Raw genomic sequence first — 72,089 nt, forward strand, 5'->3', positions numbered from 1 at the left:
ATAAGTACTATATTTGATATTCTTCAGCCTAGACAGTTGCATCGAGAGTTTATTTATTTTGCAGTTAGTAACTTATAAATAGCATGCTTATTAAATTAAAATTTTAAAAATTTCAATTAAATTTTGATTAAAAAATTGACCAATAAATTCATTTTTTTTTTCAATAATCTAAGAGCATATCATATATACAAAAACGCTTTCGCATCACTTTATAGTTAAAATTAAATTATTTTTTCAATATTTATTCATCTTATTTCTGTAGATTTTTCTCTAATTGCATTACAATTTTAAAAGTAATTTTAAGCTTTATTTTACAACAATAAATTTCATCATTTCAATTATTTGAGCTATACTGACTCACGCTCCAATCTTATTTGCATCAGATTTTGTGTTATGGTTATCGTTGCTATTTTAGTAGCTCACATACATTGTACAATATAGTATAATATTGTTTAACATTAAATAATATAATATAATATTGTAGAATATTGTTTAATATTCTGTGCTATCTCGGATATAATTAGAAGCTACTTATAAAATGAAAATACAGGTAGATTTATAAAATCTGAATTACAATCATGATATGATGTTTTGAATTAGAAGTTCTAATTTCTTTTAAATTTTTGGAAAAAGAATTGGTAATTTTATGCTCCGCAAGAATAATTTACTTCTTTATGTATATATATATATATACATAAAGAAGTATTTATATATATATATATATATATATATATATATATATATATATATATATATATATATATATATATATATATATATATATATATATATATATATATATATATATATAAATAACAAGGTATGGTTTGGGATTAATCCTTTGGCTTAAATAAAAATAGAACTTTCCTTGCATATTGGATCACTCAATAGATGGCGCTGGGATCCTACCTCTGTTTACATAATTTACCGTTAATTTTTTTAAAAACAGGAAATCACAATCGATTGTTTAAAGTTTCCTTGACTGTTGGATGGTATGTTCTGGCCTTTTCGTTTTTAATTTTAATTTCAATGCTAGTTTTTGTTTTTATTGTTATTTTTGTTATTGTATTTTTACTTTGTTGTGGCTAATTTGTTATTTTGTATTTCCTTTCTGTTAAAATGGTATATCTCTTGAGCATAATTTCAGGGGATTTTCGGGTCACGAGGAATCATTATTAGACAATGTATGTATGTCCTCACAGAAAAAATCCCTTTATTTGAATCCCTGCCTGAGGGTGACCCTTGAAAAAGTCTTCAGGCCGGATTCTTTTTTCAATATTTTTTTAATAATTTTTTTGGTTTAATTTTTATTTGATTTTTGTTTTTCCTATTAACTTGATTCTAATACTTTTCTCTCTCTCTCTCTCTCTCTCTCTCTCTCTCTCTCTCTCTATATATATATATATATATATATATATATATATATATATATATATATATATATATATATATATATATATATATATATATATATATATATATATATATATATATATATATATATATATATAAAGTAGACTGTAAATGCTAATAAAATTATAGTTCAAAATATTAATATATACTTTTTAAAATTGCCTTTCTAGCTCATTTTAGTGCTACAATATTTGAATAAAAATTTTTGCAGATGCCTTTTTTCTTTTCAAAAATTTATTTTTATCAATTTATATTCCCAAATATGATTTTTTTATTTATTTATTTTTTTACACGTTTTCAGACCAAACATTTACCTAAAATATTCGAATAATCAATAAATCTTTATTCTGACAACTTTTTCGTTCAAATTTCTCCTACATTACAGGAAATGTTAAAGGACAATCAGATTCGGAGCAATAAGGAATTTTTCGAATACGCCATTTTCTATGCAAATCTATTCTACCATCTTGGCAAGAATTTGAACGATAGTTTGTATATTTACGGATCATATTGCTTGCTTTCAGAGTGTTAAATGTCATTTGCTACCTCTTTCCATTTCAGATTAAGCCATATTGCAGCAAGACACGAAAGATGGAAATCCGGAAATATATTTTTTTTTCTAATTTTTTTTCTTTTTACTCTGTCATTTTAGAGCACCGACTCTACTCCAGAATTTTTATCTCTTTAAAGTTTGGAAGAATGATATTTGACACCGATGTAATCCTAGCAAGAAAAAAAGACTGCAGTAACTCAATATTGAAACTTATTTTTACGAGCAGTGTTTAAATTGTCAGAATTAAACTGCTTGTTTGTTTCTAACAAAAAGAAGCAATTAGCGTGTTGGAGATTCTTAAAACAAATGTTTAAAAAACTTTATTTACAATCACAATAGAGAAAAACCTAGGCTTGCTGCAAAAAAAAAAAAAAAAAAAAAAAAAAAATTGAATATTTGCAGATAATATTTTTAAATTATCTCAGGACATTTTGTTACTGGTTATCTCAAATATTTTTTGCACACAAAATTAAAATTCTGACTAAGAAATTTCAGTGAATACAACTCACAAAGCATTTGTTGCAAAATACAAATACAAAATAGTGAAACACTCGTTATGGCTAGAAACCTACCATATTTAAATTGAAGAAAGGAATTTGAAATTAAACTTCCTAAATTTGGAAGAAAAAAAAAGTATTTTTTATATTCGAACTATTTTCGTTCTTCCTTTCTTTCCTAAAATAATTTTTTCCTCGAATTTCCAACCATGTGGGGCTACTGAAATGAAATCAAAATTTAACTGAATTGATTAACTATGAATAAGTTCTAAAAGTATCAAAATAGAGTATTTTCATCTAAGATATATGCACAAAATCTTATTCGATCATATTATCAAGTGAAAGCAGAAACGATTACAGCGTTTCATCTTTACAGGCAAAAAGAAATGTAAGTTAAATAAAAGCGTTTTGCAAAATAAAGGAAACGCTTTTTAGAACCACATTGCTTATAATGTATTAAATATTTTTTCTAAAAATTAACGCAATTTTATACATAATCTAATATTTCTTATTCCAACTTATTAATACTATTTTTTAATCGTTTCAGTCACTACCGGGATCTTAAAACAAATTCTTTTTAAAACAATGCAATTAGAAATGAGTTTTATTTTTAACTTATTATTCCAAAAGACAGGAGCAAAACAATCTTATTATTTTATATATTATTCCGAATATAAACGAAAGTAATAAAAATAAAAAAAGAATATAAGCTCATTTAAGTAAAAAAGAATTCTTTAGAGACCTGCCTAATTTCTAAGAACACGGCATAAAATGCTCACGATATTTGTAATAATTCTTTCAATATTATGTAAAATGAAAAAAATGAAAAAACAACAGATAATAGGAAATTAGATAGGAAAAGTTAAATAGAATAAATGATATATCCATAAAATTAGAATAAAAAAATGAATAAGAAAGCTGTATAAATTTTAGATTAGGAGTGTTTAGATTCAAAGAAAGAATTTATAATAATCTGAAAGAATGATTGTTTCTTAATAAATTAAATCTGTCTTTCTTTTAGTGTTTGCTAAGAATAACATAAATTAACGTATAAATCATTACATTTCTTATATTATTTGACATTTAAAAGCTGCTCTATGTTATGTTAAAAATTTTGTAAATTTTTGTCAGTAACAGTTATAACATTTTCCTTGCTTATAAAACTGTTTCTGAAACTTCCAGAATAAAAATATAAAATTTTGAAATCTATGACTGATTTTAAAAATTCAAATATACTTACTATATATTTCGTATATTTGAAAACTATATTGCATACTAGTTTATCTCGTATATTTATGATTTATTTTTGTAGACATTTTGAATCAAATTTCAATAAATATATTTAATTCGTCCGATTATACATCTTTTTCTTTAGCAATATTCATACAATATTTTTAGTTATGTTATGTTTTCTCTTATCATTTATAAATAATCAAATATTAATGATTTCATACTATTTTTCTTAAATTTTCTCTTGTGACATATTACTCAAATTCAATGCATTTTACATCGCTCTTGTTTTTCATTTTCTTCTAAGATGTTACTTATTAAATACCACTCAATTTTAAAATATATTTCCTGATTAATGCTAATTATGCTTTCCATAGTCTTCATAAAAACTTATTATAAATGTTTTTGATTTTTAAAATTATTTCATGGCAATAGTTTTTCTTTAATGTTCAATGCATTATCTTATATGCATATTGAAACAATTTTGCGCGCATATATTCATAAATTTTGTTCTTCTTCAAAATTTCATTAAAAAAACAGTACAAAAATGATTTATACATTTTATCTATTAAAAGATAATATATATATATATATATATATATATATATATATATATATATATATAATATAATATAATATGTAAAATATAATATTTAAGATAAGATAGTATTTAAAATATATAAGATATAAAATATGATATATAAGGTATGATAGTATTTAAAATATAAAATATAAGATAAGATAATATTTAAAATATTGCCACGCAGGTACTTTAGTATGGAACTCAATGACACACACAAGAAGTAAAGTTAAACCACTTTATTAACTCAACTCTGAACTCAGAACCTAGTGACTGACATATCTTCTGCTTTTATACTAGCAGGGAAAGTTCCAGAATACTTTTCTGGAGACAGTAAGAAAAGTCCAGAACACTTATCTGGTAAACTAAAGAAAGGTGCAGAATCTTCTGGAAGATGAAATAAAGGGAAACATAAAATCAAAGAATTAAATATCTACACAGACTGCGAATCGCATTGTCTCTAGCGGGATTCGAACTTACAATTTCTTGATTATGAGATCAGTGCTATGACCATTCGGCCATGGAGAGTCTACTACCTTTTTTCAATGAGGCAATATATAAGATATAAAGTATGATATCTAAGAGAAGATAAGATATAAAATATACAATATATAGGATAAGATATATTATATTTCAAAAGATAAAATATATAATATAAGATACTACGTAAGATATATAAAATATAATATATAAGGTAAAATAGTATTTAAAATATATAAGATATAAATATAAAATATAAGATAAGATAAGAGATAAGATGTATAAAATATAAAAAAGTAATGTATAAGATAAGATGTATTATATTTTAAAAGATAATATAGATAAGGCGATAAAAATCGCCAGTGATATCTTGAAAATTCTTTTGAAATACTAATTTGATTCAATTTTAAATTTTCAGCATTACTCATCTGCGACACACAATATATTTATTTCAAAATAAATAAATAATAAAATAATTATAAAATAAATAATATTAACAGCAATAATTAAATGGATGAATAATATATCCATAACCATTTACTTTTATAAAATCCCCAGATCTTCTTATTCTATCATTCCTTCTTCCTCTAAGCCCATATCCATACATTAGCACTAGTTCAAGTTCACTGAGCTATTAAACGAATTTACACAATACTCGAAATTCGCTTACCAAACACAATAGGTCGATTGTTGCTGCTTTGAATTCACAGATCTAAAATCTATTGGAGACCACTGGCTTTCTACACTTGGACTTTCTACATGGCTAACAGAAATCGGAAAATAGATACAGATACCTTTCGGATTTCTGGGCTAGAGATAGGAACAAGGATTTATGGGGAAAGGGAAGGGAACTTGTGAATTAAATCGAAGCTGAGTGGTATTTTCGCCATTCGGACATGGCAATTAGTTAGTCGGTGTGTGCTTTCTGAATATTCAAGGTTGTGTAAATCACTAGCGGTCACTATTGTAGTCTTCCAGGGTAGTCTAAGGGCTTAGGAAATGTTCCAGATGGGCAAGTTCGTATTTGGGAATTGTTTCCCGACTCAACGGAAGATTTGTTTATGGAATAAGTGAATCCTAATGCCATTGTGAATATTGGGAGATATTATCTGCACGAGCTGACGGTACTTATCATTTGAATTCTTGCAAATTGACTAATGATTTCTCTGCCAATCTATTCATTTCCATTAATCGGAAGAAATTCCATTTATTATTCTGAACAAACTTGAATATCTGATAATGGAAAATTGTTATGGTATGTTGGTGATTTCTTAAATATTGCTTGCGCACTTTGGTTTGTATATGAGGATTGAAAAAATTCATGGTATTGCTTCTAAAATTAAATATATAAAAAAGATTTTTTGCAGTTTCGCTAAAAAATTAAATTATAAAGCGTAGGTGCTTATGACTTGTTTTATAAAGTTCGTAATTGTTTATATGTTCATGGAAAAAAGATTCACATTATTTTAAATAGTATTAATTTAAATCAGCAGAAGTTAATAATTGATCATAATGTAAAAATATGCTTATTTTTTCTCATTGAGTTGGATAAATTGTGTATATAGCGATGCATCTGTATTTTCTGAATGCTTTTAATGATTATCATATGTTTTTTTAATTACTCCTACACCGCTTTTGTAGTAAATGAAGGGATATTTATTTTTATAATTATTTACAGTATATTTTTTTGTATTTTGATTATGCAAAAACAAAATATGAAAAAAATTGCTTATGCTTACTTCCAAACCATTGATTCCATTGAACATTTTTGTAGAATAAAATTTTCTAGTGAAAATAAGAATAGTCTCAATATCTGCCTAAGTAAAAGCATTTCGAATGCGTTTAAAAGTATCTTTCTTTTCTTCTAGAATAGTGAGGGCAGCTTTTATTATTTATTAATCAAATACTTGAACATTATCCTTTGTGATAGCTACATTGTGTTCAAATATCACAAAATAAAAAATAGAATATGATTTACATTTTAGCAGAGTTGGAAAATCAATGCACTAATGCTCAGTATTTTGTTTTTACGGCAAACATATTTCGAGGTTGGTTATAGATACATTTTAAATTTTTCATTATTTACTTCTCCTCTTAATCTAAAAAATCAACATATATATCTAATTTCCTAAACACTTTTTCGCTGGAATATAACACTATTATCCCTTCTTTTTTTGCTTTGATTTATTTTCTAGTTAATGATGCGATTTTGAAAGCAATCTTTATTTTTAATTTTTTTCTTTATCTCTTTTAATATATGGCGTTCAAAAATTAAATAGACTTATTTGTATAGACTCTTCTATATAAATAAAAAATTATTATATAATTTTACTTTATTGTTATCTGAACCTTATAATTTTTAACATAATTTACAAGAAATGTAACAAAATCTATAATTTAAATAAACTGGACATCAATAAATGAGGTATGATTTCGAAGCAAACTAATAGTATTTTGAAACAAACCTCTTTATTTTCATTTGCGCTGAGATAGTAAAAAACTTGAAAAAGCGTCGCTATCTTCAAGTTTCTGCATTACATTTGAAGAAGGACATTTCGTTCGGGATAAAGAATACAACTTTCATCGGAATTTCATATTTGGCAAATCTTGAGCGGTAGGGAGTTTTGATCTCGGGGAGTTTTAGCCCTGAAGCCATGACTGTAATCGTAGGACATAACAATCACTGGACATCACATATTGTCTTTATGAAATATCTACTAAAGAATATAAAATACAGTGCCAAATTCGGGATTTCAATTGGGAGACAGATGATAAAGAAGAGGCAAGGTGATTGGCACCTGTAAGTTGTGGATAGAAAATTGGACAAAAGGTTCATTTTAAACCATAAAAATAGCTTTTTAATGATGTCAATTTAATAATCAAGCAAATGTTTTCTAAATTTTGGAATTTTTTCTTATTTATTTTCCTAATTTTCAACAATAGATTATATTGTTCTGAAATTCAAACTGTTTCCATTGTTTCATGAAATATTTAATCGTTTGCTTTTCGTCCATTGTTAATAACCGGGAAAAAAAGATTCACTCTAATATCTGCGTATTTTATGAAAAAACGCTTAACAGAGACTAGCCTTATTACATCGTAAAGTTATTAAAAACGTGAAAGAAATATTTATTTTAATATCTGTGTACTTTAAAAAAATGAAAAGTTACAATAAAGTGAAATTTAAAAGATAGATAAACCACACATTTACATTTTTAATAGCTCTTTTTTTGTTATAGGGATGCTCTCTGTAAGTCAGTTAAATGTTTGTAAGTCAGTTAAAATAAAATCGTTTTAATGTCTAGTCCTTTGGCGGTATCTTGGACATAAAGTTTTATTTAATGTAAATAATTTAATGAATGATTAACATAAAGTTCTTTCTAAATGATTTGTTTTAATTTAACAAATATCCATGCTTAAACAGATGAAAGAAAATCAAAGGCGATTAGGGAAAATAAATTAAGGTACATAATTTTGAAAATCCTATGATATTAATAAGTGAAATTCTCTCATAAAATCTCCACCATGCCATACATAGCGCCATCTGTCGGAATCTAAGAAAAACAATCTTGTGAAATAAAACTGTATGAATCATTTTGATAATATATAACATAGAGGAAACGCCATTTTCTTCTTCATTTTTACATTATTTTGTTATGTATTCTAGAATTTTCGGATACTTTGTATATTACGAGGCAATAGACATGCTACTTAGATTACTTTCTCATTGTTTTATTTCTTGTTCTAATAATTCCCAGCTGTTTTCCTTTTTATATTTTGCCCATCTGATGTCAGCAAATTCTGTCCGCCTCTCATTTCTTTGTTGTACTTACCACAACCCAATGATTTAACGTCAAATAACTGTGAAAAATTAATTTTCGGCACCATACTGAAAACTTTTTTTTATTATGAATTTGAAGATAAAACGGCTTAAGACTCACTAGCGGAAATTAATTTAGAAAATGAAGCTTTCTAAGAAAAAGAGATGGGTGGATTAACCGTTTTCTTTCTAATTTTTCATTTTAATATCATTATTCTTGTTTGGAATTTTTAGTCTCTGAGTGTCATTAACTTTGAGTTAATTGGTTTGCTGAATGAGCGAATACGTAACTAACTGAAATGCTCCCGAGTAGGAAATTTAGAGCTTAAATTAATTTTCCAGAGAATTAAATCTTCGAACAAAAGGTTGAAACTTATATTAAGCCTGAAATTTTAATTAGTAAACTGAATTGCTTTTAAAGTTCGAAATGTGAAAGTCTTCTGTAATGATTAATAAAAAAAAAGAATTTATTGACAGAAATAAAATTGTAATGAGACTTCTGTTTATTGATGTTTTGAAAAGCAAGATTAATCTACGAAGCTGAGTTGAAATTAATAAGAATCTGGTCTTACTGGCACATGAAATTGTTCTAAAGAACTTCCGATAAACTGTATTTTATCATTTAACAAACAACACTATCTCAGTTTTAAAATAAGAAGAAAGTCGGAAATTTTCGCAGCCAATAGCGAAAAAATCTGACTTTTTGCTTGATGTGAAGGAAAAGTCAGAAATATATCTTAATGATGACGAAAAATTTAGTATTTTCATCGTCCTGCACAATCTTGGAGATTGTAGGTGTTGCTTGCTTAGTGACGATTTATTGCATTTTGCTGCAGAACTAGTTAACACTTTTAATATGAATAACTCCATTCGAATTACTTATATCAGTTTAATATAAACGGCACTAACAACTATCATTCTGATTTGTCTGAGCTTTTATTAAGTTGAAATGAATCGGCCCCATAAACTTTGCCAAGTTTTAGCGACATTTTTGGATACAAATGTTGTTTTAGCAATTCTTTTATTCTTCTTCCATAAAGATGTTTTCAACATGAGCTCAGCATTTAAATTTTTAATTAACCAAACAATTCAACAGCGCATCAGACTCATTATTTTTTAATATGTTCTGACTCCTATGATCTTAGAAATTTGACGGCATCAAATTCAACCACCAAAAATTTATTTGAGGCTTCCTTCGTGCATTTTCCTCCACCCTCCTCCCCCTAACAAGAAATGTTCTAAGTCTACGGGTAAGTGGATCGAAGTGAATTTAAGATTCTTCAAAGATTATAAAAGTAATGCAATAGTGGCATAAGATTAGGCTTAAAAAATTTATATCATATGGAGGTATTAAAGTAGATTAATTTGTAGATTATATTTTTGTGAATGATTATCTAAGTTTTCAATATGCTGCATCTGCTCTTGTTACCTAACGTCTAATTATACAATTACCAACGCTTTTATTTATTTAAAAAGTGCAGTGCAATTCTGAGATAAAATTCGATTAATAAATTTCAGATATGTCATGCAGGGTGTGAATATGTATGACGTCTTAGGTAATTCATTCTTCACCCCTAAAAAGTAACCAAATATTTCAAAAAAAATTTCACATACCTAGAAATAAAAATTTAAATGCAGAAATACAAAAGAAAAAATTACAGAAATTCACAAGATGTAAAAATCGCTCAAAACGGTTAAATTATTAAAGTTAGAGCTACTGAATTCGACATCAAGTTATTTCTTGAATAGTAAGTACTCACAAAATTTCTGTTCCAAATTTTTAATTACTTTTTTAGTTAGCAGTTTAAGCATATTCCTAATTTTAATATTTTTCTTCCATAGATTAAAAACATATTATTGGTCAAAAAAGATTTTTATGCCAATTTAAAATTTATAAAATAAACGTTTCATTTTTTTTTTCAGTTTCCTTAAATTTTGAAAAAAAAAATCTTTTAAGTATAAAGAAAAAATACTTTTTATTGCTTTAGTTGCTACAAACATACGCTCTTTGCAATAATTTTAATTACATTTTGTAAAGAACACGTTAACATTGCTGTTCTTTTATGGATACATTTTAACAATAAAATAAAATCGAGAAATCTCTAAAACATTATCATGTTGCAAAAGTTCCGAACTAAATATTCGTATCTCCGTTAATTCCCACCCTCTTTTCACTTGATTGATTGCTTGTTCCCCTTCACATTTCATGGTGAATGCTATAATCTGGGGGAACTTTCTGGCATCCCTACTTGACCACTGACCAAAGGGATTCCTCAAAACACGTTTTTTTTTTAAAAAATTTTTTATTGCTAATGCTTTATTCCCCTTTACCTAAGTAAGAATGGATCCGCCCGTTCTCTTCACGGAACCGGTTTCAAAACTCAAATGGAATTATTGCCCTAACCACATTAATAGTATATTTACGATTGAAATTTTAAGAATATTATAAATTATTTTTCAGAATTTACCATAGTACTGATTTTTCAGTTATTTTTCTCATTTATTAATTAAAAGAAAATTACTGGAAATATTCAGTTTAAATTCTACTAAAAAAGTAAAAAATATGTTGTTTTGGAAACTGAGATTAAGAAATATGGTATTTCTTTGCAATAATTTTTGGAATCTTTTCCGAGGTATGTGTCATTTTCGGTTTCTATTATCGAGTTTTAGTATCTAATTTTCAATGAATTTCCTTTTATTCGGAAATTTTCAGTGAGAAAGTTGCATCTGCAAATTAAAAACAAAAAAACCCATCAAATTTTATTGACAATCTTTCTATACCCTCAAAGATGTAAGATTAATCAGTAAGGAATTTTAAACAACTTCGTGCTATTATTGAGCATCAAGTCTTGGCAGTCAAACGATTAAATTTATTAATAATGTCATTGACAAAAATGTAATTTTTTATTAACTTAACGGCTAATTAACTAATATATATTTAAGTTTAAGCAAAATGCTATGTTTTCCTCATCATACTGGAAACGATTAGAATGGAAAGCAAAGTATTGAATTTTTGGCCCTTGCAAAGAAAGTTCATTTTTACTGGGGGAGTTCATGGAATCCGCTAATTAAATGTTAATCTAAAATTTTTAAAAATTATAATTGAAAAGTAGCCAATCAGTTAAAAAGGGTTAAATTCCTGAGATAATTTTGCGTCATGAGGGCTTACGTTGCAAAATCGTAGAATGAGTGGAGAAATTTGCGATCATGCAGATTCAAAGGAGGAAGAATGTATTACAATCAAATTGGAGCAGACGCTCATCGGATTGAGTTAACATTTCGCATTTATTTTTATGATGGATAATTTATTGTCTAACTGTATTAACGTGTGCAGCATTATTCTTATGCAATAACTACAGAAATATTTTTTAAAAAATGAAAAAAAAATGGTGTCTAAGGAGTAATCTAAAATCGCAATACATATATTTCAAAATTTACAAAAATGTATTCAAAGCGCTGGATGCCTATATAATTGAAAAATTACGAAGCTATAAATATTAATAACTATTAAAGGGGTATTAATTTTAAGAGAATCATTAAAATGATTCTTAATATCGTACGAAATAGAAAAAAAGGATGAAAGTTGTGTAGGTAAATTTGCTCGATGCTACAATGCAGGCTTGCGAATTAATCAAACAGATTGAAAGAGGAATTTAAATTTAAAAGTGAGAAAGTCATCACTTTGGTTATAGTTTCAGAACATTTTTTAATTTTTTTTTTAAATTTTAGAAATCTTAGCTTGTTTTTCAGAATCCACTAATTCATCATGAATCAAATAAAAAAAGAAAGAAATCTTAAAATAACTATAAAATATTTCTGTATTTGAAATTCCGCAAAAGAAATTCATTTTTTTTTTTTTTAAAATTTCAAAAAGTAACTGAAGGGAAGAAGGTATGAATAGTAAATAATGTTGTTCTGTTTCTACTCCCTTATTTGCAAAATTAAAGAAAATAGTGACATTTAAATTAACTTTTAATTGGGGAGGGGTAATAAAATGCTTATAAAAATTAAAATTGCTGGCTGTAAAGGATGGGAAAATCAGAACACTCTCATATATTAACTAAAAATTAGCTTTTCTTTTTCCAGTAATCTTTTTGTTATAACAATTTTCTCTTGAAATATCAGTTTAAATCGTCACAAAACTAAATTTTACTTTTTATCATTTAACTCAATTTATCACACAAGATTTATTAGTCCAAATGAAGTAAAGAAATTAAAGGCAAACAAGTGGTGACATTGGTCATAGTAAATTATTTTGCTTCACAAAAATGACGGACATTAAATGCAATCCTTCCTGCTGAAGAAACTTATATGCAAATATGGGAGTCGAATGGGCTGGATAACTTCCCGATAAAACAATATTTCTTCCACAAGCTTCGGTCCGCATTCCACTAATGAAAAATGAACGATCAAAGGTCTATCGTTTCAAGTTCGCTCAACGTACTCGATTACTGGTATCCGGATCCAGCATGAACGAAATATCCGCAGCGATACAAGTAAACCTGAGAACACGTGGTGACAATAACCATTTTTATTTTTAAGGTAAGTATTTTATAATTGTTTTAACATTAATTACATTGACTCCTACCACAGTAACTGAAGAAAATAACTTTATGTTTATTTTAGTTTTTTAAATATGCTTAAGAACTATTTTTTTGCATTTTTTTTCTAATATATGTCATGATTATGCCTTTTTTTTTTTCAAAATTGATAGCAAATGATTTCTAAATTTTCTAGACATTATTTTGCTTGTTTTATCCTCATACTTTTGGAAAATGGCAGCAATTATAGTAATGGATTTTGCTATACTTATATCAATCTCTTACATATAACAAATTTTGAAAAATTTTGTGTGTTTTGAAAGATAATACAATATTTTCATATTTTTTAATTGATTATTATCACTTAATTGATTTACATTATTAGATATTATAGTTAAGGGTGTAAATACAAATGGTAGGGAAAATGAGAAAAGGGTTGCTATCAAGATTCCATAATATTAATAATACTTATTTATAGATTAACTGTTAAAGAATAGAAAATAATAAAAATTAAATATACTTTACAATTCATAAATAAATAAATATATTTTTAAAAGATCTTATCTATTTTATTTAGTTATAATAATGTTATGTAAAATCTTAGCTAGGAATGACGATTTCTTTGGTTTGGTATCACTTGTTGATATTTGGAAATGATCTTTCTGAAAATGATTTCTTCCTATCTTTTGAAAGATTTACATGTCTAGAATTTAATTTGTCTGTTTTACCTTTAAAGAAATCCTGCGTTAAAACGAAAATTGGTGTTGAAATTTTAAAATTTCCTTTGATGCATTTCTTTATATTAATTAGTGTCAGAATTTTTTGTTATAATTAATAGGAAGCGAATATTTGTATTGAATTTTTTTTAAATATCAATAACGTTTCTTGTATTTAGAATTTTTTATAAGTTTGATATTTTCAAACTCGCAAATCAACATTTCATTTGCTCCTTGTTCAAGATAAGATTAAAGATTGTTTTAAACACTGTCATTTTAATCCTTTAATTGGTATATTTTCACAAACGTAACAAGTGCTTTAACCTTTTTTTTTTTTTTTTTTTACTAATATTAAAGTCGCAGGTGGCGATATTAATAGTATTGGCAGCGGTTATTTTAGAAATTTTTTGTCGATCTGGTTTTTCTGAATATGCTATTTTGCTACCAACCTAATTTTTTTATTTCTTTGTTTATTTTTTTACATATTGGTCAACAATCTAATTTAGAATTGGTAATTAATGCATATATATTTGTTATAACTAATAGAAGGCAAATATTTGTAATGAATTTTCTCTAATATCAACAACTTTTATTTTATTTAGAAATTTTTGCGAGTTTAATTTTTTCAAACACACAGCTCACCATTTCATTTGCTCTTTCTTCAAGATAGAATTAAAGATTGCTTTAAAACATTGCCATTTTAATCCTTTAATTGGCAGGGTTTCTCAAACGTAACATGTGCTTTAATCGTTTTTTTGGTAACATTAAAGTCGCAGGTGGCGATATTAATAGTATCGGCAGGATTATTTTATATATCTAATTTATAATTTGTTATTAATGCATATATATTATATCTCTTAAATACATATTTAAGACATAGATATTGTTAAATAAAGTGTTGTTGTTTTTCCTGGTAGTGGGACAAATGCATTCGGACATTTGCGTACGGGTCATAAAAGGCCAATAAATCATGCGAAGCTCTTTGAAAAAAAGGAGGTAAAGTGTGATTAGTCTAGGTTTGCTAAAACTTGTCATCTATTGGCAAGAGTATTTGGCGAGAAAATGTATATGCTGGCTCTGTACACACCAGGCCGTCTGGCTATAAAATTTGGCAAATATATACTTTGGAGAATAGGAAAGTGATTTTTTGAATTTTTAATTAGAATTTTAATTAATGAAAAATCAAGAGAAATATTGACTTTTTTTTCGTGATAACTTCCTAAAAATGTACTGTAAAAAATGGTTTTTACTTGCAAATCATATCAATTCTCTGCATTATTCATTCATAGACAAAATATGCTAAATATAGTTGTCAAATGAAAATCAAAAAACTTTAAAAGAAAATCTGAAATAGAAATTCCATTCTAAAAAATTACACCTGAACTTGACCATTATCATCACAATAGATTCCAATTGTTTTAAGATAAGTGGATTATTTAAATGTGCATTTCAGCTAATTCATAGCACACAAGTCAATAAGAGAATATAACAGTTGATGAATTTATTACTGTTTGAAATTGAATTTGTTCAAAGCTTTTGAATTTCTGGTAATCAAATTAATAATTCATATACACATGCCTGATATAGTTATTCATAATACTATATCATACAATAATTCATACAATACATACAATACAATAATTCATAACTTAACATGCCTGATATAGTTATAAAAATACATCTTATCTTATATTTAAAAATCTAGTATTCTCGTTCATATGAAAACTTTATCTTTTCATACGTAAATATAAACGGAAGATCTTGACTATAAAACTTGCATACTATATAAGATCTGTATTCTTTTTACAGAATAAAAATACGCAAAGACTGATAAAGCAATAAAACTAACGATTTTTTTTTTAATTTTAAGATAATTTACGTTAGAGATAACATTATTTTTTGCATTAATATTTTTAAGTGCACTGAATTGCATATTTCTTTCTCCCAAATATACGTGTGTTAAATTTAGTATTTCTACGTGCAGTGGTTAATATTTTATATAGACTGATAGGCACGCACACACACACACACATAAGTATATATACATTCACTTTTATTCTTGGAAGAAAATTTTATTTTGTTAATTAAAACTGTTAAATTAAAGTGAATATTCCACACTTTAATTTTTGAATAATTTTAAACGAAAAATTTGGAGATATCTGTGAAATTTAAAGTATATGCTTCCGTGTTAAAAGTCAATTTTTTTCATTCCCTCCCCTCCCCCCTCCTTTGTGTGTGTGTGCGCGTATGTTATCAGGTAGTTTCATATTTAAGTTCCTAAAACAGACCATATTTTATTTTATGAATTAAAAATAAAATTCGGGATATTTTTTAATGGAACATTACAACTGAAAATGGAATAATAATACGTAAGAAAGCATTTTTTATTATTTTTTAAATTTATCACGCCTTTACTATTTATTTGATTTTTATAATATTGCAATATACTGAATATTATTTTAAAATATTCTCAGTATGATTTCTTTTGTCTTTTGTGACATTGTTATAAATTTAGATAATTTTGAAACGCTGTATTCTCTTATTTGTCCATTGATGATGTAAATCTTGAAAGTAAAATGCATAAGAAAGAATTCTTATGATAAATATTAATCGCAAAATGCATATGCATTTAAGTTAACATAATATTCTAGTTAGATGAAGAAGTATTTAAATATGGCGAGTCTGATTAAATGACAAATCTTAACAAAGAGTGATTAGTTAAAAAAAGCAACAAAAAAAACCCCTCAGCTCTTGATAATTTTAGTAGTTGTAGAAAGGCATTTAGTTTTTTACTTTCATTTAATGACAGAGGGCTCTGCAGTCAAATTTATTCAAGTCATAATCAAATGTTTATTAAATTAATTTTGGAACTTTATTCTAGTAAAATTCCTAATTACCATTTACAAGTTATTCGTTATGCTATTTTATAATTCTAAAAAAATTGGAGCTTTATAGTTTAAAAAGATATATTTCCTCCTTTTACAATATTGTTTAGAGTGTTATAGAAAGTTGTCTTTTGTTTTCGATATTTTGCATAAAATAAATTTAACATTTTGTCTGTGCTCTTTTTTTATTTGTACAATTTGAAATGGACTTTTTAGAAAGGAACTTACGACTTCAGTTTTCAAAATTTACGATTTAAAATTGATGAATAAAAATTAAATTAAAATCAATAAAAAATTTGGAGAGAAAAAGGGGTTTTGAGATTTGCATTATTTCAAAGCCCATGGAAGGTTTAAAACGGCCATGAATTCTTTCTGAAATTAGAAATAATTACATTGTTTAAAATATGCAGAAAAGAACGCATAGCTAATCAATAAACATTTCAAATAGTAGATGTATATTGTTGATGAGTGCATTACCAGAACTTTATTCAACACTATTTTTAATGACTTATTGTACATATAGGAACGATCTTTAATAAAATTAAAGTTTCTGAAGAACATATACTACATATATTACTGTTAAAATAATTTTTTTAAAATTCTGTTTTATTTTTTAACTGTAGATTTGGATTAAGGTTTAATATATAGTGAAACTAGAAGAAAATTAAGTTTTAATTCAGCTAATATCTCCTACAAATTTCCGCAGATACAAATGATCAGTTAGCAAAATATTAATATACTTCTGATTTAGTAAGCTGCTTATTTTATGCTTCGTATATTTACAATATTTCATATACAAAATGCAAAGTCATATAATGAATAAATAATTTATCTTTATCAGAGTACAAATTTTTTTTAAAAAAATGTAACAACATTTAAATTAAATCTAAGATGATAAACAGAAATTTGTAATGACGTTCTACTCTGGAAATTGATTTTTTTAAAAATAGATATAGCATGGAAACTTAACATCCGTAGTTGGAAGCTTTTCTTACTACTTACGGCATTTCAAAAATTGCTTTTCAACTTTTCCCTCCTTACAAATCATTCCAATACCATTAACCTTATTTAATTGTACTTTAAATTTAAGAAATAACTTTTTTTAAGTGCTTATATTTAAATAACATATATTTTAATGTTCGAACTTATTGAATTAAATAAACGAATCAAGAAGAAATAAAGCGAACATTAATGAAACGCAAACTTTTTCGTTTAATGTAAACGTTATATTTCTGTAAAGTAATGCATTTATATCTAAAACTAGAAGAAATGATTATTATTTCGAAATGGATACACTATTTATATGAGAAGAAGTATCATTTCTCAATGATTTTTATCTTACATTTTTGAATAAATACATTGAAAAGCAATTCATCTTTCATAAAAAGCAAAGTGGATATTCATATAGTATTAAAAAGCATGAAACTGTATTAATGAACGTATCGTTAAGTATTCAAAATTGTGTCAAACATCATGCTAAAGCTTGCCAAATATGACACTTTTAGATAACGTTTAAAATATTGTAACCTCTTCTAGAACTGACTATTATCAGTAACACAACCGCATTAAAAACCAGACTATTGATTGACAGTTTCATGACTGGTACGCAAAGTGTACTGTACGCAAAAGTCATACAACCGCTCTACACCACTATGCCGGAAAGTGAACACCTGTGTCTCCATTTCCTGTTCTCTTTTTTTGGTGGAAAATGAATTCAGTACAAAGAATAGTGTTTGGGAGGATCAGAATTCCTGAGCCGACCCTTTCTATGGGTCTTTTATATTTTTTATCTGTAACTTTTGCAATCTTTACTCAGATCTGCATGGCGGCAAAATGTTGCACGCCAGATTTCAAAATTTTTGACTCATTCTGGAGCTCGTTGAAAGCCTTTTCTTCTATATATTTGTCTCCGTTAGGATCACCAAATTTATTATTTGATTATGCACAAGAAAATGTAGCAACTTTTCAAGATTTTTAGAAATTATGAAAAGCTGAGCGAACTGTCGATACTGCTTCAATCTGTGGGACTGGGTAGTCGGCTGTGCATGAGTGTCGTAGCCTTATGTTGGCTCTTTTTAAATAAACTTTTATGCTGTCTAACTTTGTCTTTAAAGCTCAGATCAATTTTTCTATCTTAATTCAATTTAAGGCGGTAGGTTGTTAAAGAATTGTCCAGCCTGATCTGGCATTTTAGCTGTCCGCTTAAACCACTCATGTTTACTTTAGTCAAGGCAAAAAGTATGAAACCCTATCGTATGGAAAAGATAACTCCCAGATAACATACCAGGGGAGAAAGAAATTCTACAAATGCTTATTATTAACGTTGGTTAAAAATAAAGATTGTTTAATTATTTCCCACAAAATTAATAGCTTTAAGCAGTGTTAACACAGTTAATAAAAGGTCACGCCTACCTATCTCAGGAAGATCACGTAACCCCAAAGGACCAATGGCAGATAGTTGTCTCATCATGGCAACTATTTTCCATTGTCCCTTTGGAGTCACGCCTCCTTAGGAAGATCACGTAGTCCCAAAGGGATGATAAATCTATTTGCCACTGTCCCATTGGGTCACATGATCTTCTTGAGGTAGGCGAGAATTTCTATTTATTTTAAAGATCTTATCCCTCTTAAAATTACAGACACTGAGTAAGGCTGCGATACCTGGCCTGGCGTTAGTTAGCGACAGTTAAGAAATATAGAACTTCTCATGAGGTCATCATTTTCATTGAAGCCATATCCCACGGAATTCACCTCGTAATTGAGGATTAGAAGCTTTCGGAATGGTGGTTGGTTCTCACTACCCTTGTGGGTCACGAAAATGTTGGAGTCTGGCTCGTCCCATCGACGATGGAAGGTACTTCCTTAGGAAAGTGTTGTATTGTTGCCGGTGATGGCCCTTAGGACTCAAAAACAGTTCCCGCCAGTTTTGTTGTTGCTGCGGTGCTATCTTTCAAGTTTTTTCTGTGTACAATTCCGGTGTGTTGGCATAGCCAGTTTGTGGTTTATTGAAGCAATGACAAGAACATACATTCGAGATGCATTTCTTCCGACCGATTGACTCCAAAAAACAAACAAACTGACAATTCCAGCCGTAAGACAAAATATAGAATTTCATTGACTTAAACCATTCCTTTTACTAGTTATTGCGTTTGCATTGTTAAAAGAAGAAAGATGTAGAAATATAAATGTACTAGAAATATTTGTGGCAGTTCATTTGCCGAGTTATTTACGTTGTTAAATGATTAATTCCTTAATTGATACGACTGAAAAACATGAATTCAATCTGTATACAACAGATTAAAAAGTATATATATCACGAAATAAAGCGGAAGTGAAAATTCTGCTTTTGAGTTAATGGCTGCTAAAAACACGCAATTGAATGTTTTATTGTATAGTTTGGATTCCTTCACAGCATTTAAAAGCATTTTTTTTTCTGATAATGTATCAAATAGATTTAAAAATATTATTTCTTTTAAAAAGAAAATTGTGCAGAAATGAAATTGATATCATTAAAAATATAATTTTTCAAAACTTAAAGTAATACAAAGATAATTTTTTATAAGATAATTGCTTTATAAAATATGAATATTAATTTCCTTAAGGAAGTCCTAACGATACGTCTAGACTTAAAATTGGTGTATGGTAGACTAAACTGAAATATTTTTAGGCGACTTGTACCTAATTTCTTTACAATCACTCAAAGAATATGCTACCATTTATGGCATTCATCTAGAATAGCAGTTTATAGGCCAATTTTGGGATAATTGACACAATTTTGATGTGCTTGAAGTGAAACTGTTAATTTATCTGAAATCTTAAAAAAGGTTACGGGTAAACCAGAGTTTAACCCCCTTCTTCGCCAAGATGCGATAACGCGCCAAAGCTGGCAACCTCCGTTTTCTCTAGATTGGCAAATCTATTATCTTTCGCCTTTATTTTGAGCTATGATTGGACATCTGCTCCCTCGCTTTTGAACATTTCGCAAAACAAGGCGCAAGACCGTTGTTGGCGAGTTGGCTATTTTTGAAAATTGCGCCAAGCAGTGGGTTAAACTCCGCTCGTACTTACCTCGAGATGGTTAAGTTTTTTTTGTGCTCACTTAAACATTTTGTTTTAAGTCTGTTTCTTTATTTCCTTTATAACTTCTTTCCTCTGACCGAAGGCACTTTTTGGTGAGATAGCGAAACATCTCCAGAATAATTGTAACAATATTTCGCAGCTCCATTAGTTAGCTGAGCGAAGCATTGGATTCAATGCACCTGTAAAAATATTCATTGAATAAAGCAGTCTGAAATTCGTATGATTGTTTGTTGATATTTGACTGTTGCCATTCTACGATAAATAATAATAGCGATTTCTGTACCGCGGACGTTTTATATATAGAGATTATCCATTATCGCCTGATTTTGTGATGCTGTGGTTTACTCAATAATAGCGAAATGTAAAATAAGATGATACATAGTAATTATCAAATTAATGTAAACTCAAAACAAAAGGAATGGCGTGTCATCAATTCAGCCAATATGAGCTCATTTTGGGATCTTATAATTAACTTCTATTTTAGTATAATACACCGGAGTGATACAGTAAGACGACATACGGGGATCTTGAAATTAATGCAAATTCAAAACAAATGCTATAACACGAGACAACTACAGTTTAACTTGTATTACTTAGTGATCCATGAAGAATTGCGAATTCTTTATGGAAGTGGTAAAACTTGCTAAACAGAATATCGGTGACAGTTTTTTACAACAATTTTAGAAAAGTATTTATGGTAGTACAGCGAATATCGGGTCAATCTAGTTAATATGAGAAACGTAAAACTTGTTATTTTGAATGAAGTCGTTCATTTGTAAATCAAGTAACATTTGAATTGTTTCAACAGTCTCCATTAATTAGTCTCCTTTAATTCAAATCTCTAATATATATGTTCAAAATGCTCGTGATCCTACTTTAAAAGGAATATCATAATTAAAAATTGAGCAAAAAAATTCACGACAGAATAAATTGGTTAAGTGACTGATTTTATTATATTTCAGCAAAGTACTAAATGGTGTGCATCATTTCACTATGAATATTTGCATATAAAAAAGACAAGTCACTTCCTCTTTTTATAGAAAACTAGCAGAGCCCATACAACATTGCCAGCGGCATAACATCGAAGAGGAAAAAAATTAGCTTTTAACTAAAATCTAGCCTCCATCCGATATTGCATGGGCATGTAATGCAACATAAAACAAACAGAAAAATATATTTAGAAACCATGAAAAATAATTACAAAACAATTTTTTATAACACACATTCAGAAATAGTTAGACTGTTGGCGATCGCTTCGCTCGTCATGACATTCATTCTGTCTGCAATGGGATTAAAAGAGAGAAGGTTACTTCGCTCAACAGAAGACTCTCCTTCCTTAAATGTAGACATTCTTTCTCTAATATTCGCAAACAGAGCGTTTCTTTCCTCTACATTTTCATTAACGCGCAACAAACGAAGCGTTTTGGCATTTAATGTGGTCCGGCTAAAGTTGGATTTCCTTTTTTTTTTTTTTTTTTTTGGGCCTAATAAGTTTTGAATCGCTGTTTAAAATCCAACATAAACAAAGAAATGTATCGCATATGCATACCACACCTCTTGCTATTTGCTCATGTACAGTTTGAGGTTTTCGCGCATGCATAGATAATTGCAAAGAACAGATACTGTTGTTTTACGCATGCGCGAATCTTAGTAGAAAACTAATAAAAATCGAAAATTATAAACTACTTTTTTTTTTTTTTTTTTTCATTTAATGACTTCAATATACTAAAACTTTCCCCAATAAATGCCCTAAAAAATACAAATATCTCCCATATCAGTTAAGTATATCTCGAGTTTTTCTCTTTCAAACATACAGACGCTTTCAGAAGACTTCATTTTATATTATATATAGATTCCCGATAATGACAATGCTCGTCTAATTATTTACAAAGGCATGTCTTTAAGAAAAAAATATTAGCTTAGTTGAGAAATATATTATTTTGTATAGTTCATAAATTCTATAAATTTTAAATTTTCGAACTACAAAAGTGTTCACATTGAAATATTAAAATCCTTACTAAGCAAATTGAAATATAATTAATTACTTATTAAAAATGTCTATAAATATTATTTACTCATTCAAATATCTGTATTAATTTTCATTCGATACTTCTTCTAACAAATAAAATTGTATTATTATACTATTTTTAAGAATTATTTCTATGTAATCTGTTAAAAAATTAAATCCTCTCATTATTAAATTAGAAAAATATCAATTAATTATTTATATTAATTATACGCGAACTTTGTTAGTTTCTTGCCTCTCTGAAAAGTATAAAAATTATTAATATTAAAGGAATAATAAACATACGTCAGAAAATAACATACAATGTCAGTTGCTAAAATAATATAATGTTACCACAATAATAAGTTAATTAATTAAAAATATGCTGAAATGTGAAAGATAGAATTCAGTTATCAAAAGAGAAGCCTCATAATATTCATTATCATGAGTCGAAAGAGAGTCGTGGTGATAATGTCTCAGCTTCAAGGCTGCAAAATTCCAGGTTCGAGACCATCCACAAAAGAAACAATCATGTAAGCGGTTGCAGCGAATGCTGAATACGTCAGTGCCAAATGTTCTCCCCTAGCGGGATGCGGAAGATTAGAGAGGGTGTGTCAGATTAGGTATCGTCCTTGTCATCTGACTGCTGTTCAAAATTACAGGATCCATTACAAAATAGCTCTAACGCTTCTTTAAAACAGGACGTTAATATAATTAAACTAAACTTGAGTAAAAAAAAAAAGAGTTTTTGAATCTAGCATTCTATTCTTTTTATTATTCCTTTTAGCAAATCGTAAACCAGGAATCTTATTTTTTTATTTTTTTTACACAATTGAGATATTTATATATTCTATCAGTATTTAAATTTTTTCTGTTATATAATAAACGCATGCAATTTTTTTTGTCTATTTCCAGGTTCGGTAAGATTTCTCCAGAAGAGATTTGCCTGTAAGTATAAAGTCCTTCATATAAGAGTCTTTCAAAATGACAACATCTGATGAAAACCCCAGGATTATAGAAACTTTTAAACCTTCTCTCTCACACATGTGCTTGGTAAAGATCGCCATTGAATTGTATAATGAGTTCGAATTCGACATTTTGAAAGAGGTTATACCTGTGGGTCCTTTCAAAAGGTCCGAAATTTTACCACAACGTGAAAAACCAAGTCCAGAAAATTGCACTGTTCTACTTAACAGATTAAAAGAAAAATTACTCGCCTTACCTCCTCGGTTGAGAAAAAGCGTCTTGTTAGTAGTTGAGAGAGTGCATTTCGAAATTCGTCAATGGATAAGACACCATGGAAGAAAGTATCGTTTTCAGTTTTATAGAAAATTCACTTTTTTCTGGAGATCCGACGGGAGTATAGACAGACCGAAAACAGCGCAAGAAATCGCTCTCAATCAAAACATAGATATTTTAGATCGATTTGAAATCGCGTGCATGTATTGCCTGGTAGACAGCATCAAAACTTTGTGGGCTGTTCTCGATGCAATTGGGGTTGGACAATTTTATGCAAGATCATGCCATGTAAAGTATGCTAATGCCATGGTGCCGTTTTGGATTAGGTGGTTACGTGAAGGAGCTCGGTGCCACTGGGCACAGGCCGCTCTTGAATATCTGGATTTTAAGGAGTATAGGGAGCATCCAAAGACCATAGGCCCAAGCATTAGTGCTGTATTTCGTGCTTTGACGCCGCACGATAGGCGGAAGTTTTTCGAAGATTTGGTTATTTGCAATACAGTTGATTTTCGGTTCTGTTTATATGCGGTTACCAACGAAGAACAAGAAGAAATAATGAAACTACATGCACCTTCAGTGTTAGAATGTCATATGAATTGGCCCCTAACAAACCTTTTCCTTGAAGTCGCAGAAAAATTGTGGAAGTTTTTGAGCCATAGAAGTTTTGTTGAATTGTTATATTTTATTCTAGACCATCATGAAAGGACTGATATAGATTGCAAATATTTGGCGGCGGAATTTTGGAAGATGAGTCCAGAACCCTTCAAAGAATACGCAAAAACCAGCTTATCCTTCAAAATTAATGTCATGGGTTTTATTAAAGAAAAACTGAAAAAGAAAACCGGATACTGATAATAGAGTAAAACTATTTTAGAAATAGGAGTTATTTTGATGTTTTTGATGAAATTCCATTTCTGATGGAATACGAGTTCTTTTTTTCTCAGCCTTCTGCAATCAATACATATAAAATTACACTTACAATAAAAGCACTTTTGTCTTCTCAAGCATGTTTAAAAAATAATTTTCTGATTGTGATGCAATGGAGTCAAGTGATATCTACACAAGCACGCACAACCAAATATTGTCAGCAATTTTATGCCCTCTCTCCCCTCTCTAATGGACAAATATGTTTTACCGGAGTCAACAAAAAGATATTTTTTTTTACCTACAATACTGGATAATGCTGTATAGATATTCATTGTATTAAAATAACAAATTATTTGTCTCAATATTTAAAAGGGATGAGATAGAAAAAAAGCTTGAGAATATGAAATTGATACAAAATTAAATTGAATTTTTGATACATAAAAAAATAAATAAAATTAGCATAGTGTAAGTCTTGTTTTTCATGATGTGATAGCACTCGTGCATTGTGAGTGTCCAAATGACCACAGCTGGGATACCAGACAAAACATAAATGAAAAAAGAATTTACTTGCAATGGGGAAGAGTTTACAATTTAGGGAAGACCAGTCTATTAATTATCACAGTAAATTAGTAGTCCTAAGGAGGGTTTAAAGGAATATGGAGGAAAGTGCAGAATACATTAAAAAAAAAAAATATGACTAAGCTATAGTTTTTATACTTAAAAAAATTATAAACATGCATCAATCTCGCAAAATTTATTTATTAGGCGAAAGTATTTGAAGGGTTTAACGAAACGTGATATTTTCATATTGCTTATAGATGACATATCGATAAAAATAAATACAGTTTTAATAAAAAAAAGGGTTGTGAAATTTTACTTTCAAGGGGGTATTTTTGCAAAATACGCATTGAAAATTTGTTGAATTAGTTATCGAAGGAAAAAATTATTGTCTCTGCGAAAATGATAAAACCTATGTTTCTTGAGCGGAAAAAATACCATTCCTGTTTCGTTTGTATGTACACGCGCACACCTTGTTTGTTAGCACGCGCACACCTAAACAGAACAGCATTTCATCTTCTTATAATAACAATCGCAATGCTTTGTGGCGTACCTAATAATACTTATATCGGCCAAAATCAACTTTTTTTTTAAAACGAATAAATTTGATATTTTTTATGAATTTGATATTTTTATATAATGAACAAATACTTCTTATTTTTATTTAAATATTTATATATTATTTTCTAAAGGCAACATACAATATCAGATCACATAACTAATGCGATTAGTTTTGGCATTGGATTATGGTGTTAAAGATATGTAGTTAAATGGGATTGAATAAAATTCGATATCTTAATCAGGAGTTTAGTTTAGTTTAGTTATATTAACGTCCCGTTTTAAAGCATCACTAGGGCTATTTTGGGGCGGACCTCGTCATTTTGAACCTCGGTCAGATGACGAGGGCGACACCTGAGCTAGCATCTTAATGAGAAAAAAACGACAAAGGAAAAAAAAAAAAAAAAAAAAAAGAGTAGAGAATTTTTGAACACTTGCACAAATGTTAATCTTTATTGTCTCTAAACTACACAAATTGATACATAAAAATAAGAAGAAAAAAATTGACGGGCTAATTAAGAATCAGACGAATTTTTGGTTGTGTAGCCCAAGGTGGGGTAATATGGTGGAATGCATATCATTATGATCCATGCAGTGGAAGCAATAGGACTTATGTTTCGGGGAACATTTCTTTAAATATCACATGAAACAAACACGAAAGACAAGACATTAACGCGCGCACACCTAAACAGAACAGCATCTCATCTTCTTATAATATCAATTGCAATGCTTTGTGGTGTACCTAATCAGGCATCGCCATCTATTATCCAAAAGAGAAGATATATTAATGCAATTGCTAGAATTGTTAAATTTCAGTCCGAATAAAATCATTAATAACCAGGTTACACAGATTCAATGCAAGCACAAATACATTGAAAAGTTTGACCATAGGTTGCATAGTGTTCTGACAGTCACTATAGGAATATGTTTAATTAATGTCAAAAAACATAAGTGCCTTCGATATTAACTTCCGGAGCATGAACAAATTATTTAGATATTTTCCAGTTTTTTGTAAGTTGTTCAAAAACTCCATTTACAGCAATATTTTGCTGATTGGAAAGCTTTTAAATTGAATTCTTCGATAACTGGATTTGTTATTCTAGTTTCTTAATTTTCTATTGAAATTGTATCAAAATATTACCATATAACTCAGTTATTTTAACGCCTTCAATTCTGAATTGCTTTTATCACTTAAATATGAGCGTAATTTTCTTATTATTTAGCATATTTATATTCAAACATTCAATATTGTCAAAAATAATAATAATAAAACCTTTTTGCTCATATGTCTCCTTTCAAGCATCTTTCAAAACGACGTATTATTTTAAAGTTTTATTTATCATTATTTTTTTTTATTTGGATTGTTAAAAATACCTACAGAGTGACAAGACGATATAGATTAAATTTTTCGGGGGAAATTCTACTTAAAATAATTATATATATTTATTTTTCAGAGCAATATACAAGTAGCTATTTTAAGTGAATAATTACGTATCTAATTGTTTTCCCAAATGGAAAGGGTTGAATTACCTAATCCATTCAAGAAACTGCTGAAAAATTTTAAAGAATTAACAATAACCAAGGTTATTAAGCTTCAATTAATAAAAATTGAAAAAAAAATCATATTTCAAGGCATTATTTTATTCTACACCTTCAATTTTTGAATCTATTTTTTTAACTGTAACTGTCGGAGAAAGAATTCAAGTTCCTTTTCGTATTCTATGAAAGTAGCACGTTTAGTGATACTACCTCGCAAATTTTAGTTTTCTAAATGTATCTAAATAAAATGAATATGTGAACATATTATCAAAATTATGATAGGGTGATTCGAATATTTATTATAGTTTGAATAAATTTATTCTACATCTTCATCGTTTGAATCCTTTTAATTTTTATCCATTTTCAGCAAAGAGAAATATTTATTCAATTAAATCAGTAAAACCGAAGTATGGAAGTCGGACAGTCGCGAACCAGATATTCGGATTCTGGCTAGGTCGGGGTATCACATCCCACAGTTTATGCCTGTTTCAAAACATTATCAACCTACATTCAGTGAGACGTAAGCGAAGTCAAGATTCTGGCATCAAACAAAATTTTTATTCAGAGCGAATTTAAGCTTAACGATCGCTAGATAGATATGACAGGTATAATCATGCTGTAACTTGCATCATTAAAGTATGGAATCCATTATTTCATACGATGATTTTTCATGAAATAGCAAAGAATTCTGTGTAATAATTGAATTATACTTATTAACGGTAACATATATACATCTTAATTTACTCAAGCAATAGATGTCAGCAATACTTAGATGGGTTCCATTAAATCAACTTTTCAATATTTCAGCAAGAGGAAACCAGAAACATTAAACAAGATAGACCATTAAAAATACACTACCTACTTTCGTAAGATGGCGAACTTAGACATTTCTTGACACCAGGCAATAAACATTTTGAGGCTTCTTTTTTTAATAAATGGCAAATTATCTTTTACATTTCAGTAATTTGAACTAATTATTGTAACGTTTGTTTATATCATTTAGTTTATAAACTGATATGTTTATTTTTCATTTATTGATGAATTTTTATACTTTTCAAAGATTTACAAAAGTTATAATGTTCTTGCAAAATTAGCCTAAATTATTAGTTCATCATTTCTTTATGTATTAATAAAAGTATTTATTTACTATAATACATTTTATAATGATTTGTTTTTATAAATAACAATTAATTTCAAACAAATATAATATTAGAAATCTGTTTAACAAAATCTATCAAATGGAAGTTCACTCATAAAGTTAAATGAATAATTCACGTTTTTATTTATTATAAATAAATGAATAATTATATTTCAGTTTGTTTAATTATGATTTTAATAATTCAGTGCAAACATATATTAAGTTCAAAATTGTAAACTCAGAGAATTTCTTTCTTTTACAAATACATTTACATGGCAGCTAGGTTAATAATGATTTCTTAAAACCTGTCTGAGTTTTTTCATCTATCTAGTAGCCCTGTTGTTAATAAGCCATTATAAAGGAATAAACTAACAATGTAAAAATCATGAATTTTATATATAAAGTAAGAAGCAACTGGCATTTTTCTATGCACAGTTATTTATAATGAAATATTGCAGTCTATTTAATTTTTTATTGAATATAAAAAAAAGAAAACATAAAGCTTTGTTTCATTGCTTTATAACTGTCCGATGTGACTTCTCTTGGTCACATGGTAATATCCACATTGTTGTTCGTTTTGTGTCAAATACTCTGCCGGTTACTCACAGTCAATAATGTACATTCGATAATCAAATTCATATTCTATGTATCTCTATCTAATTCTCTTTTTGTCTTCATTGCATTATGTATGTCATAAACTCTATCTTAACACTGATTTTGAGTGCAATACTGAACGAGCTGAAGCCATGCATAAAGACTACTTCATATGGTAGCTAAATAAAGTACTGGGCGATTGCTCACCAAATGATTTTTCATTGGTAATGATAACATGCTGAAACAAAAAGTTATGCTTCATTCTGTATTTCATTCAGAATATTTAATTCCTTCCATTGTTTATAAGGAATAAACAGTCATTTGCTAACAGTGCCATTGTTTTAAATAATCTTGAATTCGAAGAAACTATTTTAAAAATTAATTTGAATCCATAAAATTACTCACAGTTCTTAAAATTTTGATGAAATAATGAAGGTTTAAAAGTCAGTTTAAAAAAAGACGATTTCGCAGTTAAATTCGCAAAATATTTTAAATAGGCAAACACCAGACTTTAAATATCAAATGTCACAATTTATAATTTCTTTATTTCTAAATTCAATTTGAATTTCCTTTACAAAAACCAAAATAAAAGCAACATTTTATTTACCTAACGACGATTGTTTATAGAAATAGATCAAATTTTGAATGCCAAATGTCGTAACAGATGCACTGATTGTTAAATTAATTATATTATTTTTCGCAAAAATACATATAAAAATAAAATTTAATTTCTCTAAAGGCAGTTGTTATTAAATTAACTATTATAATTAATCACAATTTTTACATGTAGATTGTAAGATTTGCTTATAAACTAACAAAATATAAACCAGAATAGTGCCTTTCAATTAAATATTTATTTATTTAAAATTTTACGTTCTCATGAATTGGATAATCAAATTAATATATGTTATACATTTCTTATATATCTCAAGATGAAATTTTATTGGATAATTGAGATTAAATTTTCAAAATATTAATAAATAATTGATGATAAAGGAAAAGGTCAATGATAACGAAATTATCTTTCCTTAATTGTTTGAACATCTTGATTGAAGATTCAAAAGATTGAAACAAACACATGACACACAAAACATCTCGGTTTTAATTTGCTGTTGATAAACAATTCAAAATTATTTTCGAAATTATAAATACTTTAGTCAAGAAATTAGCAATTTATTAATTCAGTAGCATCTCTTGATTAACAATTTATTAATTCTGTAGCATCTCTTGATTAACAATTTATTAATTCAGTAGCATCTCTTGATTAAAAAGAAAAAATGAATTTACTGTAACAGATGTATCCGAGAAATGCATGTAATGCTCCATTCCCATTTAATTTTCGGGTCCATAGGTTAAAAAAAGTACAACACATTTTACATTTAAATTTTAGTTATTTCTAGCAGCATATGGTAGCCGGCAAATGCTTTTTCTCGAGCACCATCAAATAAATTTTGTATGCTAATTCAAACAAAATGATCAGACTGAACAGAATTAAATAAAAATTAATGGTCCCAAGTCAATTATGCAATCTTTTTCATCAGCCATTATCTCCTACGAACCAAATTAGTAGCAATTTTTTGGATAAGAACCGTATAATGACAGCCATATTCAATTTACCTAAGAAAAAAATATATAATGAATTTTTCTTTTATATTCAGTAATGAAAAATAAAAGTATTTTTTTCAAATCTAATGTTTAAAGCAAAGCAAAGAATCAGCAATATTTAAGAAATCTGTAACTCTATAAATTCAGAGACATAAAATCGGTTGACAATAATTAACCAAGTTGCCATCAGTAAAAACGAATGGTACATCAGTAGAATCATCATTAAATTTATCGGAAATTTAAATCAAGTATTAAATGCTCGCTTAGATGATATCTTCAGTATCTACAATAATCAAATAGCCACCATCAAATAATTACTGTATCATAATTCGAATAAAAGTATTAGATAGAGTAGAATTGTGAAAATTAATGGCTCTGTGGTGAAAGCTTATAAGCCAGTTACCGGCTATGCTACCCGAGCAATTGTTTCTGTATTGTGGTCATGTTACGGGATTGCAAACCACAAGATCCCAGGTTCTATCCTTGCTCATTCCAATCTGATACATTGGTGACCTCGGATGATAATCCTTCAACCTTCGTACAACTGTTGTGGCCCCATCTACCCTCAGCAAACCAAAGTCGTCAGATTCACTTGACGCACAACACAAAAAGGCCGTTAACAACCCAAAGTCGTCAGACTCACTTGACGCAGCATCAGCAACCACTCACCCACACGACATAACGCTTGGCGCTGCTCAATTCGGTATAGGCGCATTAGGATCAACAGCTAAGTACATCCCCACTCAACAGCCATATCGCTCGTCTCGCCTCTGACTCACTGGAGGGAGTCTGTGGTGAAAGCTTATAAGTCAGTTAACAGAGACCAGAGCAATTGCTTTTGTATCGTGGTCATATCACTGGGCTGCGAACCACAAGGTCCCAGGTTCTATCCTCGCTTATATCAATCCACCACAGCTTTAATCCAATTATGCAAAAATTTTGGTATGTTATACAAAATGTCATCCTACTCCATGTATCATTATCTCCTACGAACTTTGCAAACCATATCTATAACAATTGTTTTGATAAGTACTGTATAATGACAACTACATTTAATTTATTTTTAGAAAAAAACATAAATAATTTTTCTTTCATATTTAGTGAAAAATACCAAAATTTTTTTCAAATCTGTAGTTTAAAGCAAAGCAAAAAAACAAACAATATTTAAGAAATCTCCATCAATTATTAGAATATAGAATACATCAATTATAGAATTTCAAATCGATTGAAAATAATTAGGGAAGTTACCACCAATGTAAACAAATGATGCAACAGCAAAATCATCAGTCAATTTATAGGAAATTCAAATAATAAGTATCTAAAACTCGCTTAGATGATATCTCCAGTATCTACAATAACATAGGAATAGTTTATTCCATAAACACAAATTCCAGTGAATCGGAAAACAGTTCCCAAATGCGAATTTGTCCAATTCTTAAATCATTACAATACTTGAAATCCTCTTGTAATGGCCGCCACTGATTTACAGCCCTTGATTATTCGGGAAGCACGCACCGACTAACTTATTGACAAATCCGAGTGGTGAAAATACCACTCAGTTTCTATTTGATTCTCCAAATTTATTTTCCTTTCCTTACAAATCCTTCTTCCCGTGTAAAGTCCTGAAATTTGAATGTTATCTGTACCCCTATTCCTATTTGTGTTACTGTATCCAAGTGAAAAGGTGACGTTCTTCGATAGAATTCAGCATATCTACTAAAATAAGGCAGCAATAATCGACCTATTATGTTGGAGTGCGAATTTAGAATATTGAGAAAACTCTCCTAATTGCCTCGTGAACTCACTGGATTGCTAACAAGCAGAGTTATAGAATGAATATTGGATTAAAGGGGAGGCCGACTGATATAGGGAAAATAGAAGATATTATAAAATTAGATGGCCAAGGATAGAAATATATTTTTCTTATATCTTTCTGAGAGCAATTTTTTCACTGTCTAAAAATTAATATTTATATTTTTTTTAGAATAAATGTATTCTCTGTTGCAGTGAGAAATGTTGAGTATTTAAAATAGAGTAGGTGAAATAAACAAAAGGCAAGAAATTACAGAATTTTAAAAGCACGAAAGATGAATTTTGATCGTATATTTTCAGTCTTTTTACAAAGACAGATAAGAAATAATCGATTACATTTAAAATTGTATAACAATTAAGAAAAAGATATTCAATATTTTGTCAGTGATATCGTTTTCATCATCGTTTTATTAAAAAAGTTTTTTAAAGTTAATTTGATTCATATTTGGTAAATCAAAATTCTCTAATTTGCTTTAACATTCACTTTTTAATGAATTCGAGCTTTCAACTTCAATTGTGCATTAATATATTAGATCTTAATAATTTAGGAACTTAATATTAATTAATCTATTAATTTAATTAACTTTTGATTCCATTCCAGTAACACCATTTGATCTTATATTTGATTTTTTTTCATTTTCTTATAAATATGTTTTGTTGTTATTATAAATACAATTATATTTATAATAAAAAAAATATAAATTAATAACAGAAAAGATAGAAAATAATTAAAATAAAAATAATTCAAAAATTAATGACTTTAGGCATGTTTTGAAATATTTTAACTTGTTCTATCTTAGAAAATTTTTCCAAGAATATTTTTGGTGTTTGGAATTTGTTTTCATGCAAGTATTGAAATTTTTATTAGTAAAAGTTTTATTTGTAAAAGTAATTTTTATTAGTAAATAAGGAATAATGTCATAGACATGAAAATTATTTCACATAATAAAAGGAAGACCTATTTTGAGGAAAAACTATTTGAAACACCACAAGAAAAAAAATCTCTTGAAGCATTTTTAATAATACCAACAACAAAAATTCATATTTTCTTCCTACATAATGCATTTTGCCTTTTCTTTGTTGTTATTGTAAAATAGTTTATAAATATTTATTTTAAAATAAGTTGGTTAGCAAATAATTCCTTTATATAGAAACAAATTCGGCACTTTAATTCCTATTCTTTAAATAGTGTTAATTAAAAAATGTGTCAACATCGGATTATCGCAACATTTTTCGTCTGTCTATAGCATTACCCAGGAGACAGTCGGATCTCCCTTTCTAAAATTCTACTCCATACCAGTCCCTAAATATCAAATTAACGAGAATACATATCACAAAGGATCATATGTAGAACTGGGACATAAATTCGAACCACAATTACACGGCTATTGATCGATTTCCCACCAGTAATTTATATGCAATATATATATATATATATATATATATATATATATATATATATATATATATATATATATATATATATATATATATATATATATATATATATATATATATATATATATATATATATATATATATATATATATATATATATATATATTGGTCTTCACATGACCAAAATCAGCTTCTGAACATTCTGAGATGTTTCTTAATTTAAATAAAAAAAATTTGGAATTCAAGTTGTAACTTTAGTTGGCAATAAATCGCCAAATGTGACAACCTTCTGCATTATTTTCTAATAACCCTAAAAGCGAAAAATTGATGCTTGCCTCAAAAGCGATAAATTGTCAATTTATTGCCTACCCATTTTGAGGCTTCCAAAACCTCAAACCAAAACAACATCATGTACTCACATGATAATAATTTCAAGTTTCTAACTCGAAATTTTGATATATTTGTCAAATGTATAAATAATAATTTCAATAAATTCTCAATTTTTATTTCTCATTTTCTCAACGCTCTTATTAATCAATTCTGAATACATTCTAACTCTCTTTATCCTCCTCCCTTTTATAGAAACATGAAGAACTCTGAAATGCTCCTGTGTCCACTTTTCAATTTCAATACCATGGTCCCGATAGAACTTAATCGCCCTTCGATAGCTTTCCTGCACTTACGAAGAATCATGGCACCAGCAATAGGTGCATGAGCGAGTCATAAGCTTTGTGCCAACTCATTTATTTATCCTTTGAATTTTCCAAGCTGTAGCGATTATGGATAAAGAATGGGAGAAACTGTTAGGAGACGGAGGGCTGAGGATTATCATGAGTGCATAGAGGATTTTAGATACAATGGACTATTATTGATTGAGAATGAGGCCAGAATCAGCCAAGAGAATTACAGATGTAATAATTATTAAAGATTTAAATGCTTTTCGAGGATATAAATAAGTTATTTGTCGTATAAAATTAAAATTCATGAATATTTAATAGTTTCGGTTTCTATTACATATATGAATTATATATAATAAAAATTAGAATTACTGAAAAATTTTTTTGACCAATTCATAAATAAAGGGTGTCCATGATGGTATTCACAAATTAATGCAAGATTTTAATCTGTAACCATTCAGGGAATATAGTGAGGGCAACTCTGTTAAAAAAAAAATGACAGCTGACACTTAGGGTTAATGAAAACGGTGCGTTACAGGATAGAACAAGATATTATCGCGAGATTTGTATTAAATAAAAAGCATTTTTTTCTTTAAAATGTTATATTTTTATTAAATCGTAAAGTACACAGTATAGGGTTATGTATGGAATAACACATTAGGAAAATGGTCTTGTCGGCTTTGCTGATACATACATAATCTTTTGTCAAATTTTCTATGACCATTTTGCATAACTGTGACCGAATTTCATTGATGCGGAGTTTAATTTCCTCCTTTAATGCGCGCGTGCTTGTAGGCTTGTTTTTATAGATCTTTGACTTCAAATAACCCATAAAAAGAAATCTACGGCATTAAATCACACGATTTAATCATCAATTCTCAAATTTTTGAACTGTGGCAGCCAGACTTTTATTATTTTTGAAATATAATTCAACAACGAAAACACGTTGTTCTATCGATTTGTGCTGTATTTTTACTAACCCTAAACTATCAGCTGTCAAATAATTGTTTAATAGAATTACCAACATTTTAATGCACAAATGGTGGCAAATTCCAATCTTGCTTTAATTTTTGGATTCCCTTTACTAACAAACATGAGGAAAGTTTAGTGAAACTTTCAAAATTATTAATTAAACAATTATTCTTTATTGATAAATAACAAATTTTCAATGCATAAAAAAGATTATTTTCATTTTAATGCTGCCGCTCCTATTGTATGAAGGTAATATTGACATTTTAAATTATTTTATTTGTTTATCCGAGTTGTCGTTTGCAATGCTGTTATTTTTATCATTCGTTAAAAATTAGTGATATATCATGTAAAAAGCAGCTTTAGAGATTATTTTTTTAAAGTTTGGTACAGTTTATAATTTTTTGAGATTTAAAAATCATTTAGAGCAAATAATAATCTTATTTTAATTCAAAATAATGGAAAGTAGCAGAGTCTACGAGCAATTTATGCATCATAATATTTCATATTAAAGAAGAATATATTGTTACAAAAATTTCTCTACAACAAAATACCGTCTATCAATCATAATAACGTAACGCATTTAATCGCTATAGTTCAGCAGCTTGCTTGCTGTCTAATCCTCCAGTTTCTTTACTTGTCGGCGACTCCGACTCCTCTCACACACAACTTTTGACGATCCACACGACTCCTTCCTCGCAGCTTCAGAGTGCCCGTGTTTTATAGTTCCGGGAGGCGGGGCTAGAATCAATCAGACCAATCAGGGCGTCTCTGGGTGTATTTCGGTTCTTACTGGATGGATCGTGAAACTTCTCAAACTTTCCAATATAATCCATTTTGTCACCAAATGGTCGCCAAGCTCAGCACGCACAGGACAGATCTTACAACTGTTTTTCTTACGATGACATTATTCGTGCCGGGTATCAAAATTACAGATTTGTAACAAAATATATATATACGAATGCCAAAATATGAAAAACTTTTAAGAGCAAAATATAAATAAATATATTTTTAATTTTAGAGTATTGTCAAACAACAAATTAGACGCAATTACATTTTCATCTTGAGTAATACGAAATATATTAGTTGCACATATATTATATGATATCTGAATAATGTATGATATCTGAATATTCCTGTATCGAAACTCACCCACCAAGGTTTGTGTCTATGACAGAAATATGAGAGAAATAAAAGCCAAAGAATTTGAAAAAAAAAAGACATGTCTGAAATTGAAATAAAAATATATATTTGCCAGTGTCTTTTCTAAAACTGATTAACATAAAATATAAAAGAAAAATATTGAATAACAAGATTGTATTAAATTATTCAAAATTGCAAAATTCATTTGAATGAATTAATGTTGAAAAGGAGTTACATTTGGAAAGAACACAATAATAATATCTGGGGAAAAAAAAAGGATTGAATAATTTTGAAGCGTGTTGGTTGCTTCTAGAAAGTTTTTCGATAAGAGATATACAAGGTACAAAAATAACTTCTTTAAATTCTCATGAAAAAAAAGAAGAATTATTTCATCTGCTAAAAATATTTCAAAACATAATTTAAATGTCATCTCATTAAGGAATTTTTTAAATGCCAACCTCAGAGATACCAAAACATTAAGAGATATTTCTGACCAGGCTTGGAGGTGATATTTCTGAAATGTTTAATTTTAGATCATACAACTAAATAGTTGTCCCATGGCAAAACATAACAAATAAAACTTTCAGTACTATTTTATCTGAATGATGTTTTTAGAAAATATGTCTCACAATCAGCAAGTTGTATAATCTCGGCAGGGTAGGAAGTGAATTTTGTCCTTTGAATTTCAAACCAGATAAAAATTACAGAGAAGAGGTTCTGGGGTTTTCGATTGTCACCGAAAAAACTGGGAACGAATACAACAGATTTCATAGGTTTTTTTTTTATTTTTGTCTTGCTGCTTTATAATTCAATAACAACTGCAAATAAATACTAAAGAATTTTAGAAGAATAGAATTTAGAAGAAAGAATACAAATAAATACTTAAGGCTTTCAAACAAACATGTCATACGACAGGACGATCTGCAAATATACTTTGTATAGTAAGTTTTTATTTATTCATTAATTTATGGAATGGAAAATATGTAATTCTAAACTTAAAGGCTCTGTTCATAATAGTGTGTATTAGCGCTTATGTCTCTGTCCTGAAGAAAGTATGTGTTTTTCTTTTGAGGTAAATAGTAAATATCATAACTATTTCCTACTTGGCAGATTTTAAACATCTACAATGTGATGCCATTTGAGCAGTTAATCTACTGTATAATAAAATGACAATGAGTCCCCGAGTAAATTTAAATTATTTACAATTAATAATAAAGAAAGCATTTCTATTGAAGCTGTAAGGAAAGGAATTTAGAAGAATTTTGAGCACTCAATGACAAAAGAAATCTATTCAATAAAAATGGTTATAAGCATGGGTTTTTAGTTTTCATGATGATTGTTCCAATGAATCGAGTATTAGGCAGATGCGTTTCCTATTTCTAGCAAAATTTTCTCTACACTTTTTTATTCTTGTTCTCAAAATAAGACAACTAAAAACTAACATTAGTTAAAATTTTGCTATTTATATATTTAAAGATCAAATATTACTAAGATATACGAATCAAATATCTGCTATTTTAGTGAATTTGATTATTTATTGCGTTATTATTATATTATGTCTACCTAATGTGGTAAAATAATGTTATTATCAGTTAAATTAGTACTAATAATGGTGTTACAAAATTTTTTTCTACAAATACCGCCAATCAATCACAGCACATTTAATCACTAGTTCAGTAGCTTGCTTGCTGTCTAATCTTCTAAAATCTTTTACTTGTCGGCGACTCAGACTATTCTCACACACGACTTCCTCGCAGCTTGAGAGTGCCTGTCTTATATAGTTCCGGGAGGCGGGGCTAGAATCTTGCAGACCAATCAGGGCGTATCTAGGTGTATCTCGGTTCTTAGTGGATGGATCGTGAAAGTTCTCGAACTTTCCAGTATTATCCATTTAGTCGCCAAATGGTCACCAAGTTCAGCACGCACAGGACAGATCTTACAAAGAATTTTACGGTTCTTCCCACGATGACACTATTCGTGCCGTATAGCAAAATTACAGATTTGTAACAATAGTCATAACTGTACTAAGTACAACTTGCACAAATATAAATGCATTTATAGGGAGGGCAGAAAGCTGAGTATATCAGCGAGATGACTTTATCAGTCAGTAAATTAAATCAGTTAATATTAGTCAATAAATTATGTATCTACAGTTGATTAGGTATTTACGAAAACAAAATATGTTTGTTCATCCTATGTAAAACGTTTGTCATTGTTTTTGTTTCAGTGTTAAATGAATGTAGAGGAACTGGTTTTTCTTTAATCTCTGATGAATTATTTAAAAAAAAGAGAAGAGAACAAAACAAATTTATTACAAAAAATTACGTACAATTATGGTTACTTTCTCTTTCCAATAATCGCCGTGATTTTTGTATATTAGTGGACCAAATTTTCTATCTCTTTTTCGAAGACTGTTATTGCTAGTGATGAGATGTGCGTTAACAGTACTTTTAAGCCCCTCATCAGTCAGATAACTCTTTGAATCTTCTTTTAAGAAAAGAATTTGGAATAAAATTGTCTAAACCTTCATCTTCCAAAGTTATCATTTTGGCATGCTGTTTGGAAAGCTCGTTGCGTCGTATTTTTGCATCCTCCGTTTCTTTCGAACCATGTCATTGACTTGCGGAACAAGAACTGTTGCAACAGTCTTGCATCTTTGCCCCCCTTTGTCTGTATTTCGACTTAAGGCCAAGCTATTTTCATTTCTTTTCTAAACTGAACAACTGGCTAGGAATCCGAAATAATAATTCCAATTTAAAGAGGAGCTTCAAAGGAATGGTAAGGCCTATCTCTCATCATTGTGTAGTGATTTTCGAAAGATGATCGAAAACTTGATCCAGCGATACAACAAATCTCTGAATCTTCAAGTAATTATACAGAAAAGTAACCATGATTGTGCATAACTTTTGACAATAAATTCCTTTTGTTTCCTTTCCTTTCTTCCTAAGGGCAAAATTTTGGCATTTGGGTCAGTAAATTCGTCGCTTGGTATTCCAACATCCTACACTTCTTTCGGACCATGTCATTAACTTGTGAAAAAATATTTTATGGGACTGAATTCCTTCTTGTCCCACGTCATCGAAAGTGGGAATTAAGGTCAGTTGATTCTCATTTCTTTCCTGAATTCAAGAAGTGACTAAGAAGCCAAAGTGGTAATTCCATATTAATGAGGAACTTCAAAGAAGTGTAAAGGGCATCAATCATCATTGCGAGAATCATCTTCAAAGAGACGATCGAAAACCTAATCCATCACTATAACAAATCTCTGAATCCTCACTGTTGTTTCTTATGGCACTTGCCACAGACAATCCCGCTGTTACGAAGACAGTAATTTAAGCCGAAGGGGGAGCGTCTCTTGTTTTTATAGTAGCGCCAACTAGAGCCAAGAGTACGACTTTGCTACTCACGTATCACTCATTCGCTTGCACAACCCCTTTTTACAGGAGGGCACATTCACACATCTCACAGATAGAATAACTGAAGAACAACCATGCCCAAACCGGGACTCGAACACCAGATCACGAGGAAAATGCGCTACTCCTATGCCAGGACGCCGGCATCCTCACTGTGATTATTTAGAAAAGCAACCATGACTATGAATAACTTTAATTATTAATTTTTCTTTCTTCCCATGCTTTTTTATAAGCCAAAGAGGCTTGAAAAAAACATTCTACTGATGGATTTAAGATTAAAATTCAATTAAATTTATTTTCTACTGAAGGAAATTCTGTTGGGCGTGCCGTCAATATATTTTTTTTTTCAGTTTTTAGTTAGCAAAATTTTACTATCAAGAATGCTTATTTTATTTTTTAAAGATCTAGCTATACATTTTGTTTATCAAGTGAGAGAAAAATTGTCATTGGAAACATTTTACCATATCAATCAAAATACATTCTTTAACACCTCACTAAATGAACATAAAAATGGCAAAATCTAAAATTTCGTTTTATAAAATATATAGTATATTCATTATTTAATATGCCCAATGCATATGTATAGTTTCCTCAATTATTATACTTTAAACGTATATAGCATAGTGTTCCTTGTTTAAATTTCGATAATTTGTTATCTAAAATTACATCAAAAAGATTGATGATAATCTGAAAGATATTGCTTTCCTTTTTCCCATCCTTTTACTTAATTCACTGCATTTGTTTTTTGTGGAGTTCCGAAATCTGTGTATACAGTTACAGTTACAGTTATGCATTCTGGATGAAAATGCACAGTTTTAACGATTTCAGAATTTAATTACTAGTTTATTGATTATTTTAATAGAAATTTTTTCCAATGATATTCCATATGGTTCCGCAATTAAATTAAAGAATTAAAAAAAGATAATAATAATATTAAAAAATGTTTAAAACGTGACTCGATTAATAAATAAAATAATATGAGCAGTTTCATCCTTAAAATCTGTAGCACTTGAACTTATATTCTAGAGAAATTAAATGCAATGACTATCATAAAAAATAAAATTCAAACTATTAATTACTGACCAAAATATATTATGATTAGAATTCCAGTTTACTTAGAATATTTCTATCAGTGGCTTCAAGCTTTATTTTTAAAATTTTGATTCCTAGAATTTTGTTAAAGAAATATTTTCTTTCTTTTAAATTTATTGATAAAAGTATGTTGTAAAGATCTTATTTTATATTAAACTGTTCTTTAGCGCACATAGAATAAATAATTTCATGCTTTTAATAAAAATTATAACAACACCAGTTACCGTTATCAATACCCGAGATATTTTTTTATATCTGACCAGAACTCAAGGAGAAATGAATGAAGCGTACCAAATTTGGTCATTTTCTACAAGTACTAAGATTACATCCATAACAGAAAATAGTTCCCAACAGCTGACGCTGTTTGCTGCTATAACAACACAGCATCGGACAGCGATGGGGCTAGAGCCCTAGAAGAAAGGAGAATTATGAAACTCGGAATGAAAAGATGGTGTACAAAAGATCTTTCGTTGTTAGCGCTAGTGAGATTGGTATTTCTAAAACGTTTGGAATTTCGATTTCTATTACTTTTCGCTTAATGAAGCAAAGCTTTTGCGAGAGATTCGTTTCATTACACTTACTTTTTTCAGTTTGCATGTTAAGTGGACAGTGGGCTTTGAAATAAGCAAAAATGGACAAAAGTGGCCAATTTTATTTTTATTGTTTCATCACCAAAATATATGCTTATATTCTACTAAAATAGTGTTATAAAATGTATTGTTCAATAAAATATATATTTAAAGGGTTAAAAGGAAAAAGAAGTACATCTTAATGACTTTTCTCAAAATGTTAATTTAATTAGATTTAAATTATTTTTGAAAAGTTCTAGGTGTCTTAATTTTTTGAAGAAATTAAGTGAAATTTATAATGAATATTTCGATCAAACATGAAAAGCAAAAATGGGTATGTATTTTATATTTTGAGTTCTTTTAGATAGTTGAAAGTCAATTTTAGTTCAGAAAAACATAAAATCCCCATGGAAATTCAGTAAAAGTGAATAAAAGTATTTCTAAACAATTATCATTTAATATAAATTACAAAATCATACATAGTTTAGTTCCAAATAAGTTTACATTGGGTAATAAGAAAGAAATTAATAGAAAAAAATAAAAAAAATTAAGACGCCTGGAATATTTTGAAATTTTTAAGAATTATAAATATTTTAAATTTTTAAAAAATAATATATTTTGTGTTACAATGCTTGTTTAAGAAATTTGACTTTTTTTTTTAAATTTTTAATATGTATGCATAAAAATTTCATAACCTTAACTAAATAATTCCCAAACATGTCAAATAGGGTCCACTGTCCCCTTAAGACCTTTAAAGCCACCTTCCTATTTCTTTTAGTTTCAAAATATGTTTATATATGTTATTTGAGATAAAAATGCTCAAAATTCAATTCTGAAAATTTAAATTTTAATGGTTAAAAGTGAAATATTGATTTTTTTATATAATATCAAAGGACGCAATGCATTGTAATTCTATTTCCTATAAATAATTCAATACATATTTATATAAAAAATATTAATTTAAAATTTTTAAAAAATGTTTTCTTGTTTGTAATCTAAACTTTTAATATACCATTAAACTAATAGAATATTTATAACGTTTAATTTTAATTATCTGGATAGTTAATTACAAACTAATTACCTTTCTGAATTTTTATAATTGATATTTTAAGAGATCTAAAACATTACAATATATATATATATATATATATATATATATATATTGTAAAATTCTAGTATCTTCATTCTTCCAAGAAAGCTTCGATTTCTAATTTATTTTGGTCGAATGGTGACCAAATAATTGCATCTTTTAATTCATAATTGAAAACTTCACTGTGCAATAACTCCTTTTTAGCAGTAATTCGGGGTTAAACCTTTCTGCAGTGGATTGGAACATGAAATATAAGCCATGGCGAAGACGAATCAGCTGATGTCGAAAGAGAAAGGATGAAAAGGAGAAAAAGATGAGATATATTGGAGCAATGAATAAAATTCTGATAGCGGAGGAAGGAGCTTTGAATAATGGCTTTTTTGGAAGACGTTACTGAAGAACGTGATTTAATGCTATGATGCATGTCCTCATTAGGCCAATTTGAAATGCCATTATGGTTTAATAATATTTTTTTTTTGCCTGTAGATTGTAACATTAATTTTTTTAATGGATGTATTTAACTCTTTCCCAGTTTTCGTTATAAAGATATCCATAAAGAATAGCCTCGATAATTCGATTTCTTTTCGTTTATTGTAAAAATTATTTGTAACTGTAAAAATTGTTTGTTGTCTTTTTGTTTGTTATTGTTTATAAATTTTATAATATGAGCATTTATTGTGGATTTCCCAATTTTTGTTGCTAATGTTGTTAGTGATGAATATTTTAATTCTACTTCTTGTCATTTGTTGTATTAATTTTATAATTACATGTGCAATAAATGTTTAAAATACATGTTTTAAAATTTGGGTTATAAATGTTGTTTGTCAAGAATATCCTAGTTCTAAATTCTATCACTTTGAGTTAATTTTTTAATGCGAGCTATTATTATTAATTTATTTTAGTTATGTTTACAAAAAGTACTTCAACTTCAACTTTCGCATTCCGACTTTCTGTTATCTGTTTCATAATTTTTTGATGAATTCATTTATTAAGTTGTCGAGTTTTAGTTTTAGAAAATAGTTGTTTGTCAGAGATATCATAATTCCGTTTAATAAATATAGTAGTTATCTAAAAAAGCAGAAATTTCCTTTTATATTTGAAAAAAATTCTTTTCGCTAGAATTTTTTGATGTATAATTAGATCTCTTTGAATTTTTATTAGAATCTCTTGGTCATTATCTTGGATTTTAGTAATCTAATAGAATTCTTTTATAATTTACATTTGCAAGGTCATGTCAATGGAACGCTTTGGACAAATAGCCTTAATTGCATCTATAAATTTAACATTTTATAGCTTTAACGTTCTATTTTTAAGTATCGTTTTCTGTTTTTTTTTCTATATATTTTTAAATATCGTTTTTTTTTTTCTTTTTCTTCTTCTTCCTTCTTCTCTATATTCATTTTCTGTTTTTTAAATATCGCTTTTTTTTTCCTTCGTTTTTTTTAATATAAAAAAGCAATCGAGAAAAGCAAGTGTACTGTTTATTAGGGTAACGTCATTAAAATTATAGAATTTATCTAATTTTGAAAAAAATAACCAAAGCTGTTTTTTTAAATAAAAATAAAAGGAAATTATTACCCGGATGGTCATTTATCTGAATCACTATGTCAGCAAAATCCACGAACTCTTACGGAATAAGAAGAAATGAAAATCACAAATAAGATCGCATTTTGGCTGATAAGTTTAAGTAATGATATTTTAGTATAATATGCAAATACATAAATTTCAAATAGCTTAAATTTTCAAGTCATTCAGTTAATTTGTCACAATATATTTTCATTTTTTCTCTAAAAAATAAACTTTCTTTTGTCTTAATAATCCAGCTTTCTGGGTAGGGTTCAGCTCCAAATAATGCCGTCAATTGTAATTCGAATTTATAATCGAGTTTCAATCTAAAACTATATAAGAATAAGTGAAACATTCCTTTATATGCAAATCAGGATGAAGAAGCATTTGCTGAATAACATCTGAAAAAAAATCTATCGAGTTTCTTTCATTCTAGCTTGCTTATATTATGTATTTATCAAAGAAAATAGAATCAGCACAATCAAAATTTCATCTGAATTCATGAAAAACATACAAGGATAGAAAGGAAAGCACAGCTTATAAGCAATTATTCATTCCGCCACAGATCAAAAATCAACAGTTCGACTAACAGAAGCTTCCGAACACGATTCAGTTCACTCGGAACAATTGCCCAGGGACGATAGAAACTCCAATATCCCAACAGTAATCGTAGGTGATTTACACTGCTTCGATTTTCCAGAAAGCTAAGACCGACAAGCTAATTGACATGTTCGAGTGCAAGGTCCCCACTGTGGGAAAGGGGGTTTGGAAGATGAATCCCACTCTTGTCGGATTCATTCCAGTACCCCCACCCCCTTTTCCGGATAAACCCATTTCCTACCCTAGAAATATGAAAGGTTTCCGAATCCATTTTCCAATCTCTGTGAACCAAATCCCAGGGGAGCATCAGTATACTGTCCAATAGCTTCCATCGCAGAGGCGAAATCACTGCAGCAGCAATCGGTCTATTGCGTTCGAAAGCGAGTTTCCAAGCGTTCGGTAAACTCGTTTAATTGCACCACGAACTTTCTCGAGTGTTGAAGGGAATGACGGGGGAAGGGTTTGCGATCAAAGGTAGAAGATTTTGTCTACAATTGCTTTGGATAAAAGATCAGTAGGATGCAAGTTGAATACTGAAATACAGTTTTAACAATAGATGACGAAAATGTTAAATGGAATTGTGTTTTAATACAAGAATTTTAAAATAAAATTGGAAGTGTGTTCAAATACAGGAATTTTATACTAAAACTGGAAGTGTGCTTAAATACAGGAATTTTATAATAAAATTGGAAGTGTGTTTAAATACAGGAATTGTATAGTAAAATTGCAAGTATGCTTAAATAAAGGAATTTTATAATAAAATTGGAAGTGTGTTTAAACACAGAAATTTTATAATAAAAATGGAATTGTGTTTAAATATAGGAATTTTATATTAATAGAAAAAGAAGCATTTCATCCTAAAATTTCAAACGTATCAAAATATATAAAAACGAATTAAATACTATATATAAGGAATTCAGGATTAATTTTTTGAACAAGGAAATACATGATTTTTTTTTTATTCATATGAATATTAATTGTATACATATGTAGTGGGAAACAATTATATTTGACTCAGCGACTAAGTGAACAATGTGAAAATTTTTATTATTTTTGATGAATTAGTTGTGGTATCTTTCGAAGAGATATATCTAATTGACCAATGAACAAAATGACTTTTCAAATATTTTTAAAATTTCATTTCTTTGCTATTTGATTAAAAGAAGATATTTTAGATATGCAAATAGCTGTCATTTCTTACTTTAATTTCTAGAGCATCTTTATTATTAACTTATAAATTTTCTGAATAGCTATTAGAAATTTACTTATTAGGTTGTATTTGTATCAGCTTGTAGTGTTTAGTTTGCATGTATGGTTTTTTAGCATTCATGACTTTATATTATGATGCAAGGAAAGATTAAATGTGGATTATATGAGAAAATCTTAATTTCATTCGGTAGCATGACAAATAATATAAATGTTCTTAGAAACGAGTTTATCATAGAAAGAAAAAAAGTTATAACTTTTGTTCTTCTTATAAAATTTACACATTTCATTAAAATAAATAATTTTTCAATGAATTGGAATTATTTGAAATGCTGGTGCAGCCTGGTAGAGATATTACTGTCTCTACTAGGAATAATATTTTCTGTGTCTATCAAATCTGGCACATGTATACTTTGGAAGGAGCGAATGTATATTTCGAGGCTATTGTTTTAAAACTTAAATTAATTAGAAATTAAACCAAAATTTAATTTGTTCTATCGTAACACCCGAATACATTATTGCCCAAAACAAATTTTTACGCCCTTTTAATTTAAAAAACAAACTATCTTTAAGTAGATGGCAATTTATATATCTTGATGATTTTTACTAACATTTAGCAATATTTAAAAATATTTCTCTCTTATTTTTTGTCAAAAGAGTTCATTCTTGCAACGAAATTCAAACCATTTTCCTTTTTTTATCAAATATTTAATTACATATTATTCCTGCAATTAATTGTTACCTTGAAGCATAAATAACTTCTGGAATATCTATTGGTTTCAGGAATCTACATATAATGTATATAATATATGTTTAATATCTTTGTAGAACATATATACTTTGCCACGGAATAAGAAAGCGAAGTTACAATACCTCAAAACTTAAAAGTTATTTAAAGTGAACAAATAAGCTTTTTAACACTCTAGAAGACATGGAACTTGATTCTATTAAGAGGGTTCATATTCATAACGACTAAAACCGGTGTATGGCTATTAACCCTTTCGCCGTCCTCTCCTGTTTATTCTCTGTTTTTTTTTTTTTTCTGATTGTTTTCTGTTCTTCGCTGCATTAGAACAAACAAAAATAAAAACTCAAACAAGTAAACAATTACACAGCGTTCGAAACGTTTAAAAGTTTTAAAATGTAGGAGAACGCTTGAAGCGTGTTATGGCCGCACTGCAGAAGTTTCACTTGAACGCGCTAGACGCCTTACGGACGATGAAGAGGTTAAAGTAACATAACTATAATATTTGACAAAATTTATGCTTAAAATAACTTAATTGAATTATCATGCTTCTTAAATTAGGCTTAAGAAATTTAATTAAAATTAAACAAAACTATTATTCCCAGCGAAGGTTACTAAAGGTGCCCAATAAAAAATATAAACATCCCAATTAAAATGGTATTTCGAATATTCAACTACCTATTCATTAAAATATCAACGCTATTGGTGTTACCGCACGTAAACTATACTATATAAACGAGAAAATACATTAAAATTTAAAGAAGTAAACTTAATTCACTCAGAAAGAGATTCCAAAAATGTGTTCGAAAGAAATTAATGTTTGCTTAAGAGAATATATATTTCATTAAAGCTTCCCATTGCAAAAGATAAAATAATTAATAATACATGCGGAAATAGTACAGATTTACATAAGAAATTCAAAATTTCATTACTGTTGCGAGATATAGACGATAAATTAAAAATTCTAATTTCACAGCTTGCAAGTTTTCGAAATACATATTTAATTAAAGAAGGTGCTCATTTGTTAGGTAGTTTCGTTTTCCACGATAATAATTTGAACAGTATATCTATTTGAAATTCGATACTACACTTTGTAACTACAAATAAATCCAGAATTTTAAATTAATTTTTCAGCGTATTTATTTAAATTGCGATGTTTCTTTCTTTACATTAAAGATTAATGAAAATTGTCTTTTGATTAAATAATATGCCTTCAGGGGATTCTGTATGGATAATATAGTATTGTACATATAATATACTAAGCTACGTAAGGATGCTATGGATTCTAAGCAATAATTTTTTCCAAAGAGAAAAATTTAACCAAGAAAAAATTACAGATATTCATTGTGTGTATATTTAAAATAACATAAAAAATAAAAATTTAAAAAAAAAAACAGTCACTCTTTGTACTATTGATCCGATTTCGTCAATTTTTAATCCACATGAAAGCTCGTGAACCCTAAATATGACATTAGCATTTGTTTATTCCTCATTCATTCCCAATTTTAAAAGAAATTTCAAAATTACTTCTAAGCAGTCTATCGGGGGAGGGGGGGGGGGCAACATAATCCTTTTGCCTCAATCACGGACAGTTTTTATTTTACATGAAGTTCATGTCTCCTAAACATGTATGTGATCCCTTGAGATCAATGATCATCAATACCCCCACCACACACACATTTTTTTCGAGAATTATTTCAAAATAAAACCAAGGCACAATTCTCAGTTTCAACAATTGTACCTTTTTCGTCAATTAATTTAGCCATTTAGTGAGCATAGCTAACCAATCAAAAGTTCTATATTCACTGTGCCAGTATAATCCTAAACAGTACTTTCATTTAGTGTGATATGCAACTAAAGAAAATTGGTTGATATTGCTAAAGTTATCCAATGAATTTAATAGACGAGGAACTAGTTTTTAAAGACGAATTAAAGACTAAATATAATACATGTAATTTTTACATGACTAATTTTTCAAGCAGTAAGCAATTAACAGGGGAATGACTGTCAAACAAAAAAAAATATCCTTTACCAAAAATATTTATTTATGAAATAAAAAAAAAAGTAACAAAAGATAAAATACTTTCATTTAATAATCAAAAGTGTTTTGTTTTATTCCTTTCCTCATTTTTTTTAATTCTAAGAGGGATAATCACTGATTTGTTACATTTTGATCACCTCATGACCTGATTCTTTTAAATCTTTATTAATCTAGTTTTTACTAATAAATCCATTTTGATGCTATTTTGTTGGAATTGCATGCTTTTGTAATGTTTATTGGGGATTTTTTTCCTCTTTCATTTTTTTTTGTAGCGTTTGGCATAAGGGACACTGAAGTATGAGAACTATGTATATGGCATATGGAAGGGAACGCTGGATTTTTCTTAAGGAAAATGTAAATAAAGCGTTGGCGTGTGAGCAGGAGAGGTTGAAGGAGAATTTCTCTCGATAAAAGTTCAAGTATATTTTCTTGGCTCATGCTGTCATTGGGTTAGATGGCTATGAACTATATATATTCGAAATATTTTATTTTATTTTATATATATATATATATATATAAACTTTAAGCAATATATTATTATTAATAATAACCACTAAAGGCAATTCTGTTTATTGAATTTACTGGTTATTATCAATAATACTAATCTAAATTATTTTTAATAATAACTGAATTTTACACTGATCATATCATATAAATAATAATGCAAAAAAAAAAAAGGATATTCTTTTAATATTTGATAATTTTCACTGTAAACGAATCAACACAAATTTCAAAAGTTTTTTAGAATAATTTTAAAAGAACATTTTTGTAAGTAGGTTTGTTTGTTTTTTTTTTTTACTTTTTTTTATGTAAAGCATAAAGGAAGTAGTGTAATCGACAAAAATTCCATTCCATTCCGAGGAAGTCTGGTTGGTTGTCTGTTCGAATACAAGCCAGCCCCGTAGTGACAAAACTGAAAGAGTCATATAAACAAAATTTGGCATACCGTTTTAGTACCTAAAATATTGATTCTTAAAAAATTTAAACCAAATTTGCTAAAGGATTAGAGATTCGCTCGTCTATATTTTCGCATGTGTATAAACTCAGTGATTTAAATCAGTGGAATTCGGTAAGTGATCTAATATATATATATATATATTATAGTGGGATAGGCTAAATGAAGACGAGGAAGTGTCTTTAAAACATTTTTAATTTGCCATAAGCTTAACATTTAAGAGCGCAAATAACAAAAGGATGCAGAGCCTATTCCACAGCGTAAGGTAGGAACGCCACGTCTCTTCCAAGTCTTTCTCTGGAAGAGGCATCTGGCTGGCTTGCATCACGTGGAGAGGACTCACGTGATCAGCTGGGGCCTTCTTATAGGTTGCTCTGGTGGGGATTCTTTCCCACAATATATATATATATATATATATATATATATATATATATATATATATATATATATATATATATTACAACTATTGTTCGCCAATGCCATACAAAGCATTTGCAGCTCTACCCATTCACAATTTTATGGGAAAGACTCTTATTAGAGAGAGTACGAGAAAATTTGGAGAAGACTTCTCACGTTAATTTATCAATATTTCATCAAAAGAGTATCTATTGTCATAGTAAAATTCTCAAAAAATTTTTTGAAAAGAAATCGCCGCCGTTGGGAAAGTTTTATCAGATATTTAGATGTTTCTGTTCTATTGGGTCTATTTCTTGGCTTAAAATAATTTGATGTTACTTTATTTTTTTTTGTATATTTTTTATGCCTAATAAAATTGTTTTTAGAAAAAATTTTCCGGATAAATCATCAGTTTATTTAGATACAATACATCTCCGATTTTAATCTTATAAATATTTGCCTATTCCTTCGTCCATATTTTTCTTTCCTCTTTTTTTATCCACGGATATTTTCTGAACGTTCATTTTAAATCAATTAAAACCAACAGGAAAACATACGTTAAATAGACTCGATACCTTTCCGAGATTAATAATGTGCAAGAAATATATATTTCCCTTTCAACTTGTCAAACTCATCAATCCTAGCGAGTCGGAAAGCAAAACCAGAACGCCTTCAATAAATCAAGACCAGGTTAAATGATGGTAGATAGCCGCACGACAGTGAAATAGATGGTCCATTTCCGATAACGATTTCCGTTTTCCGTCAACAAAAATCCATAATCATGCATTAAGCTTAATTGTTTGAGGTATTTTTGTGTCTTTTTTTTAAAGCTTTTTTAAGGAACAACTGCTTTTTCCACATAGCTCATTTGGGAAATTAAAATTCTCTTTCATGCATTTTTTTTATGATCTTACCGTTCAGTTACTTTAAATAAGCTTTTCCTCCATTGATTTTTTTTCAAATGCTAGTATTCGGCGTTTTTGCCTTTTTGGTTTATTCTATGAACTTAAAACTTTTGCATATTTTCTTATTCAAAGAATACGCATGTATCATGTGATAATGAGCGTATAGGTGTAATCAAGTACCTGATTAAAAAGTCAGAATTTGCAAACCACCACAACACTAAAATCTATGTATAAAAAATATTTTAATTATGATAAAGGAATTCTTTATTGATAGTTCTAAAAGCATGAAATTGCTGAAATGAAGTTATAATTTTAAACGAATAATTCTTTTATATATACTGGTGTGCAAAACTTAAGAAACAGATGCTTTTTCGCCATAATTCTATGAGAAATTATCTGAGAGACATTATTTTGTACTTAAACGATGACAAAAGCATAGTTGCGCAAAAATGAATACAATGCATATAGTATGGAATAAAAAAAAAGTTTATTGAACTCATACTATCGCTACACATCATTGTCTGTCCAGGAGAAAGAACAACAAGCAGATGTTACTTAGTGTGGTATATGCCCTCCCCTTACTGCAATAATTGCTTCGCACCGTCTCTTCGTACTCAGCACCAGATTGTCCAACAGTTCTTGAGGTAAGAGTACCCATTCTTCAATCAGCATCTGTTTCAGTTGTTGGGTGTACCCCTGATAATGTAATCGTGCCGCAAGGCGTCTCCCCAAAGCATCTTCCACATGTTTTACGGAATTTAAATCAGAAGAGAATGCTGGCCAATCCATTCGAATGAAATTTTCACTTTCCAGCAGCTGCTGAACATCAACAGTCCGGTGTGGCCGTGCATTCTCATCCATAAAGACGAAGTCAGGTTCAATTGCAACTCGGAACAAACACACTAGAGAGAAATATCCCCTGCTAACAATAGAGATCTCCAGTTACGGAACCTCCGTTGAAAATGTGGTGCTCATTCCGCCAATTCAGCATAATGCCTCACCGACGACAACTCCAGAACCTCCACAGCGGTCTCTTTCCTTGATGTTATTATGATAAAACCGTGCCCCAACCTCTCTCTAAATCAACTAGCGTTGAGAATCACTTGTGGCACTGAAACTTCTCTCATCCGTAAAGAAGACACGATTTCATTGATGAGATGTCCAATTTTTGTGCTTCTTACACCACTCTAAACAGGGCAACCGATGGCCAACTTTCAAAGGGATGCAGCGTTCAGGACGGTGGGTGAATAGGCCACATTTGTGAAAGCGTCTGGACACAGTATACCGCGACACTTTTTGGCCTGTTGCTGTACACAGTTGCTGAGCAATGGCGCTTGCTGACTGGTATCGGGCTCTTTTCACCTGCAGTTGTTTCTATGGCAGTTCGGCCATCCACTGCAGTTATTTTCCTAGAACTACCACCGCCACCCTTTCTAACAATTTTACCTATGGTTTGGCAGGATTTCCAAGCTCGCGAAACGACACTTTTTGTTGATTCCCAACTCTTCAGCTATACTGGTCAAACTGCTTTCCTCCTCCAGTTTTCTGATCATTCTTCCACATGAGAAGCCGTCCAGGTGATTTTTTCTAGCTATATTTCACAAAAGAACTTACTTGCACTTGCAGCGAATGTCTTTAGTTGCGCCTCCGTTCTTCCTCTCCTTGAAGTCTTGGGCTGCGCAAGCTAACTGTGCGCATTTCGCACACATCCACGTCGCCTATGATGTTATGTTCTTGGTATTTTCATACGCATCACCTTTGTACTGAATTGTGTTCTCATTTTACTGATCGCAGTAACCCTTTTTCTGCGATTTCATAGCTACCTGCTTAAAATTTACATTGTTGATTAAGTTTTTTTGATGCAACCAATTGTGGTTATTTTCAGTTGCATCAAAAATTAAATTTGATGATACTAAAAATAACTACATTTTACTCCTAATTGCAAAACTTTTTTAACAAGATCCATAAACAATTTACCATTCTCCATTTTAATTTTTTTCTCCATGTAAATTATAAGGATGGATATGAAAGGTTAAATACTTCTTTTATAAAATTTTGTTGATGTAAATAAATTATTTTATGATTATTTACTAATAAATTTTGCTCTGTAATCTAATTAAAATTGATATATCGCTCTACTATAATATTTTTTTTATTCCGAGTAATAAAGTGTCCTAGTGAAACTTTAAATTTTAAATATTTTCGCTCACAATAAACATTTTTTTTTCAAAATGAAAATAATCAAAAGTTGCCTGAATTTAAGATATTTATTTTTATATTGGTGATAATCAGGAAACTTCTCTTTTTAAAAAAATTAACTATAGATTATATAAAACATATAATCCTATATAATTCCAATCCTTCTTATTATGTCTTAAATGATGTCTAATTACTGCTGTCAGTGCACAACATGCTATATTAGGAAGAAAATCATGGAAAAACTTAATTGAACAGAATTTCACATCATGAATTGCAAATCTTAGATTTAAGGAATCATAAATATAGTTTAATATTTAAAAAGAGAAAAACGTCTTAAGGATAAAATTATTTTTTATAATTAAAAAAAGATATGCTACGTATTTTCTGGAAAGTATTCAGGGCGCACTGTGTTTGGAATTAATTTTAAAATAAAACAATATACATCTCAATTGAAAGAATCTCATAAAGCTGATTCATTTAGAATTACAATAAGCAACTAATTTAAGTAAATGAATAAATGATTTGCAAATATACCGCATAGAAATTATTATATTTAATATGTGGTGGTGTTTTAATTCTATAGGTAGTACGCCTAGCCAAAAACGAATGTAGGATTCCGGATAAAGGAAAACTGATCCTTCTCTGCTGGCTAAAGGCAACTTAGATAGAAGCCTGATATAACTCAATATCTGAGTTAGGTTATATTTCAGAAGAAGACTTCAAAGCGAAGTTCTCTGCATCATTTGAAAGGAAGCCAGGAAAGTCTCTAGTTGGTAATCCAATACCATCGAGTGATTAGTTGTAGAAGTACAGAAGAATCAACCAGTTTCAAAAAAAAAAAAAAAAAAAAAAAAAAAAAAAAATTGAAAGGGCCACTAGAGGGCGACACCTGTTACCTTCTTATGTTCTTCAGCGACACCATGGCTTACCGCACAAAATAATTAATAGGCTTTCTAAGGAATAAATAAAAAAACCTAGATAATTTATAACAAACATTATGGAAGTAAGAAATACAGAGTGTCTTTTAATGAACTTACACTTGTAACTAAAATAATTTTGCAGAAGCTTACTAGATAGCTCTACGCACTCGTGCCATGGCAGAAAGTATAAAAGAAATTTGTTTCGTATCTGTTGTTGTGTTGTTTCTTATGGCACTTACCATGGACAAGCCCGCTGTTACGAAGACAGCGATTTTAAGCCGGTGGGGAAGCGTCTCTTGTTTTTATAGTAGCGCCTACTAGGGCCAAAAGTACGACTTTGCTACTCACGCATCACTCATTCGCTTGCACAACCCCTTTTTACAGGAGGGCGCATTCACACATCTCATGGAAAGAACAACCATGCCCAAACCGGGACTCGAACCCAGGACGCCCAGATCACGGGGAAGACGCGCTACCCCTATGCCACGACACCGGCTTCGTTTCGTATCTTTTCCGTGTCATTTTGAAAATATCTTCCAAAGTGTCATATTCAATCTAACATCGTATATTTAAGTATTAAAATGAGTATTTATATAGTGAAAATGCAACATTACTGTTATGGAAGTGGTCTGCAAACTTCAAAACCCGATCTAGGTCTTTTAGAGCGATAGCAAGAGATCTGATCATTTGAAACTCTTGGTTGCATGACAGATGATCTGAAAGTAAAAGTTTGCGCAAATGTAACTGTCAGAAGAACAGTTGAAGAAATGTTGATACAATAAGAGATATCATAGTAGAAGAGCCGTCAAAGGTACCATAACTGACTCATTTGAAGTATTCAATGAAAAAACAGTTGAGGTTACAAATGAAAACTGTGACTAGCTTACACCATTGTGTCAATTTTGAAGATTCTCACTTTGAAGACCGTATACCTTAAATTTCTTTTCAACCGTCTTTTCAATTAAAAAAAAAATGTCTTTAGTGCTAACTGCAACGACTCAAAATTTATTTCAGTTACAAGTAGTTGGTTCCTTAAAAGATACTTTATTTTCTTCAGTAGATATATTATAATTTTTCTAGATTATAAAGTTGCTAGATAAAGAGGTTGAATGCACCATTTTCAAAACTACTGTGTCATGGAATTGTTTATAATAATAATAGCTTTGTTTTTCCTGTCAGTTCATACTAAATAATTACCTTTGGAACATCATAAAATGAAGGAGATTGAATATTTTAATCTTATCTTATCTTCATCAATAAAGATAAAGATTTTTTACTGAGCAATAATTCAGTATTATTATCATTTTTCCCATCGTTTTTTTTCCCTCCTAAAAATTATAATGGAAAATGTAGACGGATACTTTTTTTAATTCATCATTGGATTCATTTCAGATCTCGAAAGCGATACGATATTTCACTCTTCCAAAAAAAATCTTGCAGAAATCGTGCTTTTTAATGCTTGAAACTTTTTCTGAAACAAAATCAGCAAATATCTAACTTTGCAGGTCGTGCTATCGTGTAACATGTTTGTTTCGCGGGCATTAATATTCTTTGCTGCTCTTTTGCATCTCAATCTGGGCTATAATGCAACAGGACACGCAAGAACGAAATCCAAGAAATCTGTTTTGTTCGCTCTCGTTTCTTTTGGCGATATTCCAAGGCCCTGGAGACTCTCCTCCAGAATTTTTATCGGTTTTTGTGTTTAAAGGAATAAAACTTGCCTGGCTACACTTGGCGGCAGATAAAAACTTTTGTGATCGCACAATTGCCCCAGATGTCGAGACACTTTTGTTACAGACACAATTTAGATAAAATGTCTACAAAAGACTAGAACTTATTTTCTTGTTGAGTCTTAAGGAGGAAACAACATTTTAATTCGAAATTCTAAAATTTAACATTTTCTGAATTGAATCTTTTTATAGTTGCCGATAAGGGCCTAGTTTTAGCTGGAATGATAACAGCAGTTTTTGATGGTTTACAGATAAAAACATTTTTAGCAATAATATTTTAACTGGTAATTTTACTGAAAAAAAGGCTTCATTTCACATAACATCAAAAATAAGAAAGTACAAGATTGTAGTTGTATGTTGCCATTTTCTCAACTTGTAGTGGTTACATAGCTCTACTACTTTCTATTTTGATACAACAAATGACGATTATTTTATTAACATCAAGGTATTTTAATGATCCTTCTAGCGGGTCGTTATTAGATGGTATTCTAAATCCGTATCGTGTATTTTCGTGTTCGTGTTTGTTTTGTCTTGTGAAATGTGGAACTTAGAAATTAATAAAGTAAGTGTTCCTGAAATTTGTCTATTATTTTCGTCTATCATAATGAAGTTATAAAGAGTCTTGTCCATCTGCAAACTTCATTTTTCATGAAAACTGTGTTTAAGTCTAATTGACCACACAAAAAAAGAATTCTTATGTTTTATGTGATGTCAATATCATTCTTTTGATTAATAAATTTTTTTAGTAGATTATTTGAAATTTAATCGGTGTCGAAAGCATTTGAGAGGCTTCTTATCCTTTTTTAAATATTTAATGAAATAAAAAATGCACAGTTTTACTCCATATTTATTCTAAATAAAATTTTAAAAAATTTAAAAATTAAAAAAAAAACAGGTTTTATCTGCATCCCTTTTTCCATATTAAAATAAATTCCGAGCCTTCTCCACTAAGCAACTTCTAATTATTAAATATGATATATATTCGATAGATATCAATAAAGTTTGTTCAATTTATCAACTAACAAATATGAAAGAATCGATTGTAACTTTACAAATTTATAAAATGAATCCTAGTAAATATATAAAAGTAATTATTAGTTATTAAATATAATTAAAATAATTAAAATTAGACAGCGAAATTTTTAAGTACGTTTTTAAAAATTGAAATTTGAAATATATAAAAACAATTATTGGATATGAAATATAATTAAAAATCTTAAAATAAAATAGACATAACCTTTAAAAACGCTTTTAAAAGGCAAATGCAACGTAAGAAACCATATTGGAAATAATCTGTTAAAAGTGGACAGTAACTTGTGAATATAAGGGAAAAAATGCAAAAACAACTCTTTATCTTGCCTAGAGGTTGATATATAAGTACAACTGAGCATGTTTCAATTTAAAGAAATAAAAATGAAAGATTCCACAAATGTTAATTAAAAGACAATTTCTTCATCTATTTTTCCGATTAAGAAAAACGAAATCTTTTCATATAAAAATGAAAATTTTAATTAGCTATAAGGATCAATTTAGAAAGGACATCTTTCTTCAGATATTAAAATTTACTTTTACTTTGATTTCGCAAACGATAAATTTAATGAGTTTAGAATGCAATGCAGAAGTTGCGACATTTGATCTTTAGAATCAAATCTTGTTATTTAACTTGTTTTACTGAAAAAAAAATGAATTTTTTGCAGCTTAAATTAATATTTCTGAAATTTAATTAAAAAACTTAAAAGACTTATCAAATTTTAATATTTTTTTATTATTTCTGTACAGAAATTAAAAATTTTTTTTTGCCATTTTGACCAATGTTTGTCTTTTTTTTTATATTTATATAAATTTAATTACCAAAACTTCGTTAAAAGTAAAAATATTTATATCGATTAACTAAATACATCACTTTTCAAAATAAGTGCAATTATTAGAAAAATTTATTTAAATATGAAGTGAAATTCTGTTATTCATTTTAAATTATGACTAAAAAAAATCTGAAATATTTACAAGTACAACATATAGAAAGCCATAGATATAAACACAGTTAATTGAAACTTAAATTCAATAATTAAACTTTTTCTCTCGAGTTTTACAAGTACAACAATTAATAACAACTAAAAATTCCATTAATTAAAATATAAATTTAGTAATTAAAACATTTTATTTAAGATATTTTAAAGATGTTATACAAAATGTCAAATTCATTTTTGTTCTATAATATTTTAAAAAACGTTCTAAATTTCTTCTTTATTTTAATTGATTAAAATTGTTAAAAAAAAATAGCTCCGACTTACACATTCGAGTCTGCAAAGTGTATAAATTTGACAACCGTAACTCGAACGGATTGGCCTTTAGAACATCTACATATGCATACAGAGAGACAAATGTACGCCCGTCCTACACGCATTCATCTTTATTAGTAGTCCATTGTCTAATTCAATATATAATAAAAATCGCAACTTTACTTTTAAGTAAAATAATACCATGCTTCATGATATTTATAGTAAGTTTTTCTTGCATTAACTTCGAAAATTGTTTCTGAACACAGCATATATTCTCTTAATTTAGCTCTGTTTCTAAACCGGATTTCCAATGTCCAACTCTGATACTCGTCATCGCTTATATATTTAAATATGCCATCCACCGATCGGAACACTAATCCTAATTATTACCATGCCAACAGTCTTCCCTTAACCATAGCCATCGACATTTGAGATTGTTGATGTGACAATTATGAGTTCCTTAAACGTTTAGAACTTGCAATAGGCATATTTCAACTGCTGTAGAAGCTACTGAAATTTACTAAAGCTCCGCTGAGACTCTCCAAGAAATTACAAAATGTGTCTTGGGAGTTAGGACAAATTTTAGACTTCAAAAGTTTAGAAGGGATAAACAGAAGAGTGGAAATGTTTAAAACTAGTATATCAGTGTTGTTTGGGATTAATTTTTTTTTTCATTTTTTATTAATAAACAATTAGCCCTTTATTTAGTTGTTATGAAATATTAAAACGATTATTTCGGTAGTTCAGACATTATGTACATTTCAGTATTTAAGAACAAAATTTAAATTTCTTATAGCATGAGAAATACTTGAAATAATGATTAAAACTATCACTCCAAACGATTAAACTAACGTCGATAACTTTAATTTTTAATTAAAATTAAAAAATATTATATTTATTTTTAATTTACACAAAAGAATTTTAATATCTCATACTTTTTTTTACTTTCCAGAAATTAAAGAATTTCACAAACGATTTTTAAAAATCGTAAAAATTTAATTCATTATTTTTTTATTTATTGATAATTTGAAAAGAATTATATGCCGGCGTCCTGGCATAGGGGTAGCTCGCCTTCCCCGCGTTCTAGGCGTCCCGGTTTGGACATGGTTGTTCTCCTACATCTGTGTTCTATCTGTGAGGTATGCGAATGTGCCCTCCTGTAAAAAGGGGCTGTGCAAGCGAATGAGTGATGCGTGAGTAGTCAAGTCGTACTCTTGGCCCTAGTTGGCTCTACGAAAAAAACAAGAGGCGCTCCCCCTTAGGCTTAATTCGGCTGTCTTCGAACAACGGGCTTGTACGTAACAAGTGACATAAGAAACAGCAACAAAGAATTATATAACAATTAGTGAAATTTTGTAAGTAGAAATTTGAATATATTTTTACAACATGAAATATAAAGGCAACAATTTTCACTAGTAATTTTCAGTCTCCGTAGTCAATTAAAGGCAGGTTATCAAGCTTTAATTCAATTTTTCAGAAACAAATTAATCCAAAATGTTTAATTTAATTTTTCATTTTCATTAAGATGAAAAAATTTTTTACTAAACACTATGTTGGATATCATTATGTTGTGTGTTTGTAAACGTCATTTTTGAATTAATACGAAATTAACTATTAATTTTATTCTCTCTATGTTCTCACCGAAACGCTCCTCATACCACATATATTTGTGAGAAAAATTTGAAAAAAAGCTTTCTTAAACGTTTGTGTGAAAGTCTGTCCAAGATCGAAAGGACGCACGGATTGATTTAAAGCGACGAAATTTGATATAGATATAATTTGGAAAATGGAAACGTGGTGTAGGTGCTATTTTCTAAAATATGATTAATTCAAAATTAGCATGTTTCTTTTCCTGCAATAACTCTCAAAAACATCATTACAAAAAAAATTAGTTTCTATTTTTTATTCCTTTAAAATTTAAACAACTGTATTTTTAATAAAACGAAATTAGTTTGCTCAAATTTTTCTAGAATTTAAGTAATATTTTTACATGATTAAACATAATATTTCATTCTTGCAATGAAATTCAAGCCCTTTTCGGCGTTTTCCTAAATATCTAATCATGTGATTTTCTTATATTGTTGAAAGGTAAGGAAAAATATTCTATTTATAACCTCTGATGTTACAAAAAGAATCAGAAAATGAAAATTCTTTAACATAAATGATGAAGCAAATTCAGTTTGAACTAGATTTGTCGGACACTTACGGGTATTTATTAACTTACGGTGGAAGGATCCAAACTCACCAAATGTAGCAGCAAAACCTCTCAGCTCGCTTCTAACTTACAAGAAAAAAATAAGCATATATTTATGTTGTTTACAGGAGGAAAATCGCATTTTCGCCAAGGAATCGCCAATCTTTCACGGTTAATTAATATATCTTACGTTTCTATCGCAGTATGATGCCATGGGACCCGGTACTACTGGGAAAAATCATGCACACAAAACAGATGCAAGTATATCGAAATAACACGGCTTTAATGCCTATTAAATTTGATGTTTAAAAATTGAATATTGAGGAAATAATGAACATCAAATTATGCAAAAAATATTCATTGGAACTAAAATCGACCAATGCTTCCAGCAACGACTATCCAAAGGTGGCAAGTGAAATATTGTTATGAAAATTATTCCGTAAAAATAAACGGAGTTGCTATAGTAGATGTATGGTATAACACAGTCAACAGGCCACAATAAAAAATAATGACGCTTTTTAGCACTTAGACACGAATACACAGAAAACTTAGCCGAGACGTACACAAGCATTGTACAGCAGATCAGGACAAACAGCAGTTCACAAATACTAATAGGTAGTAAACAAACACAACATCATACAAGGCAGCCAGACAAAACTCAGTAAGAGAAGATAATTGCACGTAGCTAATATCTAAGGTTTCTCCAAACGGCTGCTATTCTCCACTATCTCCTCGTTTTGGCTGTACTCAACTGCCGACTCACTACTATACAACTGGCTCCTCAACACGACAGGAACTCGATGCTGATTCAATACTTGTCTCCAAGACTCGTTGCGCGGCTCAATCCACAATCTACAAATCACTTGAGCTCCACTTAATGCTTTCGCCTCTTTGGACTGTACAAATCTAACTATATGACTCGGTATAACGACTGACTTCGGCTTGGACAGCCAGCCTTTTATAACATCCGGAGCAGGACACAATAGATTCTAGAAGAAACACGTATAATTAACTACTTATTGGTCCTATCGCCAAAATTCTTAACGACTCTAGTATCATCCATTTAATCTCCAAAGTCACCAAATTCATATCCAAACTCGTGGTCATTGATCTGGCGGTCAATCAACATCCATTAGAGGTGTCCGTAAAACTATCTTTCCTGCGATGGAGCTAATTGTTCCTGGAAGAAAAATTACAAAATCGTAACAATATAAAATAAGGCCGCAATTGTATTAGGACTCTGTGTTAAAGTAAGAAAATATTTTGAGTATTTATAGATATAAATGATTTAAAAACAGTCACAGAACAATTTAACAAATTATTACTTTTCGAGCAAAAAAAATTTAGTCATTCTAGTGAAACCAAAATTATTATTATTTATTTTTATTCATCAGAACAAACAAAAGAATCCAGGTAAAATTTTCTTAAGAGGCTTTTGTTTGTAACCTATGGTTTTTGCTTTAAAAAAGCATAAAGAATCTCATGCAAGGGCTAAAAAAGCGTAATGAGTGCACTCATTTTTGAAAAAAAAAAAATAGCGAAAAAATTATACGACAAAAGACAGAAAAAATTATGTCATCAACTCTTAAAGACATTTTGAAATAGCTACGGAAACATGTGCATAATTGAATCAAATTACGTTCTTAAGCATCATCTTCCAAAAAAGCCCATTACTCAGAGTATTTTCCATCGCTTCTACTATATTATTCATTGCTCCTATGTTTCCTTTTTATAGTTTTCTCTGCTAACGTCAGCAGACTAGTCTGCACCCTGGCTCATTTCTTCTTATTGCATTCCTCCGGCGGAAGGTTAAACCACAAATCGCTTCGGAAAATGAATGATTAACGCCATGCTGCGGGTGTTTTAATTATGTATTAAAAGATGAAGTGTTTTAGGGGACGGCTCGTGAAAGATTAATTAGAAATCGAAGCTATCTAAAAAGAAAAGATTATATTATTTACTTAATTATTTTTGTTTCAGTTGTTGGATTTTGAAAATTTCATGACTTTAAACGAGCAATTCTTGCATATTTAAATTTATTTATTTCGCATATCTCAGAAACGGCTCTAAAGATTTGGATCAAATTCCTTATTTAGATAAGGTTTTGCTTTTTAAGTTTATTTATATAGATGTCTTTCCTGAAAAAAATTAATTTTACGCTTATAATTTTTTTTTATATTAGATTAAGAATGTTCAACTTCCTCTTCGAGTTGAGGGCTCTTCAGTATAGTGGGCAAAACAACTTGAACGAATCGTGTATTGCTGGTCCTCAGTTTAAGTCGCGCTTTTTGCTTTATTATTTTACTTATGTATTTATATACAATAAATTTGCTTTTTCTGTTTATCTATACAGATGTCTGTCCTGAAAAAAACGCTATTTTACAATAAGAAATTTTTTTATACTTAATTATTTTAAACTTTTTCTATCTGCTGTCATAATGTCATATAGCGCCATCAGACCCGATTTCACCATGGTAAAACTCAGTGTAAGATCAAAAATGTAAGTAATGTAGATAATTTTTTAATATATATATATATATATATATATATATATATATATATATATATATATATATATATATATATATATATATATATATATCAGTTTTAAAATAAAGGGGGAAAATTTTTGAACTAACTGTTAATTGATTAAAAATGAAATCGTCAAACAGTAAGAATTAAAATCAATTTTTCTTTTCACATTTTCTCTCATATCACAAATCAATTCCTCCATAAAAATCATTAAATATTAGATCATCAAATTTAGTTTGGAATTGTTCAAACCTTTTAGTAGTTTTTTTTAAAATTCTTAGAAAATAGGAAGCTGACCAGAAATGATTTTTCAATAGGTAATTACAGAATTATTCCTCACAAAAGTTTATTTTGGAATGCTATTCCGCGTAGGAGTGAGTGTTTTTTCTGCATAGAAATAATTTTTTTGACCAACTGTCATTCATTGAATAGAGATATGACGATTGTTCTGAACATAACATGTCTCTAATGTCGGAGAAAGGGGTCTGGCTTCTCTTAATTGATTGCTGAGCCTGCAGTCTAAGCCTGTGGCGAAACTGAGCTGTTGTGTAGACAATGGCTGACCACATTAATCCTGTGTATACCACGCAGCTGGATGGTAGTAGACTGCTCCACTGTATTTAATGTCATTTAGTGAAATGATGTGCTTTAAATATCACGCTATTTGATCATGACAACTGAATATTTATTTACTGAATAAGAAGCTTTTATACTTCTATATATAGAATATGATATCGATGATGATTCTATATATGAATATGTCTATCTATGTATGAACATATATAGAATATGATATCGATGATGATTCTATATATGAATATGTCTATATATGAATATATATAGAATATGAAATGATATTCTATTAATATTAAGATATTCAAATTTGTACAATATTTTTATCACTTTTAATTGATAGTTAATTACACTTGCGAAATTTTTATATTGTTCCTAAAAAGGCTACAAATAAAGGCAAAATGTTACACATTTTTAAAGTTTCCCTCAACTTATTTTATCTTTCTGATTAAAGTTTTTTTTTTAAAGTTTTAAATGCAATATACGACATAGTCTTGCGAGAAAACTTTATAGATTTTGATGATACACACCAAAGCACCTACACCAATTGCACCTTACACCACATTTATAAAACAGTCATTCTGGCCCTCAAAGATTACGAGTGTATAGTATATGGCTCTTCAATTCTGTTTAGAGGTGACTGAATGCAGTTTATCATTTTGCGTTACGAATATGCTTGGGAACATCTTCCATGTCTACAGTTGTTCCTTTATTTAAGGCCTAAAAAGTTGTCTACCTTATATTATATCTGATCATTATCTGTTTTAAAGCACCCCATATTTCATATGATACTTATTACTGATTTTAGTTGTTTTTATGCTGGCGTCTTGGCATAGGGGTAGCGCGTCTTATCCGTAATCTGGGCGTCATGGGTTCGAGTCCCGGTTCGGGTATGGTAGTTCCTCTTCTGTTCTACCTATGAGATGCGTGAATGTTCCGCCTGTAAAAAGGGGTTGTGCAAGCGAATGTGATACGTGAGTAGCTAAGACGTACTCTTGGCCTTAGTTGGCGCTATTAAAACAAGAGACGCTCTTTTGGCTTAAAATCTCTGACTTCGTCAGCGTACTTATCCATGGCAAGTGCCAGTATAAACAACAACAGTAGTTTATTTGATGACCGTCCTTCAATATTCAAACGTTCTTTGAGAGAGTCGAAATTTCCATCAAATCAGTTGATTACTTTTGATCCTGAGATATTCCGAATATTTCTTTCTTTGAATCCCTTCAAAAAATTCGAAAACTCTGCAATTGCAACACTTGTTATCCAACCTCTTTTTCCATACAATCGGAATCAGTATTCTTCTTTGCTCCAACTGATCGCTAAACGGCTCGAAATCAAATAGATATGTTGACTATGGGATAATTTTTCCATTCGACATACAAAGCTATAGTCTGAATACAATTACTTTTCAGTATTTACTTCTGCACTATTGGCAATTTTTTGGCGCTCAAAAAATGTTGTCCTTTATTCAACGTAACTATATTTTTATAAAAAATATCAGAGGCTTTTGGAAACTCCTTTTCATTATTAAAAATCAGCAAAATTTAGAAAAAAAAATAGCCGACTATCAAAATGATATCTGAACATTAGTAAATATCACTGTTGAAAAAATTCTGAAATTCTTAAAAGGTGCGAAATTTATTCTTGTGTTGATACACTACCTTAGTGATATTCCAAAACTATGGTTAATTTCTAATTAATAAAAATTGTAATTAAAATTTTAAAAAAATAACACTCCAAGGCTCATATTCTCTGCAAGGCAGATATGTGCCAAATTTGATATCTGTAGGTAAAATGGTCTGGTATGTAAAACCTCAATACACACACACACACATTCTTTTCTATTAGTAGTAAAGAGATAGAGAGAGAAATAATTGAATTTTTATAGCCTACTCGTTGGTTTTTACCTTGTGTTTGGTTCAGTATAGCCATATATGGTTGTTACGCCAATTAAGAATACAAAACAAAGAAAAAATCAATATTTAATATACTTTTATTGTCCTAAATCATGTAATTTCGCTTTATTATTGAAATTGCTGTTGCATAGTGAAATAAAAAAAAATGTTTATATTTGTGTGTTTAACACATTTATTGTCAATCTCTTCAGAAAATAAATAAAACAAATGATAATATATGATAAATCAACAAAAAATATTGAAAAATATTTAAATGATCTTAATATGAAAAGTAATTTATCACTCTTAAATATAAAACGAGAGTTTTAAAAAAGTTTTACTTAATTATTTACAACTTATTAAATAATTTGTAATTTTATTGTTATTATTTTATATTTATTTAATTTTTTATTTTTATTATTATTTTATTTAATATTAAATTATTAAATAAAGTTTTTTAAGGTAAAAATTATCATGGAAAAATGCTCTCAATAACTAAAAACAATTTATTAACATTCATTCTTTTTACATAGCATTAAAATTTTCATTTTCTCTCTTCCTTGAAATTGTCTGCAAACTAAAAATCTTCAATAATGATTGTTCATTTCTCTTCGCATTTCAAAATGAAGATTATAAGATTTGAAACTGAAATAAAATAAATTTAGAACCACATTAAAAATATTGAGTTCGGATCTTCCAAATCTCCTATCATAAGCAATTTATCTAAAAGCATCTGGGTTCAACGAGTAAATCCAATCTCACCTACTTCCAAATACACTCATCATAATTTAACCATAACTATTACTATTCGAGAATATTTTAGGGATATGAAAGATTACTTGATGCTCCCAACTGACTCCCACCTTCAATCGCCCGCTGCAGACTTTGTGGCGCAATACCAAAATTGTCCGAAGTGCATTTTTGTCCTATCACACCCATTTCTATTACTACAAAGCTGCAAACACTTTTAAAATTGTTCTGGAAAAGGCTCTGTTCGGAGAAATGAATTGAAATTGTTAAGAAATTGGCGATTATCTTACCAGAATATAAATAAAGAATTATTTCAACAAGATTATTGAAATGATATAAATGTAAAAAAAAAAATGAATAAAAAATGATATCATTATGCTGTATTAGCAGAAAATATCTATGCTTTTTGCCCTCCAACTATTTATTCCGCGATTTCAGCGGGTTAGCAATCTGTCCATTTTCTATTGCATTCCGCGTTTTTCGCAGTTTAGAGTGTTTATTTTTAAGAGTACAAATTTTTATTATGTCAAATTATTATCGTCTGGTATATAGTATCAGTAAACTTTGTTTGAAAAATTTATGAATTTATTTGTAAACATAGCACCTAAATAGTGATTTTAAAAAATTACACAAACAAAGGGCTAAAATGAATATAGAAAATTTTTATTTTCCATGCAAATTTATAAACATATAATACTTTGAGGCATTTTAAAATATCTCTGGTGTGTAATTGTTTTAATTTGCATTCTATCTTCCATCCGAAGTTAATAAAAAAAAACTAACTTATTAATGCACAAAATGGTTATTTGACAAAATTAATACAACAGGAATATAAGAAAAAAAAAGGAATAACTCTCTTTAAATGACATCTAATGATTTCAGCCTATGGCTAATTGCAATAAATCACACTCTTAAGCATCATTGTCCAGAAACTCGAAGCGTTTTCCTCCACTTTCATTGCATATTCATCGCATCAATTATTCCTATCTCTTTTCATTTTTATATTCTACGTCAGCATATTTGCTATAATATGGCAAAATTCTTCCCGTTACATCGCGCTACAGAAAAGGCTTAACCAAAAATCAATGCAAAAAAATTCTGAATGCTGTTCTGAGGCTGTTTTAATTACGAATTAAAAAGTGAAATGATTTATCAGAGTCGTTTGGGCAAAATGATTTCGAAATCGAAACTTCTATGAGGACATTGTTTTTATCTGTATTTCTTATTTATTAAAATGTGTTCTTTGATTTTCAATTTATAAACCGATTATGATACATGGTTGACTTCCAGAAATAATTTCTTAAATAAATTGGATGGTACTTTTACGTTTTACTTAAATTTTCTCATAATGGACAAATAATTGAAATTGTTATCAATCGTTATCGATTATTAATTATTCTTAGAAACAAAATGCTAAAATGATTTTAATTAATAATTTAAGTTATTGTTATAATTTTTTATGAAATTCAGGGAAAATATTTAAATGCAATATATTTGGAATGTCATATTGTCTATAAAATTATTTGAAAAAGTTCATAATTTAGCAAGCTAAACTGGAATTATTTAAAAAACTTGTAATCAATCAGGAACCAATCATTTCAGTGCTAAGATGAATTGATCCTAGACGAGAGACTAAAATTTCGTGGTAATTGGTAATTTGTAAGTGCCATCCCTATTTGGCTTGTTTTTATATGTTGGAAGAGATTTTAAGGCCATTGTAATGTTATGCAGATGAATGCGTTTGGTTTGTAAAGTAATCAGCATGTCAATTTTAAGTCATATCACTGACTCTCCGACTCGCCAGAAGGATAAAGAAAACTGAATGACCAGACTTACCACCGCAACAGCAACACGGGCAAGAACTGTGGTTGAGTCCTAAGGGCCATCACCGGCCACGGTGCAACCTTTCCCGAAGGAAGTACATTCCGTCATCGAAGGGAGGAGCCAGATTCCCACCTTTTTGTGTACCCTCCAGGATGGCGAGATCCAGCCACCATACCGGAAGCATCTTATCCTCTTTTCAAGGTGCTCCCCCGGTGGTATGCTTGTCGATTGTATCAGATTGTATACTAGGAGCATTTCTATGTGTACCATTTTGTGAAGATGTGATCCTAAATACCTTTCTTTTTAGCAGCACTCTTTGCAAAAACAAATTTATGAAAAATAATGTATGAATATTGTTGGAATATTTATTAAAACATGCAAAGAATGTGCTTATTTATTGAGGGAGATGGTTTAAAATCCACAGTGCAGAACAGTCTCATACCATAATGTTTTCGTTAATTAACTTTCATTGTATCGAAACAAATGTCGTCTTTCTAGCGAGCGTTTGTTAATTAACTTTCTTGTCTGTTCGTTTGTTTTTCTATTTGCAAATTTTGCAATCAATTTAACTAACTTCTTGTTGATCTAGAGCCTTGAGACTTTAACCAAAGCTTAAAACTGGATAACAATGCAAAATTAACTCTCTTTAGTAATGCTTGCGCTTTTTTTATTAATTTTTTAACATGGTTTTATTAACTGATTTTTATCTCATGTTGTCTGCTTGAGTGTTCCATGCAAACTTTGCAATCGATTTTGAGTCAAATTCCCGATGAGTGCAGTCTTGAAAATTTATCTCAATACCTTAAACACAGCTTAAAACTGGATAGCAATGCAATATTTACTTGCTTTCGTGTCTATTTGATATAAATTTTGTCAACAAGTAGATTTAATCTGGAAGTTCTTTTAAAATCGATTGCAAAATTATTTAAACCCAAGAAAAAATATTTATTTAAATAAAAAATGTAATTAATTTCTGCATGTATAAAATATAAATACATACAGAATATACAATATTAATACATACAATATATTTTGTATATAAACATATAAAATATTTTCATTCAAAACATTCAGAATTAAAATCCATATCGATTGTATTGAAAATTTGAGTTTTCAAATATTTTTAAAATTTACAATCAAAAATTTTCATGCTATTTATATTAGTTATAATCTGCAAGAGGATTTATTTTATACTTTTTAGTCGTAAAATGAATTAAAAACGTAGTGCAATAATTTTTTATTTAAATAATTATTAATATTCAGGATAAAAAATATTCAAATTAAATTTTTAAAAGATTTTTTTTATCTTGTTCTATTTGCTTTATTCCAGTATTTAAAAAATATAACTTAAAACAATAAAAAAAGCTTAATAAATGAGTTAATATAAAAATATATGGAAAATATTATACAACAAAGAGTAGAAAAAAATGTGCAATTAATCTGAAACGACACATAGGGAAATTATTCTGGAAGATGTGGTTTAAATTACGTTCTTTAGCACCATCTTCCAGAAGATTCATTACTCAGAATATTTTACAAGATTCTGCTGCTTAATTCAACATTCCAATATATCCTTCTGTAATTCCTTTACATGCTTTCTAAGTCGGTAAATTTGTCTCCAATAGGATTCTTCTTTCTTTTCTTATGTCCCTCAACCGAAAGTTTAAATCACAAATCCCTTTGGAAAAGGAATGATTAGCACCGTACTAATTTAGTTATGTATTAAATTATGAAGTGATTTGTGACATTTGAGGGAAAAATTCATTAGAAACTGCAGCTATCTCAAAAACAAAAGTGAAGATATTAATCTAATTATTTCTGTTTTATCTGTTGTATTCCGAAACTTTACTGTTAATTATAAGTTAATTACAGCTGGTTTGGTATACAGAGAAAGAAAAATGTAGTTTGAAAAGTCTGGGGAAAAGTCTACTTCCTTTTATTAAAGGAGATTTTCGAGAGGTGATGTTCTTTCACCTTTACCTGAATAAATCACAAAATTATTCAATCTTAGTAGTCTGTTAAAGGAACGGTGTACTTTTAGAAGAGAGGTAGCTTTCTAAAGATTTGCATTAAAAAAAATGACCCTCCCCCTCTAATGATGCTGGAATTTCATTCTTTTCCGAAGAAAACTAGACCATAAATATGGAAAGACATTACAGTTCTTATTAATTAAATATCATCTCTATGTTTCGCAGATAACCTCCAATTTTATGAGACAAATGCAGAGGTCTTATATATATATATATATATATATATATATTGGACAGTACTGAAATTCCAATAGAGTTTATGATACAGAAACTGAAAAATTAATCTTGGGACCAACTTATTTCTTTTAAGAAAAGGAGTTAAAAAGTGATAGACTAAAGACTTTTTAACAATGGACTAAAAAATAAAAGAATGAATATGATACAGAAACTGAAAATTCATATATGAAAATTCAATTTTAAAGTAAGAGTAATTGATACATGATATTAGTTAATTTCCTAATTCGCCTAGTCAATTAAAAGGATAGAAATGCAAACTAATAATATTTTGTTTTTTGTGATACTTCCAACAATGGCTCAGATGCATATTACCCTCATCAAACTCACTCCCCTTCCCCCTAGTGCGACCCTTCATCGTTCAGGAGAATATAAAAATTGAAAGGAGAAGAGAAATAATTGGTATCCTGAAAAATCAATACAAGCCGTTAAGAACTTTGTAATTTGCTTGCCAATGTGTAGTTAAATAATTATTAAAAAAGGATTATTTAAATGGATTAGAGAGATGAGACTCTTTATAACTTCATTATGATGTAAATGAAAGTAATAGACGAGTTTCACGAAAATTCACGACACTGACTAGAATATATCATCTAATGATGTCTCCAAAGAGGATCATAGGAAATATACCTTGATGTTAAGAAGGTAACGCCATCTGTTGCATCAAAAGAGAAGATAGTAAGGTTAATGCAACCGCTACAATGGTATAAATATGAAAAAATTTCTTTTTGTTTTAAAAAGAAATATCAATAAACCTGTATTTCTAGAAAATGTTTATTTAGCTAAAATGTGTATTGAAAATTGTTATTTCCAAAAAAAAAAAAATGTAAATATATGTTGGGGCGTATTAAAATGCACATTGTTTGTAATTGTTTAAACATTCCTCCTACTTTCTAACAAATTTTTAATAAATTCAAGAACTAACTAATTAAAAATGCACTTCGTAGTTCTTTAATGAAAGTAATAAAACAAATATAGAAGAAAAAATAATCATCAGCTTTAAATGATATTTTAGAATGATCTAATGAGCATATGCCTAACTGCATTAAATCACATTCTTAAACATCATTGTCCAGTAAGGCAATTATTCAAAATATTTTCGTTTGCTTTCATTATTTTATTCATCTCCCCCAACTATTCCTATCTCATTTCATTTTTATACATTAGCGGCAGTAAGTTCGTCTCCAACAAGGCTCATTTCTTTCGTCACATCCCGCCACTGAATGGTTTAACCACAAATCATTAAACAAAATTAATCGTGAATACCGTGCTGTGGGTGTTTTAATTAGCAATTAAAAGAAAAAGCCATTTTCAGAACCATTCGGGCATAATGCATTAGAAACCGAAACTTTCTTTCAAGACTTTTCATATTTTTTAAATTTTTGTATCCCTTTCTTTTTTCTTTTTAGAAATATTTTTAATTATAAACTATTTATGGCGTATTTAGTTAATTA

This window comes from Argiope bruennichi, chromosome 10 (assembly GCF_947563725.1).
Source record: "Argiope bruennichi chromosome 10, qqArgBrue1.1, whole genome shotgun sequence".
In the NCBI taxonomy this organism is placed as follows: domain Eukaryota; kingdom Metazoa; phylum Arthropoda; class Arachnida; order Araneae; family Araneidae; genus Argiope; species Argiope bruennichi.